Source organism: Spinacia oleracea, chromosome 6, assembly GCF_020520425.1.
Source record: "Spinacia oleracea cultivar Varoflay chromosome 6, BTI_SOV_V1, whole genome shotgun sequence".
NCBI lineage: Eukaryota > Viridiplantae > Streptophyta > Magnoliopsida > Caryophyllales > Amaranthaceae > Spinacia > Spinacia oleracea.
This window is the reverse complement of record NC_079492.1, coordinates 73,627,937-73,700,025: the sequence shown is the minus strand read 5'-3', so window position 1 is coordinate 73,700,025 and position 72,089 is coordinate 73,627,937. Positions and strand designations below refer to the sequence as shown.

General features: G+C 35.7%; 3 protein-coding genes across 5 annotated transcripts; 2 read left to right on the top strand and 1 right to left on the bottom strand.

Annotated features, from left to right (window-relative positions):
* The first annotated feature begins 12,135 nt into the window (after positions 1-12,135).
* Positions 12,136-24,682, top strand: LOC110795490 (transcriptional adapter ADA2). The gene is made up of 14 exons (XM_022000506.2): positions 12,136-12,397; positions 12,514-12,641; positions 20,797-20,852; positions 20,941-21,119; positions 21,269-21,334; positions 21,506-21,631; positions 21,710-21,785; positions 22,053-22,104; positions 22,183-22,232; positions 22,344-22,403; positions 22,484-22,706; positions 23,462-23,672; positions 23,849-24,121; positions 24,273-24,682. The coding sequence occupies exons 2-14, from the start codon at positions 12,589-12,591 to the stop codon at positions 24,462-24,464; spliced, it is 1,617 nt and encodes a 538-aa protein (XP_021856198.1). The 5' UTR covers positions 12,136-12,397; positions 12,514-12,588; the 3' UTR covers positions 24,465-24,682.
* Positions 24,683-25,693: 1,011 nt separating this feature from the next.
* On the top strand, positions 25,694-29,119 carry LOC130462856 (uncharacterized). Its single transcript, XM_056831818.1, has 2 exons — positions 25,694-25,851; positions 26,365-29,119. The coding sequence occupies exon 2, from the start codon at positions 27,542-27,544 to the stop codon at positions 28,589-28,591; it is 1,050 nt and encodes a 349-aa protein (XP_056687796.1). The 5' UTR covers positions 25,694-25,851; positions 26,365-27,541; the 3' UTR covers positions 28,592-29,119.
* A 3,198-nt stretch (positions 29,120-32,317) lies between these two features.
* On the bottom strand, positions 32,318-37,609 carry LOC130463918 (uncharacterized). Of its 3 annotated transcripts, XM_056833203.1 has the most exons (7): positions 37,367-37,609; positions 33,602-33,951; positions 33,303-33,491; positions 33,080-33,196; positions 32,855-32,936; positions 32,665-32,766; positions 32,319-32,575 (listed from the first exon to the last, which is right to left on the bottom strand). In XM_056833203.1, the coding sequence occupies exons 1-5, from the start codon at positions 37,598-37,600 to the stop codon at positions 32,906-32,908; spliced, it is 921 nt and encodes a 306-aa protein (XP_056689181.1). In that variant the 5' UTR covers positions 37,601-37,609; the 3' UTR covers positions 32,319-32,575; positions 32,665-32,766; positions 32,855-32,905. The 3 variants fall into 3 exon arrangements, with proteins under 3 accessions (XP_056689182.1, XP_056689180.1, XP_056689181.1); XM_056833204.1 differs by lacking the exon at positions 32,665-32,766 and having other exon boundaries at positions 32,318-32,575; XM_056833202.1 differs by lacking the exons at positions 32,665-32,766; positions 32,855-32,936 and having other exon boundaries at positions 32,318-32,575.
* Positions 37,610-72,089: the final 34,480 nt, after the last annotated feature.

Below are 72,089 nucleotides of genomic sequence, written 5' to 3'. Positions count from 1 at the left end.
CAATTTGACGATATATTCTAGATAGACTGTCAGGACCAGTCCTGTGACTAAGAAATGTCTATCAAGTGAACTTGAATGTCAAAGGTTGAAAATGGTCCCTAGTCGGAGTTTTCTATAAAATTGGACGCATAGAAAACGTTAGACGATTAGAATGCAAGATGACTACTAGTTCTGTTTCTTGAACTATGTGGACATGGCAATGTCATAATCATTTGCATAGATACTTACTTTGGGAAGACTAGTATCGGACAAGACCTAAGAAACTTTACTGTAAGAGATGAAAATCTGTCATAAGTAAATTTCATTAAAATTATTAGACACTAAATCCTCAATACCTGAGTGATTTGAGATTACTTGTTTGAGAACTGGTTGCTTTGACGTTGACCAACCGTCGCACCGTAAAAGGAGGCTATAAAGGCAACGCTCAGGTAATCACCTATCAAACGAAGTCTAATCTCAAGATCGCAAGATTGGGATTGTCCTCCCATAAATCGGGATGAGATGCTTAAAAGTTGTACAAGGCCACTCGGAGAGCTAGAAACTGTGAAATGCATGGCCGTGCTCGGATGAATCATAGGCTATGATTATCTGTTTATTTGATCAGTTGAACTCTGAAACCGAGAAACACCTATGGACATAATAAGGATGACAACTCTTACCTTATGTTCAAGAGCAAGCATCGAGCGACAAGGGAATTAGGAAATGCACACTTGTCCCTAAGGACAAGTGGGAGACTGAAGGAAATAATGTCCTTGGTCCAAGTATGCATTCAATGTTAAGTCTAATAAATACGGTTCAGTATTAATTAACAAGTTAATAATTCGGTGAGATCAAGTGAGCTGAATGCCTAGCTAGAGGCCGCTTCAGTTCAAGTGGAATTAATGATATTAATCCACAGCTTACTCTTGACTGAACCCGTAGGGTCACACAAATAGTACGTAAACGGATCAAGTATTTAATGGCATTAAATACTCCATCTATGGATATTCGGAATCGACGGATCTTGGTTTCAGTGGGAGCTGAGATCGTCACAGGCAAGAAATGAATACTCCGGAAACGATGATATTGCCGGAAACGGAAATATGGATCGTATCGGAAATATAAATATTATCCAAGTCGTAGATGTTGCCGGAAACGGAAACATGGTACGTATCGGAAAATATTATCGGAAATGGAAATATTGCCGGAATCGGAAATATTGCCGGAAACGGAAATATTGTCAGAATCGGAAATATTATCGGAATCGGAAAATAATTCCGGAAACGGAAATATTAAATATTTGTTCGAAACGGAAATTGATTCCGGAATCGGAAATATTGAATATTGTTCGTATCAGAAATGAATTCCGGAATCGGGAAATTAATCGGAAGCGTATCGTACGAATTAGCATCGGACGAGGCCTGCCAGACGAAGGCCCAGCACGAAGCCGGGCCATCGCCCAGCAAGCCAGCGCGCCACAAACGCACCAGCCAAGGCTGCGCCAGGCCCACCGCAAGGCAGGCCCAGCGCGCGCCAAGGCTACGGCAGCGTGTGGGCTTGCGGCAGTGGCCTGCGAGCTCGCGGGCTGCACGCGCGCGCGCATGTCGCCCCTCGTGGGCTGCTGTGCGTGCGTGTGTGTTTGTGTGCTATACGAATCCTAAAGCAATCAGGTTTCAACTAATGATTAAATTCCTAAACCTAAAAGGATGAATTAATTAAATAAGAATTATATTAGGATTCTAGTTTAATTAATTCGTATCCTAATAGGATTACGATTCCCTTTCCATACCTCTATAAATAAAGGCCTAGGGTCATTATTTTGCATAGAGTATTCAAGTATTCAAAGTGATTTTTGAGAGCAAAAATTCAGTCATACCATTGCCTATACTAGCCGAAAATTCAGAGTACCTTAAGGGCGATTCTAGTTGGTCAATCTTAAGGCGGATCCGGACGTGCTGTGGACTATCTACGGAGGGACGACACTTGGGTCCTAAAGACTTGTTCTTGTTCGGTTCGGGCGCAGCTAGGGAAGGCACGCAACAAAGAGTATGCATCTGAACTATGCTAAATGATTATGTGTAAATAATATGCTTTCCTGGCTTTATGGTTTTTTCCGCATGATTTATGAATTGTCATATGTATCATAACCTCACATGAGGAAGCATTCCAAGCCTTAAAGACGCGATTGACAACCGCGCCAGTATTAACCTTACCAGATGAGAGTGGTGCATACGATGTGTATAGTAATGCCTCTAAGAAATGTTTAGGTTGTGTATTGATGCAGAACGGGAAGGTTATTGCGTATGCATCAAGGCAATTGAAGCCATATGAATCCAATTACCCTACCCATGATTTAGAGTTGGCTGCTATAGTGTTTGCATTGAAGATATGGGGACACTATCTGTATGGTGTGAAGTGTAGGATATTTACGGACCACAAGAGTTGCAGTACGTACATCTTCACACAGAAGGATTTGAATATGCGCCAACGAAGGTGGTTGGAGTTAATTAAGGACTATGATTTGGAAATCCAGTACCATGAGGGAAAAGCCAATGTAGTTGCGGATGCCTTGAGTAGGAAATCAAGTCATAGTGTTAATGCGTTAGTAGTTGCTAACGAGCTGTGTAAGGACATGCAGCGTTTGAACCTTGAAATAGTAAGTGGTGAAAGCCTTGTGGGAATAATGAATGCCTTAACCATCCAGCCGTCGATATTTGATGAGATTAAGGAGAATCGGGCAGGTGATGTAAAGTTGGAGCGAATCAAGGAAAAGATTTCGCAAGGTAAGGAGTTAGATTTCCGAATCCATGATGATGGAAGTTTGAGGTACAAAGGCAGGTGGTGCGTGCCTCAAAAGTGTGGAGAATTGAAGGAGAAATTGATGAAAGAAGGGCATAACACGCCATATTCTGTGCACCCAGGTGGTGACAAGTTGTATAAGGACTTGAAAAAGGTCTATTGGTGGCCAAGGATGAAGAACGAAGTGGCTGAATTTATGGCTAGATGTCTGACTTGTCAGAAAGTTAAGATTGAGCATAGGAAACCTCAAGGGAAGGTCCAACCTTTAGAGATTCCAAGCTGGAAATGGGACTGTATTTCTATGGACTTCGTCACTTGTTTACCTAAGTCAAAGACTGGGAATGATACAATTTGGGTTGTGGTAGATAGGTTGACTAAGTCAGCAGTGCTTATACCAATGAAGGAAACCTGGAAAATGGAACAACTTGCTAAAGCCTACATTAAGAATGTTGTGAGGTTACATGGAGTTCCTAAGGATATCGTATCAGATAGGGATTCAAGGTTTCTTTCGAATTTCTAGAAAAGTGTGCAGAAGAGCTTTGGTACGACATTGAAAATGAGTACAGCCTTCCACCCAGCCACGGATGGACAAACTGAAAGGACTATCCAAACCCTGAGGACATGCTTCGGGCATGCGTTATTGATTTCCAAGGAAATTGGGAAGATAGCCTAGATTTGATTGAGTTTTCCTATAACAATAGCTATCATGCTAGCATTGGAATGGCACCATTTGAGGCTTTGTATGGACGAAAGTGTAGAAGTCCACTTTGTTGGGACGATATTAGTGAAACCATAGTGTTGGGACCTCAAATGATAGAGGACACCATGAACCAAATCCGAACCATCCAATCAAAGATTCAAGCGGCGCAAGATCGCCAAAAGAGTTATGCAGACTTGAAACGTAGGGATGAAGAGTTCAACATAGGTGATAAAGTGTTGCTCAAAGTGTCACCAATTAAAGGTGTCATGAGATTTGGAAAGAAAGGGAAGTTAAGCCCTAAGTACATAGGCCCATATGAGATCTTAGAAAGAATCGGAAAGGTAGCCTATAGACTAGCCTTGCCTATGGACTTGCATAGAGTGCATAATGTGTTCCACGTATCTCAGTTAAGGAAATATATCCCGGATAAATCGCATGTGTTGCAACCGGAGACCATAGAATTAGACCAAAGTCTAACCTTTGAGGAAAGACCTGTCAAAATCCTTGATAGCAAAGTGCGTAGTACGCGTACTAAAGATGTGAAAATTGTCAAAGTGTTGTGGTTTAATCAAGAATATGAGGAAGCCACTTGGGAAGCGGAGGACGAAATGAGAAAGAAATATCCCGAGCTTTTTCCCGAGGTTAGTTGAGTTACGGGGTCGTAACTCGTGTCTTTTAAGGGGGGTAGAGTGCGGTAGAATTTCGCGCTTTTTACCTTGTTTTCCCCTATTTTATGCTCAATTTAGTGCTTTCTATTGAATTTGCACTTATTATTGTCCTGTTTAATCATGTAAAGAGTACAGCAACTTAAAATTTTTGTAAATGAACGTATTGAAAGTCTCAGAAAGTCTCAAGTTTTGAGTTGAATTTTGATTTCCGAACCCAAGTTTCGGGACGAAACTTCTTTTAAGGAGGGTAGACTATAATACCTCGTTTATAATATTTATAAGTATATTTTATTATATTTATAAAGCATTTTACGATTTATTAACATTTAAATAATATTTAAATGCATTTTATTTAATGTATTTTAATTAATTAGAATATTTATTATTTTAATTAATTACCAAACGAATTTAATTCTTGAGTCGGGAAATTAAATGAGTTGCAAATGATTTTTAAATCTTCGGGTTTTAAATAAAAAGTCCAATTCGTTTTACCAAACGAGCCCAATCAATATCATTTAATTTAAATCCTAAGCTAGCCCAATTCATTTAATTCCTAAGCCCAACTCAAATATCCTAAGCCTAGCCCATCAAGGGATTAGGGAGCCTATAAATAGGACTCCCCCATCATTAAATGAGCCCCTAAAATTCATAAACCCTCTTTTGTTTTTCTTGCCCCTCACTCCATCTCTCCCCTTCTCTCTCTTTGCTCGGCACCCGCACGCCCGCACGGCCTCGTGCCCTCGTGCCCGCCTCTCGCCCACACACACTCTCGCCCCTTCTTCTCTTGCAGCCGCCTAGCCAGCGCGCATAGCTGCTGGTGCTATGCTGATGTGTTGTTGCTTCGTGTGCATTGCACACCCACACCCTCGCTCGCCCTCTCGCTCTCTCCTTCGCGCCCAGCGCGCGCGCGCCCCTCTCTCGCTCGCGCCTGTCGCTGCTCGTCTCCCCTTAATGCGCGCACACACACGGACGTGTGTGTGTGTGTGTGTGTTGTTCGTCTTCGTTTTTCCAATCTCTTTTCGCCCAATCACATTAATTCGTGGTTGTTCCGTGCTATAGGCCGGATTGGTAAAATTCTCTTCTTCCTTACCTATTCTATTTAAATTCCGTATTTTAAATTATTATATTAGTATTGTTTTGAGTAATTAAAATGCTGGGAACCGGTTATGAATACCGTGGTTTGAGGATTTGCGTGTTGTGATTCATTAGGCTTGTTTTAATTATTAAAGGATGAATTTTCAGATTTGTTTATTGAATAAAGCATCGATTTTTATGATAATAAACTAGTGTTATTGGGATTTTCAAGTTAGGGTTTTAACCTAGACCTAATGAGTCAATTGATTAGCATAATTAGGTGATGATTTTAATTATGATGATCAATTATATTTTCAGATTTGAATAAAGGTTTAAAGTGTCGATTTTTATTGATTTTAAAGGCGGAAAAGGTCTGTTTTCGTACTAGGGATTGATTTTGCAAATTGAGACGATTTTATTATTGAAAAACGATTGAATTCTAAAGTTTAAAGGAGGTTTTAAATTTTATAAAGTTGCTGGAAATTTAATGAACATGGAAATAATTTAAGTTTCATTATTTTGATGCTAGGAGGTGATTTCTAGTTGAGTGCTCGTTATTGCAAAGTGGCCCCTACGCTTAGGTATTCAAGGTATGTACAAGTCTAGGGCGACCACACCTTTTTGTCAATGACATTACATGATTGTTGATGATGTGAATTATATTATGTGGAATCATGTTTATTTTGGTGAACGAGCATGTGATTTGTGATGTTGGATTTATTGGATTAATTGTTGAACAAGCATGTTGGAATTATTATGAGTATGGATTTCATTGTCAATCATGTTGTTCAATATTTATGCATGTATGGTTTATTTCACATGCAAGGGATGGATTATTTATTTGTATGCTATTGTACGGGATGTCTAGCATACTTTGAGCCAATTATTCGTACCTCGTTGTACTATTTATTTTACCACATGTGAAGGGTTAGCTCACGTAAGCCACCGCACATGTAGGGTTCAGTTGGGAATGTTACGTATGAAGTGAATTAGGATTTGTCGTGCAAGGGCACAACCCTCATGTTAATATGCATGATGTGGAGTCTCACTTTGGTGAGGAGAAACATGGTAGTAATATCACAAGTGTCTTGCTTGGTTGATCACAAGTCTTAAAACATTAAAATAAGATTGTTTTGGTTGATGTTTATTAATTGTATGTGTGTACATTGCCGAGACTTGAGTTCGCCTTTAATAAAATATTAATAAACGTAAAGTGCAACCCGAACAAGCTTCAAAACTCTTGGAACGTATATGCCTTGAGTATGAACAATGGGGGGAGTCTTGCCGGAAAGCTCGTACTCCTACTAATGATACAAGATGTTGTTTCATTTATATTATGCGCAGGAATTCCGTTGGTATGGCCCGACACTCGGTATGGCCCGATTTTATTATTATTATTATAATTGGTGTATGGTTGGCTCCCATCGCCTTTCCTTTATGGAATATTTCTTTGGCCCGTTCGAAGCTTATTCTAATTAAATTGTGAGTCAAGAGTCGAGTCAAGAGTCGAGTCTTGTATTCATGATTGATTGTTAATTATTATATGGCTTTCGCATGTTGATTAACACTTAGTGAGTGATGCATGTTTTAGTTTCATTCACCCTATGCTTGTAAGTACTCAGCTTTTGCTGACTACGTGCTTTGTGTGTTTTGGTCATGGCCTTTTCCCTAATGACCCTATGATGATCTATCATTTGCACTTGCATTGATGGGGAGTAGAATAAAATAGCAGGTTGGTAGATCGGAATCATGTGGCTTGGGATGATCGAGAGAGTTGCATGTTTTCGTATTTTGAACTATTTAACTTTACTTTAATTATGTTTGAAACGTTTGAATTATTTATATTTTGGGTTTTGGGCCATTATGGTTCCAAATTGTAGGAGGCCTCAATATTTCATTAATTATGGTTTTTAAAAGTTAGTTGACATTTAATTCCGCTGCGTAATTCTGGTAATAGCCTTAACCGTTATCACGGTGGCGGTAATACTTTAGTAATTCCTTTATTTTAAGTTGGAAAATGGTTTTATAAAAGCAAGGAATTATTAGGGTGTTACACATACCCCCATCCGGCGCATTTACCACAGCCGCTTCATCGTCCGAAGCGTCCTCCTCAGCAGCTCGAACCACCGAAGATTCAGCGAGCTTCCTCCGAGTATGACGAGGCATACTAAATCAAGCATAGTACAAAGTGTCAAAATCCTAAACTGGGGGCTATCTTATACTAGCCCGTACAAGAATCAAAGTTCAGAGGCTATCCTATACTAGCCTGTACGAAGTCAAAAATTCAAAAATCCCTAGTGGCAATACAAATTCAGCCAGGGACCTCTAGTTCAAAATACAAGTTCTACACCAACGCCTAGGCTATCCACGCCGAAGCAGGTATACAAGTTCTACACCAACGCCTAGGCTACCCACGCCGAAGCAGGTATACAAGCTCAACACCAACGCCTAGGCTACCCATGCCGAAGCCAACATTCCAAAGCTCTACAAACAACATCTAGGCATCCTATCCTATTCTCTCCTGAGACCTCGCAGGGTCACCAATGAGACTACTATCTACAAATACCAGGTACAAGATTCAAGAAAATTTTCAAAAATTCAAATCTACAAGTTCCAATAGTTCCAGTTCAGGTGGCTATCAAACAATTCTCAACAAAGTTCAAGAAGCTTAAGCATACAAACATCATTCCAAAATACGAGAAAGTTCAAAGCTACATGCAATCCTAGAGATTATTTCATAAGCAAAAATATGAAATACTTACATGGACAAGGCAAGAACAAGACCAAGGGGAGAGGCTAATCGACCTTTGAGAGAGAGAAGAGCAAAGAATTCAAGAGAGTGTGCCTCAAAAATGGCACGACAAGGGGAGCTTTTATAGTTCAGCCCCGCGCCTGACGCCAAGCTCCGCGTTGGGCGGTGCTTGCTGCATGCGCAGGAATCTGCAGGCGCGGTCTCCCGTGCTGATTGCACGTCCTTTGCTGCTACGGTCTTCCGCACCAAGCATCAAACGTCGAATCAGCCCATCCTTCGAAAATACGGGTATACACCCGTATCTCCAAGCACAAACAGATAAGCATTTCCATAATACAAAGTCCAAAAAATACAACTACTCAGGCATTCGACTCCCAACGGACCCAAGCTCCAGGAAAGTCAGCCGAAATTTCAAAATCTTAAGGGCAAATGAAAAGCTCTTATCCCCAGTGAAGCACATCCCCAACGGATCAATTCTGAGTGTTTAAATTTCAAAAATTTAAGATTCAAAAATTCAAGATTCAAAAATTCAAGATACAAATTTTCGATGCCAAGCTCCGTCCCGAACCAATGGCGGAAGAACAGTACAAGTACAAATCGGAGTCAACACAACCGCACGGAGGTAGACTCTACCCTTTTTTCTAACGTCAGTTTTGTGCAGGTACCGGCGTACAAAGAGTGGTCTTGATTGCAGAACATTTTGATCATTCTCCGTCCCTTTCGAAGTACTTTAACTTGCGCTTTCCTGACCGAACGCTCAGTCAAAGTGGGGGCTTCTGTAGACACCTAATTCGTGTCTCCCCATTGGGATGATGACGATACCATTATCCTTGTTAGGTAATTGGAGCAACTCCGTGCGGAAATTCCAATTGCTAAAAGCATGTCCAAAATCCAAGAGCCACAATCCAGTCCCCGATGTCGTTCCCCTTCGGAACTCGGTACAAAATACAATCTTCAAAAACCAATTTCAAAATCCAAGTACAATCTCATCTAGTAGACCATTCCATTGGTTTTACTAAGCCTTTTCCACTCAAAATCGTATAAGGCAAGTCAAATTCGGGCGCCGACCCACAAAACCGAGCAAGCCGGGCCTCGTCCCGTAAAACCGAAATTCAAAACCCGAAACGGCTTGTTTTTAGACGCAAAATCAAGTCTTAACCCCCAAGCAAACAGTACGTGCCAAACATCTTACTATTCGTACGAAGGTACATCAATACAAGACAAATCAAGGACGGAGCTCGCGTCCTTGTTTTGGCAGCATTCCTGCCACGTCACCAGCGTTGGGCGCTGCTTTGGCGTGCTGCACTGGCAATGGGTGGCGTTTAGCAGCCATTCCCCCTATAAAAACCCCCTAATTCCAAGCATTAAGGGAGGCAGATTCAAGACATAACGTCGTAATACAAAAATTGCACCTCAATATTCAATACAAAAATCAATACAAAATCCTGCAAAAATACCATACAATCTTCAAGCTTTAAGAAATTGGGAGTTCTAATCGGAAAGCTTGCCTAAACCTAACTAGGTAATTCCGAATCCCAACCTTAATCTATTCAATGATGTCTTGATTTTCTATATTCAAAATGATTAGTAAGTTGGCATTTTTACTCTTAAAAATGTCACTTGCAACAATCATACATCTTTTCAAAATCCAAACTTTTCAAAATACAAAAATGCAAACTTTCAAGATTCAAGGATGTTCAAAGTTGTTTGTAATCACTTCTTTGAACTAGAATCATTTTCAAGTATGGAGTAATCAAATATGATGCCTTTCTAACTTTTAAAGGTTTATTCTTTGAGATTCAACACTCCATTTTTCAATATACAAGTTCAAGTTTTCAAATTTCAAGATCCAACAATGTTTAGGGTTGTTCATGACTACTTCCCTAAACTAGGATCCTTTCAAAGCAAGAGCATATCAAAGATCTAACCTTTTCAACATTAAAAGGCCCGATCTTTGAGATTCAAGTCTCTTAATTTCAATATTTTGAGTTCAAGTTCAATATTTCAAGTTCAAGTTCAAGTATTTCAAGTTCAATATTTCAAGTTCAATATTTCAAGTTTCAAGCTTTCAAGTTCAAGTTCTATATGCAAAATCTAGGATACTTTGGGATGAGCAACTTCTCCCAAGTTGAGATTTTTGGCTTTGAATTCGTGTCGAGCGCACTTATTTTTAAGTAGCCGTTTGGCGTTCGGATCTCATGTGCCCAAGTACAAATTTCAATATTGCAATTTCAATTATGCACCTTTCAATATTGCAATTTCAATTATGCACCTTTCAATTCCGCAATTTCAATTATGCACCTTTCAATTCCGCAAATTTCAATTCCGCACTTTCAATAACGCATTTCAATAACGCATTTCAATTCCGCAACTTTACTTGCCTAGTCCTTCTAGGCAATGTGGACCTACTCCCTAGTCCATCTCTAGGGGGTCTTGTATTTACTAATTCCGCACTTATTTACTATTGTGATGTTGCTTTATTTGCTTTATCGCTTTCATCACCGCACATGCTAAATACAACAAAATACAAGGTTACATCACGCTTAACAAAGATAATTTCTTGGACAAACCGATCTTAGGTTCCCTTAAATTAACTTTAATGCAAAGTGATCGCCATACAAAGTAGAAATTCAATTTGTCCTAAATTCAAACCCACATAGTCTAAACTAGGGTATTTTCGAAAATATTGTGTCACGCACTTGAATTATTTCTAAAGCTCGCGGAATAAGCATCGATCTCGTTCCCTTGCCCGGATCTCACCCATCCGTTTCAATGATTCAAGTCTTATCCTAATAGAGTCATTTACGATCTTTCCAAACAAGACCCTAAACAATGTTTGGTGGCGACTCCTACAAAGTACAAAAATACGAAGGTTTCTAAAACAACCGCCCCCGTAGGGGAAACTCCAAAAACACCCCCTACAATTGTAAAGTATTTATTTTCTAACATAAATACAATACTCCGTATTATTAGAATTAAAAGAACGTGTAAGAATTGAAATCTTTAATATTCGAATTTAAAATATGTTCATATAATTTTTATAAATTTAGTTTGTATATGGAAAAAGAAAGAACAACTTTCCATAAAATACGCGGAAGCACTGGTTACTCAAGTTTAGTTTACAACTAAATTGAGTATATTCAGTTTAAATAAGTTCATATAAATTTATATACTCTCTCCGTCCCGGAATACTTGACATGTTTTTCTTATCGGACCGTCCCTTAATACTTGACCTGTTTCTAAAAATGGAAATATTCTAACAATATTATATTATTTCTCACTCCACCCCTATTAACCCACCTACCCCAACTACATACAAAAAATAATTAAATATTCAATCTCTACTCTCCCCATCCCCACCTCTTTACACATTTCCCACTAACTACATTAAAATAATACCCCACTATCAACTACTACCTATTAAATTAAATAAGTTACTTCAAGTCCCGTAAACTCTGTGCCGGTCAAACCGGGTGGAGTATTCCGGGACGGAGGGAGTAGTATTTAAGATCACATCGAGTATAGATGAATCGAGAGTCCAATTAAAAGTAAACAAATGACAACCTATAATTTGAAATGGCATATTTACATATGGTCTTTTGACAGTTTTGTTTTAAAAGATATTCAACTATAAATGAATACGTATATGAAAGTCAAACCTTGAAACACTTATGTTTGTATCATATTTGATATTGCAGGTTATAAACGGTTTGAATTAAACGGGTTATAAACGGTTCGGGTTGAAACAGTTCGGGTTGTAAACGGTCCGGGTTGAAACGGTTCGGGTTGTAAACGGTTCGGGTAGAAAAAGTTCGAGTTGTGAACGGGTTTTCCCCGGGTTGAAACGGTTCGGGTTGAAATAAATCGGGTCATTAACGATTTTCGGGTTCATTCGGTTCGGGTAGAAACGGTTTCGGGTTGACGCAGACGGTTTGTTATCGGGTATCGGGTCTTAATCGGTTTAATATTTTCGAGACGGTTCGGGTTCGGGTTGATTGTTATCGGTTCGGTTAGTTTTCGATTTCCAACTAACGGGTTATTAACGGTTCGGATTCTTAACGAATCGGATTAACCCAACGAGTTCAACGGCTCGGGTTGAGATTTGACAGCCCTAATATTTCTCACCCCAAAAAAAAGGAAGAGAAAAACATGCATCTCGCGAACTAAGAGTTAACTCCCGAAGTTCAAAACTAAACGTCACACCCATTTCTGTTTCAATCCTCCTAAGCGCGCCGGAACTCCTTCTCCGGTGTCCCGACACAACGGTTCTACAAATACCGTGATCTCCCAAATCTTCTCAATTCAATTATTTTTCTTACCTAATTAATTATAATTAACCCCATTAAATTTCTTTATCTTCTTCCTCCTCACACCGCCTTTGTTCAGCAGTTCCGCGCTTTCTACTCCTCCATTCCCCTCCTTCAGGTACATTCCCCCCCTAAATTTAACGTTTTTAAGGTATATTTCTTGTTAATTGTAACCCCTTTCAAATTGTAGAGTAAAGCTTCCGAATTCAGACTGATTTTTTCATTTTCACATAGGCAAAACTCAAAAAATAAGGAAAAAGAAAAAAGAAAACAGAAGAAGAATTGGGGTTCAATTGAACCCCACCTGCAATGGGTCGTTCTCGTGCAGTTCCTAGCGCCAGTGATGATGATCCCACCTTAAAGTATGTCAACTCTATAACCCTTAATTATTCTTTAATATCTATCTAGACCCTTAATTTTGAATAATTGTTGGTTTTGGAAGTTAATTGATGTTTTTATGTTTGTTTAATGTTTTTTGTGAGTTTTGAATGTTTAATGCTAATTTGCGGCAGCTTAATAATGTAAGTTGCATTCTTTGTTTGTTGTTGTTTTGTTTGGTTACTTGGTTTTATGTTACTAGTCAGTGAACTTGCAAGTGAAATTGTTTGTGAGAATTAGGTTTGAATTGAAACCTTTGAAGGGTACACATAATATGGTGTTGCCCGTTTATCCCAGAAATGCTTCTTTATGCTGTTTGTCTGGAAATAGAAAACTTAGGACCTGATATAGATGGCATCAGGCATCACAATGGTGGTCTAGGCGTGTAGCATGACCTGAATTCTCGGTACTTGGTTCGTTGCCAAATTTTGTAAGAGGATAGATCATAAACATCATTGCGGAAATGTGAAGATAATGAACTTTACTTACTACTATATACTTCGCATAAAGTATAAAAAGCATAACACATACGAAAGTTTGAGAGACAAACATCCGTTTAGTTTTTTATTCATTGTATACAGTTAAACCAGGGAGATTTACATGCCATATTGACTCATCAGCCATCTGTCACTGCTTGCGATTCCGTGAAGCAATAACAAAAATGCAGGTGCTGATTTTGAATCAACAGTCCTAAGAATCCGTACCATCATGAAAAGATTTCTTACTCACTTCAGCCGCTTGCCATGTAGAGCACTTATCATTTTGGGATTTGCTGGTGTTGTTTATGTATCTACACACATATCTTAGCCGTCATAATGTTACCACATAAGTAGAGTAGCACATTTCGTTACATTCTAACATTGATGATGCTTCACTTAGCCATAAACATGTCGCTCTTCTAGATATCAACTTGGACTACCAATATATATTGTAGTTTGTTGTTTCTTGTAGGTCTCTCTTCCTTTTCCATAGACATTTTTCCCACATGGCCAATATTCAAGATTTTAATTATTGTCTTTGGAATAGTTTTCCCATTGCGTTCACCTTATTTTTGAACAAGTATACTATTCATCTTTGTTCTCTTCACCATTGAAGTGTTTTTTTCTCCATGCCTTCTGAACGAGTTTGTGAAGCGGAAGGGTAATGAGTGGGGTGGTGGGGAGGGGGGGCGGGGGGGAGGAATGGAATTATTTTTGAAATCAATATAGTCAACAATGTCAAATTTTACACATACAATTAAATATGAGTAAATTTCCACGAAATTCATGCTCTTCTCTAGAAACTTAAAACTTAAACCCCTACCCCTCAATCTACAACAATCTACTAACAAACAGTTCTCCTAATTGTTTCCAAAAGCCGAGGTCAACTGCAAGTCATTAAAGCAAACCATGCATATGATCATATCTAGAGGAAGATGTTGTTTTATAGTTGCTTGTATTTTGGAGCCAATAACATAACCAATGATTAATAAATTATTAAATTTCTTCAACAATAAGAAAACAACCAAATCACAAGTTACTGAATAATTTACCTTTTTATCCACCAAAATTAATTCGTAAGTGTCAATTACCACCTGAATCCGGTTGTTCCCATAACCTCACAATCCCCACCTTCAATCTCCATGATTCTTTTAGGGGAGCGATATCTTTTAACATAGTAAATGCCATAATAGTTAATACCGAATTTGATGATAGTTAATATCGAATACGAATATACGATGATTTAACTGTATAAAGTAAATGATTTTATATAGGCTATATAGCATTGTATATTATAATATGGAATGTATTGCTTGCTTGCTGGAGAATACGAAGTACATATATTTTTTGGTAAGCAATTGGACAAAATAATCCCCTAATATTTCATACTTTACATGTAGCAGGAGGTCTCGTAAATTGCACAGATGCCTAATAAGTTTCACTAGCAAAATAGCATTTGCACGCAAAATATTCTTGCGAGATCTTTTTTGGAATAGAATGTGTGTTATCGTGGAAATTCCAAGCAAAAAATAATATTCTGTTTTTTTGGAATCTTTGATATGCTTTAAGTCCACAATTTTTTATTATGATTTCATAGTTGTAGCCTAAATTTTAGCATTATAGGTTTGTATATTTAGCTCATGCATAAAAGCCTGTATATTTGATTATGACTCCATAGTTGTAGCCTAAATTTTAGCATTATAGGGTTTTATATTTTGCCTTTCTCAATATTTTTAACACTATAAAAAAAAATTGATTTACAACCTAAAATTTTAGAGGAGTGGACAAACCTTCTAGGAAGGACCCTCCACTACCCAGTGTATAAAAAGGCGCGCCTAGGCTCTGAGGCGCAAGGCGATTGGAGCCAACGCCTTTTATTGTCTAGGCGAGGCGATTTCGATGAGGCGCACCAAGGCGCAAAAAGGCGCAAAAGAGAAGCACCTACCAAGGCACACACCATTTTCACTTTTTTTTTTAACTTTTTATTAGGGCGCCTCACTTCAATGAGGCGCACCGAGGCGTGCCTAAGGCGCTGGGAACTCCAAATCGCCTTGTTGCGCCTTGAGCCCTTTTATACATTGCCACTCCCACTAAAATTTGACAGAAACTAGCCAAAATAGGCCAAAAGAACAGATTACACCTCTCACACTTAGAGACCACTAAATCCTATCAACTCTACTTACCTTCTTTCCTATCACTACAATACATTTGATATTTTTTACAGTATGATCTACATACATGACTCTGTTGTTCCACATGGATTCATTCCTATTTTGCCAAATCATATACGTAGTTGCCACCAAAGCTGCTCCTATGACTCGTTTTCTAAAAGAAGACTTCATGTAATATCTACGTATGGCTCATTTGCCTCCTTTCTCAATTCTCACACATATTAAAACTTAGTTTGGGAAGCGATTGCGCAAAAATTGTTGTACCTAACGTAAATATATCTCATGCCTATTAATATTCTTTTTGGGAGCAATTCCAACGCCTAGAAATAAAAATATGTGATGTATTAATTATTTATATTATAATGATCATTTACATTAAAAGAGAGGGAAATCAGAGAGCAACATTTGTCAGCTTCACATCGAATTGCCGCTCTCTGATATGCCTCTCTTTTAATGTAAATAATCATTATAATATTAATAATTAATACATCACATGTTTTTATTTCTAGGCGCGAGAATTGCTCCCAAAAAAGAATATTAATAGGCGTGAGATATATTTATGTTAGGTACAACAATTTCTACCCAATTGCTCCCAAACATAAGTTTTAATAGGCGTAGGATTGAGAATGGCAAAATTTACAACCCCATAATGCTAAAATTTAGGCTACAAGCCTACAACTATGGGGTCATAATAAAATATACAAAATTTAATGCATGGGCTAAATATATAACCCTATAATGCCAAAATTTAGGCTACAACTATGAAGTCATATATAAAAAAATGTGGACGTCAAGCATAACAAAGATTCCAAAAAACATATTCCCTTTGTTCTTGTTTATTAGTCCCCTTTCCGTATTTGTTTTATTTAATAGTCCCTTTTAGAATATTTCCTTATTTATTCAACAATTATTCCCCTTTTACCCTTATATTATAATTGTAATTCCCTTTTCGTCCCAAATAAATAAGCAAGTGGTCCCTTTATTTTCTAATTTAACAACGTTAAACACTCCACCTACCCATATTTTCTTAATTTTTCTCTCTCCTACCCACATGGGTGAGATTCTTTAGCGATTCACATGCAATGTGTCCTTTTAGTGGATTGTTCAATATTCCATAAGGGACTAATAAACAAGAATGGAGGGAGTAATATTTTTTATAGTTTGGAATTTTCACGATAACGCACATTCTATTCCCCAAAAGAAAAAAAAGAAAAAAAATCTGTGAAATTTTCAGCTGCAAGAATATTCTGCATGCAATGGCTAATTTGCCGGTGAAACTTATCAGGCATCTATGCAATTTTTTGAGACCTCCTGCTACATGTAAGATATGAAATATTAGGGGAATATTTTGTCCAATTGTTTACCAAACAGTATATGCACTACCAAAAAGTATATGCACTTTGAATTCTCCCACAAGCAAGCAATAAATTCCATATTATAATATGCAGTGCTATATTATGGCCTGTATAAATCATTTATTACATAGGGTTAAATCATCAGATTCGATAGTAACTATTATCAAATTCGATATTAACTATTATGGCATTTACTATGATAAAAGATATCACTCTCCTAAAAGAATCATGGAGGTTGAAGGTGAGGATTGTGAGGTTATGGGAACAACCGGATTTCAATTACCAGGCGGTAATTGACACTTAACAATCAATTTTGGTGGATGAGAAGGTAAATTATTCAGTAAGTTATGATTTTGTCTGTTTTATATTGACAAAATTTTAATACTTATTAATAGTTGATTATATTACAGGGCTCCAAATTAGAAGAAACTATAAAACAACATCCCCGCTAGATATGATCATATGCGTGGTTTGTTTTAATGACTTGAGCTGATCTCAACTTTTGGAAGCAATTAGCAGAACTGTTTGATAGTTGATTGTTGCATGTTCAGGGGTTAAGTATCTAAAGAAGAGCATGAATTTCGTGAAAATTTACTCATATTTAATTGTATGTGTAAAATCTGATATTGTTGGCTATATTGATTTCCTTCAACATCGTTTCATATTGGATATCTCATCATTGTTTTGTACAATGAAGGTTAATGGTTCATTGTTTCAAATATCTTTTTGTTGTAAAGGAAGAAAGCGTAGAACTATGATAGTGCACCATGGCCGAAATGTAACATGTTGCATCCTTATGAACCGATGGTGGATTAAGAAAATTTACAGTGTGTATGCATTAGAATAATTGATCACAAAGTAGATTTTTGCAGTTGTTCTTGACATAAGTTTCTAGTTTAACATATTAATAATTCTTAACATTAACTTTTGAAAAATGGGTAAGCATATTATTACTCACTCCTGTTATTTTAGATGGATGTTTTTGTACGAAAAGTCTTTTGTAGTGAGTAGACACCTGTGTTACATGGTATGCAATTTGATTCTATCACACATACATAGACTGTTTATACAATTACCCCTTACCAAAAGAAGTATTGATTTTATTTTTTTTTGGTATTTTAATTGCCTTGTCCCGAGTTCCAACTACTCCTTTAATTGCTATTTGTCACAGGAGCTTAGAAAAAGATAAACAACCAACGTGTTACTTTGTTAGACTCCTATGGGCTACGACCCTACCCTCAGGGCAAATAAAGATTTTGAATTTCGGGAAAGAAACCAAGTTTCATGCGAAGGGGTAAAAACCAAATTGCTTTTCGACCACAGGCTGCTGGAACTTGGAACGCCAATCCATCTTAGTTGACGATAAAAGCATACCATTTAGCTCAAAAAATTTCTTTTGAAAAAGCCCCAATATCTCGATTTTGTTTTAGTTGATTTTTTTTCCCTAGAACATCTAGCGTTGCAGCTCTCAAATGCTACATACGGAAGAATAATTATTTGTAACCCCTTTCATGGAATTGTTTGAGTTAATAGTAGTACAAAGGACTTGATATGTTTCATGTTTAAGGCGAGTTCACGAGTTAACAATTTTGGTCGCCGTTGGCCCGATATGGGTTGTGATTACCTTGATTTGAGATCCGATGTGGTTTGCTAACCAGCTGAGTGAGTCGTTATTCACAAGTCACAAAACCATATATGATTGTTAGGCATTTGGGAGCCATTGATACTAGAAACAAAATTTTACTATGTGGGGTTTAGAGGGTATACATTGCCCTCTTCTGAAAGGAAATTTGAGGATAATGCAACTATTTCGAGTTTTTGTTTTAATTTATATTTGCATAATTAATGTTGGTTAGTAACATTACTTTACCTTTGAACTTTTTCTGAAAAATGTTGCCTTTTCTAATTATTTTGAAACGAACCTCGTATACATGGGTGTAAGGCTTGGTATTGTCATCCTCCGCAAACCTCTCTTGATCTTTGATTCTCAATTAGTATTTGTGTTTAGCCTATGAACTATTTAATATTACCTTTTCCTGCTATAATTGTTATAATATTTATGCTTAGACTCGTATACTAGTGAGTGTCTTTATCCACATCATGGGTTTTTGAGATGGCGGAAGAAGAGTTATACACGTTTTTCAATGGCCCAAGTTTTTTTAGGACCAAGACCTTACCTTTCCTAGATTCTTCTCGTAGTAATACCATATCTATGCATCATTAGCGAACAAGAGGGACAAGTATGTTGTTTCACTTCAAGGGTTATGTCATGGTGGGAAAAGAGTTTTTATGCTTCTCCTAATGGATTTTATACTTCTTGTTAATGGCTCACCTTTTGTTTTAGGATCCAGCATTGTACTTCTTCTAAGATACATATCAGATGATTGGTAAAGGGTGGTGTTGTTAGGAAGTATGTTGCTCTAACTTTCTTTAGTCTTTTCAACATCACGATTTCATATATTCTTCGTTCTCTTCCTCAATCGTTGTTGGAGTTGAAATATGAAATTGCTTTTGATTTTTTTCCTTATTTGTTCCTTATAATCCTTGTGTCTAGAGAAGAAGTAAATCAGCCTTAAAAATCTTTTTCTCATTTGGTTTTAATTATTGATATTTCACATAGTATGTATAAGGCAGAAGTAAAATTGGGCCTAATTAGGGTTAGACACATATTTGTAAGATATTTGCTAGCCGCATCTCATGAAAATTTAACTTTTGAAGAAGCATCTCTACATCTCCTCTCTAAGCATTCATCTTTCATTGTGATAATCCAACACAAGAAAACAATATGGATAGTCTTAACCTGGACGATGGTCTCATTGAAAGGTAATTTTATGCAACTTGTCATTTTGAATCCTTTGATTACTGGTCCATATGATTCCTTGGAATAATTTTTGTTTGAAATCTATTATTTTCTTCATGATATTATTTTGTGAAGAATGAATACAGAGGAAGAAGGATGGCCTTGGCGCGATGGTCAAGTATCTACTTGCTATCCGCTAGGTCACGGGTTCCATCCTTGGAAACAACCTCTTTATGAAAATAAGGGTAAGGCTGCATACATTTGGACCTTCCCCGGCCCTGCGTTAAATAGCGAGAGCCTTGTGTACCTGGTACAACCTCTAACGTATGGAGAAGAACACTCAGTTGACTCTAACTAGCTATAGAGAATTGAAACCTCTTTTTTGCACTCTTGTTCTCTTGGTGGAGAGGGGGAGGTGAAGGGGGAAGGTTTGGATTGTAACTTGGAATGATTCTATAATTTCAGACCTTTGGTGGTATATTGGCATGATGGGCAAGAGTCTAATATAGATCTTAGAATTAATGATTCTTCAACTTAAAGCAATTTGAGTGTTTATTTTGTAGGAGAATCTTAATGTTTTATCTTCTTATCCTACCTAAAATCTAGACCAAGACCTTGATACGACTCAGCGGGCCTTGTACCCAATGATGTGCTCTTACTTCTTACCATGGTAACTAAATGATAATCCGTTATTTTTCTTATTTCGTACTTCTAATTTCTATATACATTTAATAGTTGTAAATTACATAATCATTGTATCGCACATTAATAAGCCACATGTGCACAATTGGTAATGGGCCATTATTTTGTTTGTTTTGCTTTCATTTTTAATCATTTTTTCAAGGTGACCACGTTAATCTAGAACTAAAGGTTTCTTCTTTAGTGGGTGACCTCAAACTAGAGAGAGAGAGTTGAGGCAGTTTTCTTTTTGATCTGCTCATTGGTGCAAGAATTAAGGATAAGAGAGATTTTGAGAATTACAGAAGACTGAATATCATGTTGTCCACTGATAATGATTCAAGTTCTTAGAAATTCAGGATGGTGTACTTAGAGACTGAAACTGTGAGCCCACGTGAAGATAAAATCAGCTCAATAAAGTATCCGAGTAGAGAGAAAAGGCAGTTTTGACAATGTGGAACTAGAAACACTAAACCAGTTTGCTTCCATCAATTTCAAGTTCTCTTCTTCTAATCTTGTATTGTTGTGTCTGATTTTTTTCATCCCATTGTCACATTTCCTTTACTCTAATTTTATGTTTATTAATGGTATGTGTTCCTTCATGCTTTTGACTTCTTTATATCCATATATTGAGAACTGTCTGTTTACCTCTCTAGATTAAAAAGGAAAAAGACAGCCTCAAGTGTAGAGAACACAGAGTCTGCAACAGCAGGTATCAAGAAACTACATTTTGGCCACTTGATACCCGATTAATATGTACCATTTCTTACTAATCCTCATTGTCATCCTCAATGTATCAGGTCAAGGCTTGAGCGACGGGAAGAAGGCACTTTATCACTGTAACTATTGCAATAAAGATATTTCAGGAAAGATTCGTATTAAATGTGTAGTGTGTCCAGATTTTGACCTCTGTATTGAGTGTTATTCAGTTGGTGCAGAGGTCCATCCTCACAAAAGTAACCATCCATATAGGGTTATGGTAAATGATACATTTTTTTCTTCCAGTTTGTATTAGTTTTTCTGGCCTGTTACCTTGATTCGTTAAATTATTCTTTTATTGTTTACTTTTATTTAGATACTTAGTCATATCTTGTTCTTTTAACAACTGGAATTATTTCACTCATACAGGATAGCTTATCATTTCCTCTAATATGCGCTGATTGGAACGCAGATGAAGAGACATTGCTTCTAGAGGTATTCCTATATTTCTGAATATATTCATTATGCATAAAGTATTAATTTGCTTTGTTGCTATCTACTAAGCTGGTAAAATGAACTAGCCTGCAAATTTTTATGGGATCTTTGCATTGTGTGAGCTGTCATCTGCTTGCCTCTTTACTAAATTTTGCTTCTCCAAGTGTGCAGGGAATTGATATGTATGGTCTGGGTAACTGGGCTGAAGTTGCAGAGCATGTAGGAACAAAAAGCAAGTCAGAATGTATTGATCACTATAATAATATATACATGAACTCTCCTTGCTTTCCGCTTCCGGTAGTATAACTTTCTTCAACCAAAATTCCTTTCCTTGTTTAAACATTCTGACCGCAATCTCAATATCATTCTTTTTAGGACCTATCTCGTGTTGCTGGAAAGAGCAGAGAGGAACTTTTTGCTATGGCCAAGGAACATAGTGACCGTAAATTAGGTTTGTAATTAATACTTACTTAAATACATGTTTTCAGAAGTCATGATCTCAGGATTGAGTAGTAGTTAAATGCGATGAGAAAATCAACTTCTTAAGTGAGATAATATGTTTAAAGTTCTTATATATTTTTGTGGAGGGTGAAAGTTTTGCGGATTTTGTTTTGTTTTGTTTTGGTTCTGTTCCAAGTCTCTCTTATTAATTGGTTCTTTCTGTGTTGTATTTCTGATTTCTACTGGTTTGTTGTGTGTTTGATTGATATTGGTCCAGCTTTGACTGAAGAATTATTGAAAGAAGTGTCTACATTTTCTGCGACAGTAAAGTATGGGCTTGTTTCCTCTAAGTTTCTTCGATTCTGTTTTGGATACTGTCTATCTTCTAATAATTTATTTTTGTAAAGGATTGAAGAACCAGATAAAGAAGCTTTGGGTAGTCAGTCCTCACAGGCTGGTATGTGTTAATAATCTTAAATTTTGCTCCTTGGTAATATATGAGTTCATGCACAGCTTTTGTGTATGAGTTTATTATGTTTGGCATAACAATGCTTCTGGTGATGGGCAGTTAAGAACCCAACAAATTCCACTTCAGTCCAGGATGGGAGTGATGGCATCAAAGTTGAAGGTCTGATCATGTAACGAGTAATATCTATCATTGTTGTAGCTGACAGGTTCTTAAAAATGTTCTTTGATATGGTTGCGCAGATTCTCACCCAGACAGGAGTGTCGGAGAAAAGAAACCTAGAACGTCAGCTGATGAGGGACCTCCAGTTACCGATTTATGTGGGTACAATTCCAAGAGAGAGGAATTTGAGGTAGAATATGATAATGATGCTGAACAGTTACTGGCAGATATGGAATTCAAAGAAACTGACACAGAAGCCGAACATGAATTAAAGCTTCGAGTTTTGCGAATCTACAATCGGAGGTTGTTATTTCTTTTTGAATTGTTTGTAGAATTTGTGGGTGGTAAATCATTTTTTCATCTTAAATATTGGAGTATTCAGCCATATTTACATTTTAAGATTTCCTGATGATGTATGAAATGCTAGGAATTTGCTACGAGTAGATGATTGTTGTTTGGGTGCTTTGGTTGGAACTTAAGGATCATTTTCTGGTCTAAGGTTAATGGGCTGAAGGTTATGTTTATAGCATCATTGTAGTTTGTGGCATCCAAAGCTTTCCATACTTGTTTTCTTTTAGATGTTCACTGTGATTGGCAATTTGGCATGCGACTTGTAGTTCTTGCCCTGTAGTTATATTGTTAAGGTGGCTTTTCACGTGCATATCACTAGTAATTCTTTTTTCTTACAAAATCGCTTCAATTTTAGTGAATTCATTGAAGTGTTTTATATGGGCTGTTGGCTAGTGCGAATTAAATTGAAACTATACTGTCTTTTCCGACCTTCTTAGAACAATCAATTTATCAAACCATCCAAAAGCATCCACTGCATTTTTGCCTTTCCTTTAGATTCTTGCTCTCATCAAGTTAGTTAGATTTCCTGTAGATTTTTGCTTTCATCAAGTTAGTAAGCCTAAACTTTATTTATTGGTTATATTGAGCACATTTTCTAGAACGATATTTTCATGTTGTAAAATTTTGTCGTCGTCGATAATCCATATAAACTGGTGCCTCCTTTGTTTTTTAATTAATAGTCACATGGGTTTGATCATTCATGTCAGGCTTGACGAGAGGAAGCGCAGGAAGGAATTTGTACTTGAAAGGAATTTACTGTACCCAGATCCTTTTGAGAAAAATTTGACACATGAAGAGAAGGAATTATGCCAACGTTATAGGGTATTTATGCGGTTTCACTCTAAGCAAGAGCATGAAGAGCTGTTGAAATCTGTCGTTGAGGAACATCGGTTACGCAGAAAAATACAGGATCTAGAGGTCTAAGTTAAAACTATTGATTTCTTTCTGTCAAATATTTTATGCTAAGTTTATATTTTTATTTTTCATTTTTTATCATTGGTTTCTGTGGTGACCAAACAAAGGAATTTTTCTGTATTAGTACCTCGAATTTCTATGTCTGGCTGTGAAACTGATAAGATATAATTTGATAACAGGAGGCTAAGGCTGCTGGCTGTCGCACATCAGCTGAGGCAGAGAGATTTATAGGATTGAAGAGGAAGATTGAAGCAGAGGAAAAAACCCGCAAGTTGAGAGAGAATGTTGAAGCTTGTCCAGGGGGAGGTAAAGTATTAGTGAGGAATGGTCCTCATAATAGAGATTTTGTCAGTAGGGACACAATTTCAACTACCACAGGACAGTTCATGACGAGCTCCTTAGATGAATGGGATATCACTGGGTTCCCAGGGGCTGATCTGCTCTCAGAGAATGTAAGCTCTCTATTTACTCTTCCGTAAGCCTCAATTAGTATTCTTTTTTTGATTTTTGATTTTTGATTTTTGATTTTGAATTTTATCACAAGGCAAACAAAATAGAAGGATATGTATTTGTTTTGGTTATAACATTTTTACTCTGTTGCAGGAGAAAAGGCTTTGTGGGGAGATCAGGATGTTACCTTCACATTATGTCAACATGAAGCAAACTCTGTCTATTGAAGTATTAAAGGGGAATATTTCAAAGAAATCAGATGCTCATGGGTTGTTCAAGGTTGATCCTAGCAAAGTTGATAGAGTGTATGATATGCTTGTAAAGAAGGGAATTACACAACAATGAAGGCCATCTTTTATGTTCCTGTCTCCATTTATTTTTTAAAACCACAGGTCCTCTGTTCTCTGCTTAGCTAGGATAGACTATGATGTATTTATTTATAAATATAATTTTGTACAAACCCCCCTTTCTCTTCGTCTTCTTTTCACCCTTCCCCTTTTCATCTTCCCTCAGAACATTACACTCGGGTTTAATTATATCTTTCTTTGAACGAGGACATTTCATCACGTTGTCTCATCGGAGCATCTTCATTGCTGGGTAAACACCCTCACCAAAAGTGTCTTCTCTTCTCATTTGAGCTTGCATATTAAGGGGCGTTTCGGTCAAAGAAATGATTTTATCCCACAAAAGAAATGATTTTACCACTCTAAAAGTTGGTTGTAGCATTCTCAATATAAGAACACAGTTTTTCGTGCTTTACTCATAAGTAGGGTTGCCAAAATAATATTTGGAGTGACAAAATTTATTCCACTTCAACCCTATTTGTTGCTCTCGCTTATTTTCTTACTCTTTCACAACCATATTCTCCCTCCTAATTTGACAAAAAAAGTACCCACTTCCACGTGCTCTCTCAATTCCTTGGTATATGAAACTACACGAAGACTCATTTTGCTTTTGCGGAAAACTTTTCCAGTGAAAAAAGATTTTCCAAGGAAAAACATAATTCCAAATTAGTTTTCTTTGTTTGGTGAAAAAAAAAAATAGTAGTAGATGAGTGGGGATATATTGATGGGAAGAGTGAAGGGGTAGGAGAAAAAAATAAAAATAAATAACTGATTTTCTTTCAAATAGAAAATGTTTTTCATCATTGAGTGAGTTATTGAAAAGTTATTTTTCATCCCTTACAACGTAAAATGATTGAAAGAGGAAAAATCTATTTCAATTAAAACGTTTTACGCCAAATCAAATACGAATAATCCCTAAGTGAGAAAACCTTTATAAAACGTACGGAATATTGCGTGTTACATGTTTACCATTACAGACGAATTCTATATGCTATTTTTGCTTGGTGCATACATATATATATTCATTTATGATAGGATGATAGTTTGATAGCAAATGAGTTTATTTCCAAGTGCGGAAATTAAAATTAATTCTTTTGATCAACATCTTAAGATTTGACACGTAATTGAGTTATATAATGACCTTTTAGTAGTGCATGTACATTTTATGTTTGAAGGTAAACTTTATTTCTATTAATATCAAAAATTAATTCCTAGCACTACCGCATTATTCTATGTGTTGAGCATATTCTTAGTGCTATAAATAATAGTGATTCCTCGAGTGCAAATTCAATAAATCACTCTTCTTTCTCTAAATACACTAGGAATGTCTTCGATCTCTTCATTCAAGATTGGTGTTTTCCTTGCTCTATGGCTCCTTATAATTGCTGGTTTTCTCTCTTTCTCTCTGTCTCGGATTTTTCTTATAATAAAAAATGCTTGGCTTGTTACATGCGTACTCTTTCTGTTTAGATTTAGTTAGTTTTCACGACATATACTGGTCCAATCACACTATTTATAATGTGACAATTTATTTCAGATGGACGGAGTATACTATAAACTTATGAGTGAGTTTCTACATGATAAGTGAGTCCGTAAAAGTGTATTAGACATCAATTTTATTGTTTCTGAAAAAAATCACCAATTCTAGATGGTTTTCATTCACTATCAAATGAATCCACAAGAAAGCTTATGCATGTGTTAGCTTGCCAAGTTAATTATATACTCCTAATTAATTATAACGTGGCAACAAGATAAAAATATTGTCGTGTTTTAAATGTATTTATTGTACACTTGTACTCATGCGAATTGAAATGATGATCCAGATTATTCGAGCTGAATTTAGCTCGACTAATCAATTTCAGTTTTCATATTCTTTGCTCTTTGTGTTAATTTTTTTGCAGGTGCATTTTGGACTGCTGAAAGCTCCCGAAGTTTACTATCACCACGGTGTAAGAAACCAACAGATTGTATCCCAAATTGCCCTCATTGCCAATTTGTTACGTGCATGAACACTTGGTGCGTTTGTGGCTGCACCCCTCCATTATCATGATCTAGCTAGATAACTCCCTTTTCTTTTATTTTCTTTTTTTTAAGGATAAAAATTGGCCTTAATTCATAATGTTATTGGCCAAAAAACAAATAAAACATATCATATTGTAACAAGCATTATGTTTCCTCAATGAGTCACTTTTTCATATCTTGAGAGCTATCTATATTATTGAAATGAGAAACGAGAGAGCTCCAATCTTCAATCCCTTAACTCTCATTAACAGTTATTTAAAAAATGTCATTAACTTTTCTTTTAGCGTTCACTTTCTCACATTTAATTTTGTTTAAATACTACACTATCTTATATTACATCTACTTTTCAATAAAATAGTACCCACTATCTCTTTTCGCATTTACTTTTCCAATAAATGATATTTGATAACCATGCAAAAATTATCTTCTAAAACTATGTGCCCTGATAAGTGTCAAACCTAAGTTGGGGTAGATGGAGTATTAACCAGGATATTTTACTCATAATGAAGAAATCCAGAAACGATATTTTGAATACGTATTTATTATATATTAGTTCATTTACGTTTTCTGTACGTGCTCCACGAGAAGAAAATGAAGAAATAAGGTCACGCCATTTTATGAATTAGATGGGAATAAGAAACTCATTATTGTATCATGGACATAGGAAAAAATTAAAACATCTATCGATCACTTTTGCAATTACAATTTTTCATACACCACCATGATCTAGAACTAAATTATACATTTTGATATTGGTAACTAAATAATAAACATTCGGTTTGGAGTATTTTTTTTACCTTTATAGTACCCCTTACATTAGCACGGGCACAAACTAATTCTACAATGTTTGGAATCATAGAGATGAACAATTGGATTGGATACTTTTATTTGTTTTTTACATTAGATGTTTGTTGCGGAGTACAAAGTATTACGACAAAGAAGTCCATCCATAGAATAAAAAACAAGAGAGAGAAACTCTAGAGAGAAGCGAGAGAAAACCTTGCCTTCTCCCCCAAGTTTCCCCTCGGTGCATGATCTCCATTGTGCACTGCTGCCATGGCAAGGAAGTCTGGGGGCAAAATGCAAGGTAGTAAGCATGGCAATGCAAAGCAGAAACCAAGAGGACCTTCATCTGATTCTCAGGCTCTTAAGACTCGATCGATTGAGGAGGTTTTAGGAGTCGAAGCACTGGATTTGACGATTGAAAATGAAATTCTCACCCCCAAATCTGGATTGAAACACTTGCAAGCTCGTTCTGAACTCAGGCATTCCTTCAATGAGTGGATGCAATCTGTTCACAGATCAGCTAACAAGGTGAATAATACTCCATCTAATGTTGATATTGGTACGATTTCCATTCCAATATTGCAACAATTTGATGAAGTAATGACTGAACATGCTGATAGTGTTGATGATGAATTTAGGCCACTTGATCCAATTGAAATGCATCCTGTTTCTAGCCCTGTACAGATTGATCTTGATGATATACAGGATGAGGTGGATTTTTGGAATTCTTCCATAATCTGCTATATTATTGGTGCTAATCCCCCAATACATGTTATGGAAGGGTTTATTAGGAGAATCTGGAAGAACTTTAATGTTGATAAGGTGGTGTTGGTGAAAAAGGGAATCTACTTAGTGAGATTTCTGACTATGGACATGAGAGACAAAGTCACTTCTGGCCATTTTTTCTTTGACAGCAAACCTATGATAGTGAAACCCTGGAGTGTTGATATGGATATGGAGAAGGAAGAGATCAAATCTGTCCCCATCTGGATTCAGTTGAGTCTGAATTTTAAGTATTGGGGTGAAGAATCTCTTTTCAAAATTGTGAGTCAGTTAGGCAAACCAATTAAGAGGGATGCAACCACTGTGAGTAGGGATAAACTTCAGTATGCTAGGGTGTTGGTTGATATGCCAATCACACAAAAGCTTCCTGATCAAGTTTCATTTATGAATGAGCATAGTGAGCTGGTTCAGGTACCTATCACCTATGAGTGGAGACCAACTGTTTGTGATAATTGCAAACTAGTTGGACATTCAACCATTGAGTGTAGGAAGGGGAAAACTAAGAGAATATGGGTGCAGAAAAAACAACAAGTTTAGAATCACACAGAAGTGGTGGCACCAGAGGTGGATCAGGAGGGGTTTCAGAGAACTCTCAGGCCAATCAGGGTTAGACATACCAATTTGGTTCCAACACCAGTTGTTAATTCTTTCCAAATGCTGAATGATGATGGTGGTCACAGTGCTTGCAGTACTGCTGAGTTGGATAGGGAAGATGACATTGAGGAGGGTAGCACAGGAAGAGGGAACTCTTCCAAATCTTATGGATAGGATATTATCATGGAATGTTAGGGATATCAACCTAGCTCAGAAACAAGATACTGTGAAGCATTTTCTTCATAAATATCATGTGGGGGTTAGTTGGTCTCCTAGAGCATAAGGTTAAGCTTCCTAACTTAGGGAAGCTTTACCAAAGAGTTTTCCCAAATTGGTGTTTCTCTAGTAATGCAAGTTATCATAATGGTGGCAGAATTATTTTGGCTTGGAATCCAGGAAGCTTTTCTGTGAGTATCCAAGCAGCTTCTAGTCAGTTTATGCATTGCTTCATTCAACCAGTGAGTGGTATGCCTAGTTTTTTCTGTACTTTCATTTATGCTTTCAATGATAGCTCTAATAGAGAAGTGTTGTGGAAAGATTTGAAAGCTTTAAACACACAGGATGCCTGGATCTTGTGTGGAGATTTCAATTGTGTTATGAGTACTGATGAGAGAGTTGGCTCCCCTGTTACGAATGCTGAAATAATGGATATTTGTGATTGTATGCATTTCTGTAGTATGGAAGATATTAAGAGTGTGGGTAATTTCTACACTTGGAATAATAAACAGCATGGTGCAGCTAGAGTTTTTTCTAAAATTGATAGAATAATGGCTAATCCTAAGTGGTTAGGTGTTTATAGCTCAACTGAAGTGTGTTTTATGAATGAGGGTTGTTTTGATCATTCCCCTGGATTGTTGACTGTCTATCCTAGGGATACAGGGGGAAAAAAGCCTTTTAAGCATTTTACAATGTGGAAATCTGCTCCTCATTTTCTGCCTCTTATCCAAGAACAATGGAGTGGTACAGTTCAAGGGAGCAAGATGTTTGGTGTTGTTCACAAACTGAAGAAGGTGAAGTTGGTTCTCAAAGATTTGAATAGAAAGGAATTCTATGATGTTCAAGCTGCTGATCTTCAAGCATACCATGACATGATTGCAGCTCAAACATCAATGCATCTTGATCCTGCTGATCAGAGTCTTGCTGATGCAGAACTCAGTGCAGTGCAGAATTACAAAAATAAGCATCAAGCCTATTTAGAGTTTTTGAAACAGAAGGCAAAGGCTTCATGGATTAGGGATGGTGATGAAAATACCTCCCTCTTCCATCAGAGTATCAAAGCTAGGAATAATCATAACCAAGTTTACAGCATTCATGGCATGGATGGGATTTGGAGAGATAATCCTGCTGATATCTCTCAAGCTTTCTTGGATTATTACACAACTTTGTTGAGTACTACTCACACTGATAGAAGACCTGTTCTTAGTCATATTGTCCAAGCTGGTCCCTTGATTACAGATGCTCATAGAAATATTCTAAATGCTCCTTATACAGCTGATGAGGTGAAGAAAGCTTTGTTCTCTATTCCTGGTAGGAAAGCACCAGGGCCTGATGGGTATGGATCCTACTTCTATAAAGATGCTAGGAGCATTGTTGGTGATGATGTTGTCAATGCTGTTCTGGATGTTCTCCAACAAGGCAAGTTGCTTAAGGAGTTAAATCATACAGTCATTACTCTCATTCCTAAGACTAAGTGTCCAAAGAATGTGAGTGAATTCAGACCTATATCCTGTTGCAATACTCTATATAAATGCATTACTAAGGTGATCTGTAGTAGATTGAGGCAAGTATTACCAGATTTGATCATTGAGAATCAAGGGGGGTTTGTATATGGCAGATACATAGTGCATAATATCATGGTGGTTCAGGATTTGGTAAAACAGTATGGTAGGAAGAGTGCTAAACCAAGTTGTATGATGAAGATTGATCTTCAAAAAGCATATGACACAGTTGATTGGGATTTCCTGCAAGAAATGTTGGTACAGCTGGGTTTTCCTGTAGCTTTTGTGGCTCTTGTGATGGAGTGTGTGACCACCCCTAAGTTCTCTCTGATTCTTAATGGCACAATGCATGGCTTTTTCAAGTCAAAAAGGGGTTTAAGACAAGGTGATCCCATGTCTCCCCTTCTGTTTGTGATCTGCATGGAATACCTGTCCAGAATTCTCTACAAAATGAGTGAGTTGTCTCAATTCCAGTTTCATCCTAGATGCAAAGAGCTTAAGCTCACTCATCTATGTTTTGCTGATGATCTAATCTTGTGTAGTAAAGGTGAGTTCCCCTCTGTGTATCTTCTGCTTCAAGCTTTTAAGCTGTTCTCCAACTCTTCTGGTTTGTTAGCCAACAAGCAGAAGTCAGCTATCTACTGCTGTGGTATGGCTGAGAATGAAATCAACAGAATTGTCAATGTTTCTGGTTTTACTAGGAGTCAGCTTCCTTTTAAGTACTTAGGTGTTCCCATCTGTGCTAAAAGAATTTCTACTGCTCAATGTGATGTCTTAGTGGATAAGATGGTTGCTAGGATTAAAGTCTGGAGTTCAAGGAATCTTTCCTACACAGCAAGAATGCAACTCATTAATTCTGTGTTGATGAGTATTCATATGTACTGGGCTCAGGTATTTATTTTACCCAAGAAAGTACTGTAGGAAGTTACTAAAGTTTGTAGAGCATTTCTCTGGAGTGGGCAAGCTTATAGTCAGAAAAACAATAACATTTCTTGGGAAAGTTCATGTTGTGATAAGAAGCAAGGTGGACTTGGATTTAGAGATGTTGTCAGATGGAATATTGCAAGCATTGGAAAATATGTTTGGGCCATTGCTTCCAAGCAGGATAATGTTTGGATCAAATGGGTTCATGCTGTGTACATTAAGGATGGGGATTGGTGGGAGTATAAACCTGTAGCTTCTGCTAGCTGGTATTAGAAGAAGATATGTGCCATAAAAGAGAGATTGAAACTAGTTTATACTCAAACTGAGTTAGCTGCTATGCCTCATTATTCTGTGAAAACAGTTTATGAGAAAATCATTGGACCAAAACCTGTGATTCAGTGGGATAATATGGTGTGGAATAGGCTGAATATCCCTAAGCATAGATTCATATGTTGGTTGGCAGTGCAGGACAGGCTTCAAACCACTGCAAAATTGGCAAGATTTGGTGTTAGTAATACTGCAAGTTGCCTGATTTGTGGACAAGCTGATGAAGATCATAACACTAGTAGAAAAAATCACATTTGCAGCGCGTGTAAAACAGGCTTTTTGCAGCGTTTTCGCGCGCTGCAATTGTGATGGTTGCAAATACCGTAAGATTTTTTGCAGCGATCGTACACGCTGCAAATAACAGGTTAATTGCAACGCGGGTTACCTGTATAGGTTGAAAATAGTGTATTATTCACAGCGCAGATCGACCCCTCTAAGCAGCAAATAAAAAGTATTTGTAGCGCATTGTTGAGAAAAACGCGCTGCAATTAGTTGTCATTTTGCAGCTTAGTTTTAGCACACGCGCTGCAAATAATTTTTTATTTTTTTAAATAAATACATATAATAGCTCCGATCAGATGCAGATTTATATATTATCCTTGGACAATCCTGTTATTTTGACAAAAAATTATAATAAAAACATTATTAATAGGTTGCAAAAAATTTGCCATAGTTTCCCTTGTAATTTGCAAAACCCGGACAAAACGGGAATTTATAAAGACCTGTATAAAAGACATAACATACATATATGTTCCAACAACTACATATATATATGCTCCAAGTAGCATCCAACATCATATCCAACACATAACAAAAACATAAAACATAACATTACTAGATCACAACAAACTCATTCGCCGGCATCCATCAAATAGTTGTCCTTAAAATACTTTGCCCATTGTTCTCGAGTTTCTTCTAACTCCTCATCAGAATATGGCATTTCTCTTTGTACATAACCCTTCAAAAAAGAAAAACTTGGTATTAATTACTCGAAAACTAATTTAAGAGAAAATTGAATCTTATACCTAATTAAATAAGTTCACGTACCTCAGACAAATTATCCTTGTATTCATTGTATACTGTGACAACATCATGCATGTATTTCATCACATAATAACCAATTTCCACTGCATCAACTTGTTGAGCACACTATTTACACAAATGAAGCACGTATATATGTGTCAAAGCAAATATTTTCAAATTAAGAGATTTAAGGAGTACAAACTTTAATTAGTACCTTCATCTGTATGAATCGTAACTTTTGTGACTTAATCTTCCGTTTGTCATTTTAAAGATTAGTCCAACAAATTCTATATGCCCTACATAAACAATAATTATAACACTTTAGTTATCTATCAAAAATCTAATCATATTACTTTCAATAAAGAAATTAAATATAGCATGTGTTTTATTGATATATATAATATAATGAGTTGCAAATGAGTTTGTACATTCAACTTACATTTGTATACAATTGAACCCTTCTAACTTCCGTGTCCCGGGAGGGGGAGGAGTGGCCGAATCAAACACGTATGCTAGGCCAAGGACAAGATCAAGGACGATAAGAACCCAATGATTCCTATTATAAAGTACCTAATTATATGATTAGTTGCATGAAAACAAGAGTTCTAATAATATTAAAAAATAAATAACATATATAAAAGTTAGCAGGTTATATAAGATACCCTTCATGGTAGGGAGCCAACAAGAATTTTGACTGCACATCCTTTTTCCTTTCATTTAAAAAAGCATCTTTTATATAGTCAATAACGCTTAAACGATTCTTCTTCATTGCGGCACAAGAAATTGCATCGGGACACAAAAAGTTAATATGAGACAACTTTAAGGGGCATATGTATTCATGATACAAGTACCTACATATGCAAACATAGGGTCATTAACCATAAGATCAAAGGATGACAAAGATTTTATAAATCGCCATGTAGGTAGAATCAAATGAGATAGCATAGGCAGAATAACATACATCATATAAACTTGAAGTACTTTAATACCGGCGAAATCCTTCGTGAGAAACTCAGAGATATCACGAGATTTGACAGAAGTCAGTGTGTCCTTTTTGTACGAGAAAATTGAAGCAGGATGTGATAATGCTGATGAAAATTTAGGCATATTGGACATCATGTAAGATAGTAGTTCACACTCCACCCTAAGGCCATCAACTTTACTACCAATGGGGTTATCACTTTTTGATGTATCTTTGTTTTTTGATCCAGATCCCTTTTTAAGGACACAACTACCTTTGGTGCTCCCTTTCTCACTTCCTTTACCATGGTGCGGTTTAGCCTTCTTCTTTGGCGGCGGCGTCACCATTTCCTTTAAAACAAAAAAACTCTAAGAAAAAAGAAAAGGGAAAATTGCACTAATGCTTTCAACAATATAACTAGGAACATTGAGAAATCAGTAACTTAAATGGTTTAGTGACATTTCTTAGTTTCTAAGACATTTTCGCTACCATTTTAAAACTAATGAACCTAATGAATCATTTTAAACTAATAACATATTTTATATGCTTTATTTAAACTTTCTAAGATTCATTCCAATATGGTTATACACATTTTAGTCTTGTTGGGTCGTTATGGACATATTTAGGCTAAAATGAGACCTTTTCGTTCCCATTCTTGAACTAATGAACTTAATGATTCATTTTAATCTAATTACAAGTTTTATATGCATTGTTTAAACTTTCTAAGACTCATTCCAATCTTGTTATGCACGTTTAAGGCTCGTTGGGACGTTATAGAACATATTTAGGCCAAATTGCGGCATTTTCGCTCCCAACTTTGCACTAAAGAACCTAAGGACTCATTTAAAACTAATTACATGTTTTATATGCTTTGTTTAAACTTTCTAAGACCCATTCCAATCAAGTTATGCACGTTTTAGGCTTGTTGGGTCATTATGGACATATTTAGGCTAAAATGAGACATTTCCACTCCCATTTTGGAACTAATGAACTTAAGGACTCACTTTAAACTAATGACATGTTTTATATGCTTTGTTCAAACTTTCTAAGACTCATTCCAATCAAGTTATGCACGTTTTAGGCTTGTTGGGTCGTTATGGGCATATTTAGGCTAAAACGAGACCTTTTCGTTCCCATTCTTGAACTAATGAACTTAATGATTCATTTTAATCTAATTACAAGTTTTATATGCATTGTTTAAACTTTCAAAGACCCATTCAAATCTTGTTATGCACGTTTAAGGGTCGTTGGGACGTTATAGAACATATTTAGGCCAAATTGAGGCATTTTTGCTCCCAACTTGGCACTAAAGAACCTAAGGACTCATTTAAAACTAATTATATGTTTTATATGCTATGTTTAAACTTTCTAAGACTCATTCCAATATGGTTATGCACGTTTTAGGCTTGTTGGGTCGTTATGGACATATTTAGGCTAAAATAAGACATTTTCGCTCCCATTTTGGAACTAATGAACCTAAGGACTCATTTGAAACTAATTACATGTTTTATATGCTTTGTTTAAACTTTCTAAGACTCATTCCAATCAAGTTATGCACATTTTAGGCTTGTTGGGTCGTTACAGACATAATTAGGCTAAAATGAGACATTTTTCCTCCCATTTTTGAACTAATGAACCTAATGATTCATTTTAAACTAATTACATGTTTTATATGCTATGTTTAAACTTTCTAAGACTCATTCCAATATGGTTATGCACGTTTTAGGCTTGTTGGGTCGTTATGGACATATTTAGGCTAAAGTGAGATATTTTCGCTCCCATTTTGGAACTAATGAACCTAAGGACTCATTTAAAACTAATTACATGTTTTATATGCTTTGTTTTAAATTTCTAAGACTCATTCCAATCAAGTTATGCACGTTATAAGCTTGTTGGGTCGTTATGGACATATTTATGCTAAAATGAGACATTTTCGCTCCCATTTTTAAACTAATGAACCTAAGGACTCATTTGAAACTAATTACATGTTTTATATGCTTTTTTTAAACTTTCTAAGACTCATTCCAATCAAGTTATGCACATTTTAGGCTTGTTGGGTCGTTACGGACATAATTAGGCTAAAATGAGATATTTTCGCTCCCATTTTTGAACTAATGAACCTAATGATTCATTTTAATCTAATTACATGTTTTATATGCTTAGTTTAAACTTTCTAAGACTCATTCCAATCAAGTTACGCACGTTTTAGGCTCGTTGGGTCGTTAAAGGACATATTTAGGCAAATTGAGGCATTTTCGCTCCCATTTTTTAACTAATGAACCTAAGGACTCATTTTAAACTAATTACATGTTTTATATGCTATGTTTAAACTTTCTAAGACTCATTCCAATATGGTTATGCACGTTTTAGGCTTGTTGGGTCGTTATGGACATATATAGGCTAAAATGAGACATTTTCGCTCCCATTTTGGAACTAATGAACCTAAGGACTCATTTAAAACTAATTACATGTTTTATATGCTATGTTTAAACTTTCTAAGACTCATTCCAATATGGTTATGCACGTTTTAGGCTTGTTGGGTCGTTATGGACATATTTAGGCTAAAATGAGACATTTTCGCTCCCATTTTGGAACTAATGAACCTAAGGACTCATTTGAAACTAATTACATGTTTTATATGCTTTGTTTAAACTTTATAAGACTCATTCCAATCAAGTTATGCACATTTTAGGCTTGTTGGGTCGTTACAGACATAATTAGGCTAAAATGAGACATTTTCGCTCCCATTTTTGAACTAATGAACCTAATGATTCATTTTAATCTAATTACATGTTTTATATGCTTAGTTTAAACTTTCTAAGACTTATTCCAATCAAGTTACGCACGTTTTAGGCTCGTTGGGTCGTTAAAGGACATATTTAGGCAAATTGAGGCATTCTCGCTCCCATTTTTTAACTAATGAACCTAAGGACTCATTTTAAACTAATTACATGTTTTATATGCTATGTTTAAACTTTCTAAGACTCATTCCAATATGGTTATGCACGTTTTAGGCTTGTTGGGTCGTTATGGACATATTTAGGCTAAAATGAGACATTGTCGCTCCCATTTTGGAACTAATGAACCTAAGGACTCATTTAAAACTAATTACATGTTTTATATGCTATGTTTAAACTTTCTAAGACTCATTCCAATATGGTTATGCACATTTTAGGCTTGTTGGGTCGTTATGGACATATTTAGGCTAAAATGAGACATTTTCGCTCCCATTTTGGAACTAATGAACCTAAGGACTCATTTAAAACTAATTACATGTTTTATATGCTTTGTTTTAAATTTCTAAGACTCATTCCACTCAAGTTATGCACGTTATAGGCTTGCTGGGTCGTTATGGACATATTTATGCTAAAATGAGACATTTTCGCTCCCATTTTTAAACTAATGAACCTAAGGACTCATTTTAAACTAATTACATGTTTTATATACTTAGTTTAAACTTTCTAAGACTCATTCCAATCAAGTTATGCATGTTTTAGGCTTGTTGGGTCGTTAAAGGACATATTTAGGCAAATTGAGGCATTTTCGCTCCCAATTTTGCACTAAAGAACCTAAGGACTCATTTAGATATATGTATATTCATTCGATTCCTTTCCATAAATAAAAATTATCATTAAATAATTTAATTGAATGAGAGGAGATGTAGAGATTTAGAACAATAACATATTTAGGCCAAATTGAGGCATTTTCGCTCCCACCTTTGCAATAAAAAAACTAAATTTTAAGTATAATGATAAAGGACATTACCTCGTCGTCGAACAACACCAACTCTTTGGGCCATTGCAAATAACTGCCCTCAGTTTCCCCCAATTTGGTAAGACCATCTGGCGTGGGAACGGGAAGGTCTATCTCGCCGAACTCGCTATCAACACCGACCTTGTAATGGGTTTCCATCATTTTTGTGTGGTGAACCAAGTCATTAGGCCAAGGTTCCACGTTACCATCTGCCACAACCACCAAATTCCCATTGTACTCATCCATTACGGCAAGACGAACGACAAGCATTTCCTTCAATGATCAAGTAACAAAAGTTATATAAATACATTTATTTTACATGTACTAATTACAAAAACAACATTATTTACCTTTATTTCACGGAATGGTAGTGATGAATTTGTCACGTTGGTGTGATACTTAGGTGTGCCTAAGTTAGGCATGCCTAAGTTAGGCGTGCCTAAGTTAGGTGTGCCTAAGTTAGGCATGTGTAGACCACTCATTTGTTCCATCATGGTCTTAACATGTTTTTGGACTTCTTGTGCCACCCGTTCTTGCAATCTTTCTTCAAATGTGGCCTCAAATTGGGTCAAGGAAGACCTTAATGCATCTAACTCTTCGGAGGAACAAACACTTTGACTCGCCATTCTTGCCTTTCTATCTAGTGGTCCAAATGCCTTTTCGTACCCAACATTACCACCGAGCGCTTTGACATGCCCATGACGGTCAGGCTTTCCAAGAGCCTTTGTTAATGCATCAACAGCTCGTTCTGGAACAAATGTCCCTTCCTCTTGTTGTTTGTTTTGTTGCTCCAAATTCTCATTCTGTTGGATGAATGAAAAGCTATTAAAATTATATCTCATATTTAACCACTATATAATATAAAAATAAAGGTCTAGGCATATATAAAATCTTACAACTAGAGAGACAATCCGTTGTGTATCAGGCTCATTTGGATCAACATCCCACGTCCCGTCAGGCATTTTCTTATGGTGAGCTAATACCCAATGTATTGGGCGGTTAGTTACCCTACTAGATATCGAGGTTGTCCCTGAAGAGGAGGTGGTAGAGGCCGTTGATGATGCAGTGGAAGGAGGGAGTCTTTTGTCTTTCTCCCATTTCTTTACGGCCCTAGGGTAACTCAACTGACCCATGTGATGTGGATGCTTGTTTTGCTTTGCACTTCCTTGTGCCTTCAATCTCTTTTCCTATAACATAACACATTGGCAGCGTATTAAGCAAAGAAGATAAAAATGAGAAGAAAAATTATAGGCCATATCCATCTTTAAATAGGCCATGATTAAAGCAATCATATAAACTGACGATTATCTATATACAATGATTATAGGTGAGATTGTTGAAACAAATTATAGTACCTCAGCGTCAGGTTGTAGTCTACTTCACTTGAATTTTTCCCATTGTTCCTCGGTGATGAAGCCCTTGTAAACTTGCCATGGCATCAAGTGTGCGCTGTTTTTTGGAGGCTTAATCGTAAACTTGATCCAACGACCAACCAACCTCGACTTGAAGATCCTAAAACGTGCCGCAACTACTTTGTGGAATGACTTTTCCCTCTGACCGTCAAGATCAATAATGTGAAAGAGTCTCTGTGCAAAAAACAAATCAAGTGCAATAAAATGAGTCCATTGCCTTTGTTTAAACTTTCTAAGACTCATTCCAATCTAGTTATGCACGTTTAAGGCTCGTTGGGTCGTTATAGGAGATAGTTTTGACCAAATTGAGGCATTTTCGCTCCCAACTTTGCACTAAAGAACCTAAGGACTCATTTGAAACTAATTACATGTTTTATATGCTTTGTTTAAACTTTCTAAGACTCATTCCAATCAAGTTATGCACGTTTTAGGCTTGTTGGGTCATTACGGACATAATTAGGCTAAAATGAGACATTTTCGCTCCCATTTTTTAACTAATGAACCTAATGATTCATTTTAAACTAATTACATGTTTTATATGCTATGTTTAAACTGTCTAAGACTCATTCCAATCTAGTTATGCACGTTTAAGGCTTGTTGGGTCGTTACGGACATATTTAGGCTAAAATGAGACATTTTCGCTCCCAACTTTGCAAAAAAGAACCTAAGGACTCATTTTAAACTAATTACATGTTTTATATGCTTTGTTTATACTTTATAAGGCTCATTCCAATCAAGTTATGCACGTTTTAGGCTTGTTGGGTCGTTACATACATATTTAGGCTAAAAAACAAGTCAACTTACTCAACTATTACCTTTGTCTCCTCCCAAAAGTTTTGTTTGGTCACACCTTCCATCTTTGGATATGATGGCTCATTGATATCAATTTTAAGAACACATATGCCAATTTGTACGCCATAGGCATGTGCCCACTCACCATCAGGTTGGCCGAACTCATTAAAAGTAAGAAAAATAGGAGTTTTGTTTTTCACCCCTTTTGATGGACCTCTGCCCACCTTTTTGCCTATTGATGATGTCACATGTGAAGATGAAGCATCTTGTTCTTCCGCAGCTTGTAGTGTGTCCAGGCGCTGCGAATTATCCATTTTTTTAAAAAAATTGATTTTTTGCAACTCCGGGTCAATGAATTCGCTGCGAATAGTTCATTTAATAATTGACCCGCGTTGACCAAACCCATTTTGCAACCCATATGACTTGCGTGAGTTGCAATTGATGAGTTGCAAATGATATTTTTTCTACTAGTATAAGCATCTGTTTTTTGCTTGTCCCTATAGCAGCAAATGCATTAGTGCTCTCAAAGCTTGGTTAGGGATTACTTATTCCACTGGTAATCTGAAGCAGCTCATGAGGTGTATTGCTCATGGCAGAATGTCAAAGTTTAGAAGGCAGGTTAGCTTTGCAATGCTAGCTGCTGCAGTGTATGCTGTTTGGTCAAGTAGGAATGGTTGTTTGGAATGCTTCCTTTCCAACTGTTCAGAATATGGTAGCTAGAGTTAAGCAAAATGTTAGAGATCGAATTTTGGTTGTTTTACCTAAACATGTATCTAGGAGAGATAGCTTGTGGTTTGCTACTCTGTAAGATAGTTTTCTGTTTCTAGCTCTTTGATGGAATGGTCCAACCTAGTTGGTTTGTTTCATTCTTGAGTTAGTTTAGGTTGTTAATCTGTTTTGAGCTTAATATTATTCGATCTTGCTTGCCTAGCAAAAAAAAAGTATTACGACAATTTTCTATACAAAACTGGTTATATCTTGCAGATAGTACATACAACCAAATTATTTCGTTGCCCAAGTACTTGTATACATATAGTATTATGTACACATGGGAAAAAGAAAATCGTCTCCGGCCGAATTGAACATTCGAGTTACTTTAGCTGCTGTTTCTTTGGCTTCTTGAGAAGCTTTGGTTTAGTTTAATTTAGTTATTTTATTTTACTTTTTTTTTAGTTTTAGTTGTATTTTTTTCATGTTTTTGTTCTTCTCTATTAGTCATTCCCTGAGATATGGAGACTTTTATATTCTTTGATTTTTTTCTGAGACAGGAATATCTTAGAACCGTGTACCTTTTCATATAAAAAAGTAAAAAAATACATATGGGAAAAAATAAATTAAAATAGTCTAGATTGTCCAGAGGAAATCCTCCTTGTGTATTACTTTTAAGTTCGCCGAATGAGCAAATATATTCTTGTTTTGCATCTTAGTTATTAATTTTTTTTGAAAAATGAAATTTGTTATGTGTGCCTCGAATCTTCCTTGAAGGATGTTAAGGTGTTATAGTGGAAGGTCTGACTTCAAATAGACATATCTCATGATCTACTAATTAGATTAAGTTGATTCAAGTTGGAGGTAAAAGCTTGGCTCAATAGCTTTCCAACACTTGGTTATAAGATCATTTTAGATGAGAAATGAGGGAGTTATGACTATTTTACGAGAAGCTGTCATGAAGCAGGGGAAGTTCGGACGAACACTCTTAGATGGTTCGACCGAACCTGAAAAGAGTCAGTAGATTTGAGATTTTGGAGGTTTTCCCGAACTTTGGGTAAGTTCGTCCGAACCTGACCTAAGTTCGGCCGAACCCTGCGGGTGAACTGTTTTCTTCTTCGCAAGGTTCAATCGACGTGGCCTTTTCTTGTCCCTTAGATTGGTTCGATGTCTAACACTATAAGTAAGAAATATAATGAGAATTTCAGGATTAAGAGAGAGAAACACAAGTGAGGTTGAAACCCTAGATCTAAGCATACATAGAATTCTCTTTTCTTCACCTTTGAGAATTCCTCTTTGTAATCCTTTCTCCATTGAAGAGTAATACAAGCTCCAAACCCTCCCCCATGGTGGATGTAGCTCATTGAAGAGTGAACCACCTTAAATATTTGTATATTGTTTTAATTTTTTCATTTATTTCTTCTCATCATTCCAACATTAAATTTGTCATACAAATCAACATTCTAGCCCAAAAGGGTCCTTCATTCATAACAAAATTAATCTCCATTCTTGCATATTATGGTGTGCACATAAGATAACGTTAATACCTTTACTCAGAGTTTAAGTTGTTAAAAAACATATAAAAATGTTAGGGAATTCCTCGCAAATACTTAATCCGTTTTTTTAATTGGACCATTTGGGTTGGATACAAACATTAAGTCAACAACACAACAATAAAGCCTTAGTCCCAAGTGATTTGGGGCCGGCTAACATGAATTGTCATAGGAGACCGTCAATGTGACCAATCAAACAAGAAAGGAAGGGTATTTAAAAGATAAACAAGGAAGAGGGGGAAAGTGAAAGCAATGAAAGGAAAATAAGAGGTATATATATATATGTTATAGGAAAATAAATAAATTATAAGGGATAATAAAAAAAAGTAAAGTTTAAAACGAGAAAATTAAAAATAAATACAACAAGTACATTTGAAAATAGCATATAAAAGTGAGCCTTTAAAAGAAAAAAAGAAAAAAAAAGGTTTGCGAAACGCAAGAACTAAACTAAGAGAGTCAAAATGGGAGATGTATAAGTCAAATAACGTCATCAGTATATTCTCTCATTCCACTATGTCCTATTCAATACCATATTTACCTCAATCCCAAATAGGCTCATATAGTGCTCAATCACCTTCCTCCAAGTTTTCTTAGTTCTTCCCCTACCCTTTACAATCCTATCACTTTGCAATCCTTTTAGCCGCCTAACCTAGGCATCACTTGATCTTCTTTACATTTCCAAACCATATTGACGAATTTCCATCATCTTAAACTCAATCGGATATAAACATTATGTAATGAAGTAAATATCATGAATATTCATATGATAACAAACAAATTAGGTAGAAAAAGTTAGGTAATAATGATAAATGTAAAATATAAATAGTGGTAAAATGAGTATTTGGTCTGTGAACACAACAAAAAGCGTAAATGCATAGCATGAAAGGAAATGGTGACTTCCAAAAATTGGTGCTAGAAAAAAAAATGGGGAAAGTATAAGACTAGGATTTTGAAAATATTTGCGTGTAGTGCGTGCATCAGCTTCTAATACAATAAGCCATTTCTTGAGAAGTTCACTATCGGATTAAAATATCTAAAATTACCTTATTTGTATTAGTACTTTATCATCACAATTTTTGCACATGTCTAATGAAACTTGAAAAATCACGTGCATATAATCCAGTTAAGCTGCAATTGTAAAAACAGCTTCAAAGAGCACTAAGTTTTGAAAAAAAAGCGCCAAAGACGGGGGTTAAAATACCCTCGTTCCGGAGGAGAAAAAAGATTAGTAAAAGCGAAACCCCAAAAAAAGGAAATTAGTGTTGTTTACTTTTAAGCGTATGCTTGGATTGAGAATAATGTACCAAGGAGGTAAAAAACTCAAACTAAGAAAAAATAAGGTGATTGGAGGTTATGATAAGGGGATGATGTAGTGGTAAAGAAAAGAAAATGAAGAGGGAAATAGTTACGTCGTTCACTATGAGCTTTATTGTTACTTACCATCCCATTAGGATGATCATAACCCTCATTTGGGGTAAAGGTTCCACCTTTTCCCCTTCTCCTCACAACGTATACCATCATTTCTCATCATAAAACCACCACATCACCCTCCTTGCAACCACTTTAATATATTTTTTCTTCTATTAAGGTGATTTGACTTTTATTATCTCCCTAATCCATAACCCCAATCCAAACATGCCTATGAAATACATTGACTCTATGTTCCTCTTGTTTTGCGCGGAAGGTAGATTATTAGGATAAATTACTGATTTGGGTGTAAGGCTTGTAATGGGCCTCTTGGTGGGGGCCCTTGCGAGGGCAACCTAGAAGATTTCTTCTTACCTGTTAAAAATATAAAAAACAATCTACTCCATATTTAGCAACGTAACTACGTACAAAGTATGTTATTTAATACACAATACATTACACAATTTATATAAATCATCGAAGGATATTAAAAGATTAAATATTTGTCCTTTTTTTTCAATATATAAATATGTTATAAATAAATGTGTGTAAGGATCGATTAGAAACAAACCTGCAAATACAATGTAGAACTAATAGGAAAAACAATAACAAATGACACAAGTGCTTATGATCAAGGAAATTTATATTTCCTCCCCTCAAATAATATCGTATTATTAAGTCCCTACAAAATAACACAATACCCCTCAATTAATTTTTAACAAATCTTCCCTTAAACTCAACCTAATCTTTCACAAACCAGAAAATAACTTTTGAAGAGCTTGCCTTCCCTTGAGCCAAAATTCGTCTCGTGCCACCTCCTTGAAGTATGAAGAGGTTTTTTTTTTAATTCCGTCGTCCCTTCAAGATCACACTCTTATCCTTGGTGATCTCTAAATGACCTCCCTCAATTTGAATAGCATAACTCAAGATATCTAAAAATGATCCAAAGATATGAGATTAGGTCAAGTCTCGAAATATACCTTACCTCTCGTAATTTTCTAGTCCTTCCATCATGTGTCTTGATCTCAAACACACCTGCACCATCAACCTTAGCCTCTTCCCCATTAGGTACGGTAACCCACAACCCTTCACTTATTTGATAAGAAGTATACCACTCCTTCCTACAACAAATATATCGTGAGCATCACAAATCTAAAATCCAACCCTTTTTGGATTTTTACCACTACAAGAAATAACCTAATTTTCGACCGCCAAAAGTGGTCGTTAAAACACGAAAAACGGTCGCTAAAGTTTTTGGCGACCGTTCAGTCAGCGTTCACTTAGACGGTATTTGGAAGAACTTCGACTGGAAAACGGTCGCAAAATTTTAGCGTCTGCGTTAACGACTGTAAAGCAGTCGTTAAATTAAAGACCGCAATAGTAGTCGTTAAAATATCGACTGCATTAGCAGTCGTTAATTTAACGACCGTTTAAGCAGTCTTTAATTTAACGACTGCTTTTGCAGTCGCTGATTTACCGACCGTTTAAGCAGTCGTTATAATAACGGCTGTTTTAACAGTCGCTGATTTAACGACCGTTGCAGCAGTCGTTAAGATAACGACCGTTTAAGCAGTCGCAAATTTAACGACTGCTACAACGGTCGTTAAATCAGCGACTGTTAAAACATCCGTTATTTTCACCACTGTTTTAACGGTCGCTAATTTGGATTTTATAATTTTCGCTGGAATTTTTTCGCGGTCGTTAACCTGCCTGTAGTTGTCGGTAAATTAGTATGAAAATGTTGTTTTGCAGGAACTATTGTCGTATATATACGAATAAATATATAACCTGTAAAATCATATGACAACCCAGTTCAAAGTCAACCAACAAAATTCATGTTGATGTTCCAACCCGTTAAACATGATGTTCAAACCTGTTAAACATATTGCAATTAGTTCAAACCTGTTAAACATGTTGCAATTAGTTCAAACTCATACATACATAAATACTAAGTACCTAGCACAATTAGTTCAAACTCATACATAAATACTAACTACCTAGCACAAAGGTTTCCCGCCGCCACTGGGATCTCGAGGGTCCTGCGACTGCGAGAAAGGAAAACCAGAACACTGACTGAACATCCTCTCATAGGACTCCATTGTCCTTTTCTACTCGGCGACGTCCCTCTGCCGCTCAAGTCGCTCTTGTTCTCTCTCCTTTCGCTCTTCTTCTCCCTCCCTTTGCCTCAGGAGTCTCTCATCATCCATAGCTTTTATCATCTCAGCTTTTGTTGTTTCAAGCTCAATGGATTATTGAGACAGCTGTTGATGAGTTTCTTCCAAACGGGGTGAGAGTTGAGAATAAATAGATGGAGTGTATGAGCTAGAAGAACTACCACCCCTTCTAGAAGATGGTTCATAATATAGAGCTGCTCCACTCCCTAGACCAGGAACTTTTCCATTTTTTCTCCCACCTACTGTCTCAAAGTAGATTTGATTGGGATCTTTATTAATGCCTTTTTCACGGCATTCAGCAACATTCTTTACGTATGCTTCCTACAAAAATTGAAATATATTAACCCAACTTGCAGAACAAATAAGGAACTTCTGTCAAGGAACAAATATATCATTTTTTAGCCCAACTATGAACGGCATTTTTGCTCCCAATTTGGAACTAAAGAACTCTAAGGGAAGAATTTAAACTTTTACATGTTTTATAAGCTTAGTATTAACTTTCTAAGACATATTCCAATCTATTTATTCACATTTAAAGCATATTTAGTCGTTATAGGTCATATTTTTCCTAAAATGGTACTTTCTCGCCCAACTTTGAACAAATAAACCTAACTTATCATTTTAAACCGTTTACATGTTTAATACGGCGCACTAAAGGTTTCTAAGTCTCATTACAATCTATTTATGCAAATTTTAGGCTTATTTGGTCGATATAGGTAATATATAGGCTAAATAAGGCATTTTCGCTCCCACTTTTGTACTAAAGAACTCTAAGGGCAGAATTTAAACTCTTTACATGTTTTATGAGCTTACTATTAGCTTTTTAAGACATATTCCAAGATATGTATTCAAATTTAAAACATAGTTAGTCATTATAGGTCATATTTTGCCCAAAATGGCATTTTCTCGCCCAACTTTGAACAAATAAACCTAACTTATCATTTTAAACCGTTTACATGTTTTACATGGCGCACTAAAGGTTTCTAAGCCTCATTACAATTTGTTTATGCAAATTTTAGGCTTATTTGGTCAATATAGGTCATATTTTGTCTAAAACGGCATTTTCGCTCCCAAATTGGAACTAAAGAACTCCAAGGGCTGATTTTAAAATCAGTATATGTTTTATGAGCTTAGTATTAACTTTCTAAGACATATTCCAATCTATTTATTCACATTCAAAGCATAGTTAGTCGTTATAGGTCATATTTTGACTAAAATGTCATTTTCTCGCCCAAGTTTGAGCTAAGTAACCAAACTTATCATTTCAAACGGTTTACATGTTTTATGTGGCACATTCAAGGTTTCTAAGACTGATTCTAATCAATTTAAGCACATTTAAGTCTTATTTGGTCGATATAGGTCACATATAGGCTAAATAAGGCATTTTCGCTCCCATTTTTGAACTAAAGGATCTAAGGGCTGATTTTAAAGTTACAACATGTTTTATAAGCTTAGTTTTAACTTCCTAAGAGACTTTCAAATGTATTTACTCATACTTAAGGCTTATTTGGGCGTTATAGGTCATATTTTGCCTAAAATGTCATTTTGTCGCCTAACTTTGAGCTAAGTAATCAAACTTATCATTTCAAACGGTTTACATGTTTTATGTGGTACATTCAAGGTTTCTAAGACTAATTTTAATCAATTTAAGCACATTTAAGTCTTATTTGGTCGATATAGGTCATATATAGGCTAAATAAGGCATTTCCGCTCCCATTTTTGAACTAAAGGATCTAAGGGCTGATTTTAAAGTTACAACATATTTTATAAGCTTAGTATTAACTTTCTAAGACATATTCCGATCTATTTACTCATATTTAAGGCTTATTTGGTCGTTATAGGTCATATTTTGCCAAAAATGTCATTTTCGCGCCCAACTTTGAGCTAAGTAACCAAACTTATCATTTCAAACGGTTTACATGTTTTATGTGGCACATTCAAGGTTTCTATGACCGATTCTAATCAATTTAAGCACATTTAAGTCTTATTTGATCGATATAGGTTATATATATTACTATATAATAAAAGAGACACCAGGACTGACACGTGTCAATTCCTGGTGAGATTTTTTCCCAACAAAAAGTTTTTTTCCTTTTTCTTCTCTTAAATTACTAAAAGTAAAATTGTGTACTATAGGATATTTAAAGACAGATTACAACAACTTCATAATTAAAAAGGTTGACCATTCTTAATGCATTTAAATTGGTGGTAATCTTATTTTTCCCTTTTTAGTATTAGATTCCTTAAAACGGGTCCAATTAATAATATTTGACCATAAGTAATATCTCAATGACCTTACATAAATTAGTCACAATTTCAGCGATTACAGTACGTAATAGATTTGATAGAGAATCATGAAATTGCCCAAAAAAAAGGAAAAACGATATAGAATCGTAATCTACGATGCACGTGATGAAAATTATCTATTACAGAAATTATATACATAAAAATCAACATATTAGTATAGAGATTAACATATAAAAATTAACATATTAGTATATCAAATATTTTGGTCAAATTAGCATATCAAACATATAAAATATGTAATACTTAGTATGACGAAAATTGAATCTCCGATGATTATATAAATACGTTTATTAATAAATAATTATGCAGTAACTTTAGAGAGCGAAATATTTCAGTCAAATATATTACGAAGTATAAAAAATATAAAAAATTAGTCACATAATTTTAAATTATTTGTGCATGCACGGGACCTAATCTAGTATAGGCTAAATAAGGCATTTTCGCTCCCATTTTTGAACTAAAGGATCTAAGGGCTGATTTTAAAGTTACAACATGTTTTATAAGCTTAGTTTTAACTTCCTAAGAGACTTTCAAATGTATTTACTCATACTTAAGGCTTATTTCGGCGTTATAGGTCATATTTTGCCTAAAATGTCATTTTGTCGCCTAACTTTGAGCTAAGTAATCAAACTTATCATTTCAAACGGTTTACATGTTTTATGTGGTACATTCAAGGTTTCTAAGACTAATTTTAATCAATTTAAGCACATTTAAGTCTTATTTGGTCGATATAGGTCATATATAGGCTAAATAAGGCATTTCCGCTCCCATTTTTGAACTAAAGGATCTAAGGGCTGATTTTAAAGTTACAACATATTTTATAAGCTTAGTATTAACTTTCTAAGACATATTCCGATCTATTTACTCATATTTAAGGCTTATTTGGTCGTTATAGGTCATATTTTGCCAAAAATGTCATTTTCGCGCCCAACTTTGAGCTAAGTAACCAAACTTATCATTTCAAACGGTTTACATGTTTTATGTGGCACATTCAAGGTTTCTATGACCGATTCTAATCAATTTAAGCACATTTAAGTCTTATTTGATCGATATAGGTTATATATATTACTATATAATAAAAGAGACACCAGGACTGACACGTGTCAATTCCTGGTGAGATTTTTTCCCAACAAAAAGTTTTTTTCCTTTTTCTTCTCTTAAATTACTAAAAGTAAAATTGTGTACTATAGGATATTTAAAGACAGATTACAACAACTTCATAATTAAAAAGGTTGACCATTCTTAATGCATTTAAATTGGTGGTAATCTTATTTTTCCCTTTTTAGTATTAGATTCCTTAAAACGGGTCCAATTAATAATATTTGACCATAAGTAATATCTCAATGACCTTACATAAATTAGTCACAATTTCAGCGATTACAGTACGTAATAGATTTGATAGAGAATCATGAAATTGCCCAAAAAAAAGGAAAAACGATATAGAATCGTAATCTACGATGCACGTGATGAAAATTATCTATTACAGAAATTATATACATAAAAATCAACATATTAGTATAGAGATTAACATATAAAAATTAACATATTAGTATATCAAATATTTTGGTCAAATTAGCATATCAAACATATAAAATATGTAATACTTAGTATGACGAAAATTGAATCTCCGATGATTATATAAATACGTTTATTAATAAATAATTATGCAGTAACTTTAGAGAGCGAAATATTTCAGTCAAATATATTACGAAGTATAAAAAATATAAAAAATTAGTCACATAATTTTAAATTATTTGTGCATGCACGGGACCTAATCTAGTATAGGCTAAATAAGGCATTTTCGCTCCCATTTTTGAACTAAAGGATCTAAGGGCTGATTTTAAAGTTACAACATGTTTTATAAGCTTAGTTTTAACTTCCTAAGAGACTTTCAAATGTATTTACTCATACTTAAGGCTTATTTCGGCGTTATAGGTCATATTTTGCCTAAAATGTCATTTTCTCGCCCAACTTTGAGCTAAGTAACCAAACTTATTATTTCAAACGGTTTACATGTTTTATGTGGCACATTCAAGGTTTCTAAGATTTATTCTAATCCATCTAAGCACATTTAAGTCTTATTTGGTCGATATAGGTCATATATAGGCTAAATAAGGCATTTTCGCTCCCATTTTTGAACTAAAGGATCTAAGGGCTGATTTTAAAGTTACAACATATTTTATAAGCTTAGTATTAACTTTGTAAGACATATTCCAATCTATTTATGTTAGGTTATGATACATATGAATAAACATAAATCATGCGGAAAAACCATAAAGCCAGGAAACATATTATTTACACATAATCATTTAGCATAATTCAGATGCATACACTTTGTAGCGTGCCCTCCCTAGCTGCGCACGAACCAAACAAGAACAAGTCTTTAGGACTCCAAGTGTCGTCCCTCTGTAGATAGTCCACAGCACGTCCGAATCCGCGTTAAGATTGACCAACTAGAATCGCCCTTAAGGTACTATATATTTTCGGCTAATAGGGCAAGAATATGGCTGATTTTTCTACTTAAAAATCTTAGCTTTTTAATATTTGAATACTTGAAATCCTCGATGTAAATATGTGACCCTAGGCACCTATTTATAGAGTTATGGAAAAGGACTTGAAATCCTATTAGGATACTAATTTATTTAATTAGAATCTTTTTAAAACTCTATTTAAATAAATTCTATCTTTATTAGGATTAGGATTTAATCATATGACAAATTCCGATAGCATTAGGATTCGTGACGAACACGAACACGAGCACACACATACGCATGCACGCCCCCACGCAGGCCTTGCGTCCCACGCCGAGCGCACAACACATGGGCCTTGCTTCACAGCCCATGTTGCTTTGTCGTGCGCGCCAAGGCTTGGCTGGGCCTGGCCTTGCGCTGGGCCTGGTCGAGCACTTGGCGTGGATGCGTGCGGCTTGCTGGGCGTCGGCCTGGCCTTGTGCTGGGCCTTCGTCTAGCAAGCCTCGTCCGATGCTAATTCGTATGATACGCTTTCCGATGAAATTCCCGATTCCGGAATTCATTTCCGATACGAAAAATATTTAATATTTTCGATTCCGGAATTAATTTCCGTTTCGAACAAATATTTAATATTTCCGTTTCCGGAATTATTTTCCGATTTCGACAATATATCCGATTCTGACAATATTTCCGTTTCCGGTAATATTTCCGATTCCGGCAATATTTCCATTTCCAATAATATTTTCCGATACGTACCATGTTTCCGTTTCCGGCAACATCTACGACTTGGATAATATTTATATTTCTGATACGATCCATATTCCCGTTTACGGCAACATCATCGTTTCTGGAGTATTCATTTCTTGCCTTTGACGATCTCAGCTCCCACTGAAACCAAGATCCGTCGATTCCGAATATCCATAGATGGAGTATTTAATTCCATTAAATACTTGATCCGTTTACGTACTATTTGTGTGACCCTACGGGTTCAGTCAAGAGTAAGCTGTGGATTAATATAATTAATTCCACTTGAACTGAAGCGGCCTCTAGCTAGGAATTCAGCTCACTTGATCTCACTGAATTATTAACTTGTTAATTAATACTGAACCGCATTTATTAGACTTAACATTATATGCATACTTGGACCAAGGGCATTATTTCCTTCAGTCTCCCACTTGTCCTTAGGGACAAGTGTGCATTTCCTAATTCCTTTGTCGCTCGATGCTTGCTCTTGAACATAAGGTAAGAGTTGTCATCCTTATTATGTCCAGAGGTGTTTCTCGGTTTCAGAGGTCAACTGATCAAATAAACAGATAATCATAACCTATGATTCATCCAAGCACGGCCATGCATTTTACAGTTTCTAGCTCTCCGAGTGGCCTTGTACAACTTTTAAGCATCTCATCCCGATTTATGGGAGGACAATCCCATCTTGCGATCTTGAGATTAGACTTCGTTTGATAGGTGATTACCTGAGCGTTGCCTTTATAGCCTCCTTTTACGGTGCGACGGTTGGTCAACGTCAAAGTAAGCAGTTCTCAAACAAGTAATCTAAAATCACTCAGGTATTGAGGATTTAGTGTCTAATAATTTTAATGAAATTTACTTATGACAGATTTTCATCTCTTACAGTAAAGTTTCATAGGTCTGTGCGATACTAGTCTTCCCAAAGTAAGTATCTATGAAAATGATTATGACATTGCCATGTCCACATGGTTCAAGAAACAGAACTACTAGTCATCTTGCATTCTAGTCGTCTAACGTTTTCTATGCGTCCATCTTTAAAGAAAACTCCGACCAGGGACCATTTTCAACTTTTGACATTCAAGTTCACTTGATAGACATTTCTTAGTCACAGGACTGGTCCTGACAGTCTATCTTGAATATTTCGTCAAATTGAAGGGACTCATCATTTAATACTAAACCAAGATTAAATGGAATATGAAAATACATTTCATATATGATAAATGTTCAACCCTAATGTTTTATAACCATGGGTCTCAAACCCATCTTTAAAACAGTTTATGAAATTCAAAGCTATGCTTGATTTCCAGTCCTACAACGTGAGTGTTGCTTCTCACTTGTTGCATAGGTTTAGTTATCATGCTTTGCCAATCTTAATATCCTTTTCATCGAATGTTCTTCGAGATAGGATGATAAGATCTTTTGAGTATGTTTATTATGTGATCTAGTCTTTCTTGCTACATTAGTGGTTCTACGCATTTCTCAATGAAGAACCATCAAGTTAGCAGACGTTTTTCTTGCTTCAAGAGTGGTTCTACGCATTTTTCAATGAAGAACCATCAAGCCAGCAGATAGGTGATCTACCCAAGTTCAGTGAAGAACTTTAAACAACCCTGTTTTATTGCTTCTTGAAGGAAATATATCCTTCATCCAAGGTGCATTAAGTCTAATACCAAGGTTCAGATTAATTGCGAACAATTAATTAAGTGAGATCAAGTGATCGGAACAGCTAGCTGGAGCAATGCTTCCGATCAGTGAGTTCTAATGCATATTTGAACTCACAACTTACTCTTGACTGAACCTACAAGGTCACACCAATGACACGTAACAGATCACCGGATTAAATGAATCCGAAATTCATTTAATAGCTTTTCGGGAATTAGTTGGAAAACGTATTATACGATACGACCTTGCATCGGAATCGTATGTCGTATCGCGAATATTCGTAAGCTAGGCGAAACGAATAAATCGTATCGTATGACGGTGATTCGTCGTATACGAAACGATAAATAAAATATCGGAAATATATTAATCGCGGATACGGAAAGGGGCAACGCTGCCAGCCCAACGAGCTAAGGCGCGCAAGCGCCCAAGGCCCACTGGGCGTTGCAGCGAGCCAGCGCGCAAGGCCCAAGCCTTGGCTGGGCGCGCGCGCGCACGCGAGGTACAGCAGCAGCAGCGCACACAGCGCGGCCCAAGGCCCAGCGCCTGTGTGGCTTTGCGCGTGTGGGCTTGCACGGACGTGGCTGGCTGGCGCATGGCCTATGTGCCTTGGCCGGTTGATATTATAACCTAAGGGTTATAATATTAATCCCTCTCACGTTTTCCAATAACCTAATGCAAAACTCAGATTACACATCAAACCCTAAGGAGGAGAGAGAAACCTTAATTCTCTCTAGCCTCCATGGATGTGTTCTTCCCAAAAGCACAAACTCTTGAATGATTGTCTAAGCTACGATTATCAAGACGGATCTGATCGTGTCGGTGAACCAAGTAGAGGAACGACAAGTGGAGTTCTTTGTTCGTGTTCGTTGACAGATTATTGTGGAAAACACGCTTCGAATGTAAGTTTGCTTAATCTGTGCTTTATACATGTTTCCTGGCTTTGGGGATTGTTCCGCACATGTTATTATGTTTAACTGTATTCCCCTACAGTGGTATCATGAGCCTTATGTATTCAAAGCATGAATTAGCATGATTATTATTGTTTTTGCATTGTCGAAATTTTTGGAATTATTGTTGATTTTTCGGAATTTTTTCGAATTATGGGATTAATTGCGAAATTGGCAGTTCCGAAACAAAAAATATTCGCTTTTTCGATTTTTAAAACCCTAATCTGATGGAAAACGATTTTCTAAAATCAACTCATGAGAATAGAATTGCGAAAACAGGCCTCGAAGCATCAGTTTTTGGGCGTTTTTGTTAATTTTTTATTAAAAATTAAATGTGTCGGACAGTAATTCAATTAAAAGGTCGACCTAAACTACTCGGAATTGCTTGAAATTTTAACACAACGTTTCTGGGTACTTGCTTGATCTATGGTAAAAATTTCAAATTTTTACGATAAGTATAAACCCTAATTTTGCCTTTCCCCAATTCGTAAAATTTACAACCCTAGTTGAATTTTAATTAATTTTGGATTAATAATTCGGTTAATTGGGGAAGGGGGTATAATTTCATGGGTCAGTGGCTAATTTTAAAAATTATTGGATTAAAATTTTAAATGGTTTCGTTAATTTTAATCGCACTTAAACCAAATTATTAATAATCTGAAATTTAATTGTTTATGAACGATATAAAGTTTCGGATTTTATTAATTAAAAGTCAAACTTTAAATGTTGATTCGTTCGTTCTTAAAAGTTTGAATATTGTTAGCGCTTGATTTAATAATTTTACGAAATTGGATTGTCGTTAAAGTTTATTGAATCGTTAAAAATCGTTGTTTTTCGAAAATAAAAATCGTAACCTTTTTGAAAAATAAAATTAATGCAAGTTCGTGAAATTAAATTAAATTTTAATTAAGTTGGTCCGTATCACGAACCAAAGGCACGAACACATGTGTGTGGTGGGCGTGTGGCTCGACGAGCCATGCGAACTACCGTGCGCAATCGAGTCGCAGCAACGCGGGCAGCAGCATGCACGCTGCGTGCCGCGCGCGTTGGGCGAGAGGTCAAGGGCGTGTGTTGTGCGCATTGCAGGGCGCAAGCCCTTGCGATGGTGCAGCGATGCGCTACGACGAGTCGAGCAAGGCACGTAGGGCAGCAGCGATGCTGCGGGTACGCGTGCGCTGGCATGCGATGGGTGCGGGCTATGCTCGCATGCCTCGTAGGCCATGCGATGGCTGGGATGGCTGCGGGCTATGCTCGTATGCATCGTAGGCCACGCAATGCTAATGGGCTGGGCGCAAGCCTAGCCCAAGTAAGCACATGACAATTTTTTTTGTTGGGCTTGACTTATTTGCATTAATTTGGGCTAACGGGATAATTAATTTAATATTTTATTTGCTTGGGCCGGGCCACGAGTTTTAATTTAATATTTCATAATTAATTATCCGGAATAATTATTGGTTTGAGTGGGAGCCACTAAATGAAATTAAAATGAAATAATTATTTTAATTATTTCGTAGGTCGCATTATTTTAATTAAATTCAATTTTAATTAGAATAAAGTCTAAGGATTAATAATTTGAAATTGATTAATCTTTTAGGACGCGTTTATGTGAACGTGAATTTTAATGAATTCAAGTAAATACTTGCATATTAACATGGGCCATTCGTTTTAGCATACGAATGGGTGAATGCGTAGAATATATATTTTATGCAATGCAGGTACTCCAAGTGACTAGTATGGCCAATTTAGGATAGTTAAATACGGTCTGCGTACCGTTCTTTGAATGTAAAGTTTTAAATATGGTATGCGTACCATGGAAATTTTGATGTAATTTATTATTTTCAAGTATTTCTAAGTTTAGAACTTTAAGTTAGCATTTGACTGAAGATTCAAGACGATGCCAAGCTAACAAGGAGGTGATGAAGATTGGATGCTTCAAGACAAGAAGTTTTGGGCCATACTAGATCACCAATTATTTATGCAATTTAATATATATATTATGCGTGAATGTATGAATGTATGTATGCTTTGCACGAACAGGTTGTTTCCTATGAATCGATTAGTTTTAAGTTCACTTAATAATCGAACCAACATAGAAACAACTAGGTCCAAGTAATATTGAGTTTTAAAAATTGCCTTCCAAATCAACACTTACAAAAATCTAGGGATCTAAGATAGTAGGTTTACGCTAAAGCGAGGTGCTATTTTAGTTGACTTAGGTGGTAAGGCGTCCTAAAGGAGCACGTTGATTGTGGTTACAACTCAAACAACAATGGCATTAAGTTGTGGCAATGGGATAAATTATGGCATTAGTTTATTAACCAAGAGTAATTTGGAGATTACTAGCAATAGGTTTTGCTTACCTAAAATCTTAAACTACTTAAGACATGCTAAAGCTGCTTAAGGATTTAGGACTTTTGGGGTCTTGGAATCGTTTCATTCATTTTGGACCATGTTTTATTTTTGCATGAATGAAATGTTTAATAGCTTTGATGATTGCGTGAATGCTTTTATTTCAAGTTATTAAAGTATGATAAATGTTTTCTTTGCTAGTTCATTTTGTAGAATAGTCAATATTCAACCTTATTGCGTTCGGACAATAGAACTGCGATATTTCCTCGATCGATTGGTAACTATTTTGAGAGCGATTCTCAAACAAAAGGAGAGTGAGAGCGTATCTTGAATGCTATTTTCTTATAGTGATCTTCATGGTTGTTTTCAAACTGAAATTTGAATGGTAGACCAATTGGACCTTATATATTCAGAATACTAGGTACTTTTGAAATAATGAAGTATTGAGTTAAAGACTCATGTATAACCAATGGTTAACAACCAATTTTCTTTTGATTCGATAATGAACTAGACTCATTGGATGCGGTCATTCAAAGTGAATAAAAGAAAGGGACTTTGTACGCATAACCAAGTAAGAAGATCAAGCAAAGAGTAAAATCTTTAGGACTATAAGAAAACGTGCTAGAAAGGATAGGAAAGGGGAACAAAAAAAATGAATTCAATATTCAATTTCTACCTAAAAGTTTGTGTTAAAGAGAAACGACTTATCAATTAAACTCCTATGGTATTAGATTACCGCTTGAGGTTCTAACCCTTGTTAAGAACTCAAATTCCGGGAGCTAAGTCTGGTAATTGACCTACAAGTGGGAAATGAAGCAAAGTTGTGCTACATAAACTGTACGGTCATCAAATTTGTTTGAAAGTCCTTCTAAAGGCTGGAACTTAATGGTATTATGTTCCATTAATCATCATAATCAATTTCTGTTTGGACAACGGAAAGACTCACATTCAAAGTAAACAAAAACATTCGTTGAGTGTTTATTTGAATGAAATGGTCACTTAAGGGTTGAGTCATATGATTGATTAATAAACAAACGAATCTCTTCACACTCAAACTTCAGAAGGTTCAAATCAAACATTTTTGATTTGTGTTCCAAATATCTTTGGCAATGTCATACGACCATATCAACAAGTCAACATTCTATGATTCCATGGCATGGATTTCTGAAAGTTGGTTAATTAAAGACACGTGGGTCTTGCTTGTTGAACATGACATTGAAATGGACTATTGTTAGAAGTTTCTAGACAATGAAGTTCATGGGCCAAAGATGGATTTTATGACCCACCTATTTCATAAGGACTTGAGAAAATATGGCTATATTTACTCAAAGTGAAATGTGTGAAATGCTTCAATGCAATTCACAAAAGGGTATAAAATCAACTTGGCAAGAATTTTGGAACATCTAGGCTGGGTCAAGGTGATGTTTGCATGAGCCAAGAAGGATTATCTAGATTGTTTATATGGCAATATGACAATTGAATCTCCATAAGAATATGGTATGTACAAATGGAGAAATCGGAATCTATTTCGATTAACGATAATCACGACTATTTTCCTATATAGTTTCTAAATGATACTCTCAAGTGACTTTCACACTAAACAATGTTGTCAAAGCTAAGGATAAGATGTCATAAGGATTGAACTTCGGTTCAGTGCATCTTTTCAGTACAAATATATCTAGGGTAGTCGAACCCAGTGGGAGTTAGCGTTTCATCAAACAAACTCAAGGATAGATATATGTTTCTTTATGAGCGATTCATAGAAACAAAAGGTATTGATTCTACCACAAATCTGAGAACATATGGTTGTTGCTTAAGATAATGTCTTTTAGGAAACCATCATATTTCCAAAAAGGCAAGTGGGAGAAAAATGACCTCGAATGGACTTCGAGTCAAGCAACAAACAAATGTCGGATACTTAGGAGTCTTTGGAAAAGCTCTGTACTTAGAAGCCTTTGGAAGAGCTTCAGGAAGACTTCAGAAGTGCTTCAAGAGAATCCTAATACTCAAAGGACTTGAGTAATGTCTTTATAGACACTAACGTTTGATGTTCAATACCTAGGTAAATCGTATAAGGAATAGAATTCAACCAAGATAGATACATAGATATCTTGAGGAATGAAAACTATGAAGACTTTGGAAAGTGCTTCAAAAACATACGACTTACAGGTTAGCTACGACGAATTAAAAATTCCCAAGTATGGTTTGAGTCCATCAGAAACATAAAGTATGGTTCAAGGCCATACAAAATGGTTTGAGGCCATTTCATCCAAAGTACCTTCATCTTGAAGAATCAAATCTATGATTTGGTTGATTTGAATAAAGGGTTCACTCCCATTAGTTGCAAACATGTTTTCTAAACATAGAATGTTGATTTGCATAACGGGTTCACTCCCATTGGTTGCAAACATGTTTTCTAAACATACAACGTTGATTTGAATAAAGGGTTTACTCCCATTGGTTGCAAACATGTTTTCAAAACATACAGAGATGATATTGTATACGCATACAAAAGAGAAGCTAGATTGGTGGTTAAAGATTGTAAACAACTTCACGGCGTTGATAATGTTGAAATCTTTTTCACCAAGTCGGAATGCTTGAAACATTTTGGATAAATCTAGCAATCATTGCATATGGAAATATGGCAATTGGAAAACGAAACACCTTACTCAATTGGACTTGGAGAAGGAATTGTGTGCATCACACAATGTAAAAGTTTTGGATGCTAGATAAAAGAGCAAGCTTAAGAAATCTATTCATAGATTAAAGCATGCAAGTGGGAATTAGACCATATTTTTCTAAAAGGCTATTGAGCAATCATAGCTTTATGAAAATATGGATCATCTTATAGATGAGGAGTTTAGTGGGAGCCAAGTCAAGTTTATTGGTTCTATATATGAGATACATATCTCTGTATTGAAAATGACATTCAAATTCTAAATGGTTAGATTTGAAAGTATTTGTCAATATTAGAACCATGGCGAAACTTAGAACATATTGGGTTAAAGATCTATTGGATAGGATCTAAAGCGTTGTTTGGATTCTGTAAAAGTAATTACTAAATCAAACACAATGGAGAGACTCAAAAGAGACTCTTAACCCATATGAGTAAGTCTAAGTTATGAATGCTTTAACTAAGTATAAAGCTAGGCTGTTATCACTAAAGTTAAGCATGAAGGACCTTGAAGAGGTGTCTTCACCTTATATCACATGGCAATGCCAAGATTTTAGCAAGATTCAGTGTTTCTTGAAACAGAATGAAGCTAAAAGTTACATGGATGGATTTTAAAATGCGAATGGTTTTTGCATTACAATCAATCATGTATAATGTGATATACAGATCGCCAAGATAACTCGTGAACATTGGATCGTGACGAGTTTATACCAATCTCTATTGATCTGGATCAAAGATCATTGGAACAGTATCAAGAACATTCAATTCATTTGGAGATGTAGGATGAGCACTTGATAAGAGGAAGTGAAGATAACTAAAGTTTTGATGCTACATGCATTTACCTAAGCAAAAGTTGAATCTTGTTGTTAGGCAAACCACAAACATACACGGGCAATTGGGCGTCGTGATTAAAAGGTGGTTACATAGGTTCTAAACCATATGTGATGCATGGGAAACTGAATCAATGATTAGTTTCCAAGTTCTCAGTTGAAAGATGTATCTCTGTGAACTGGTTGGAGTATTCCAAAAGGATGGCATCATTTGAAATTCTACATAATTAAAATGAATTCATTGTTGCCTAAGAAGCAATGAAAGGGAATTGTTTTTAGTGGGAGTTCTTCAATGAACTTAGGTTGATCACAGGTCTGCTACCTGGATGATTTTCTATTTTAGATATGATTATCATTCTAAACAGCAACGAAAGACTAGATCATTCTAGAAACATATTCAAAGATCTTTGCATCTTACATCGAAAGGCTTTCGATTGAAAAGATGCTAAGGATAGCAAAGTATGATAAACTAAACCTCTTCATTGAATGATACACAACATTCATATGCAGATATGGAATCAAGTTTGAGTTCCATGAATGTTTTAAGTATTGGGTGAAAGGCCTATATCTGTAAAACATTAAATGCTTGATTTTGGGTTAGAGGCCCACAAATTGGTAAGCATTTGGTTTAAACAATTATCATTTATGAAATTATATTTCATAGTTCATTTAATCTTGGTTTAGTATTAAATGATAATTCCATGTGATTCAAATCATTCAAATGGGATGTCAAGATGGATTCTTCGACAAAGAAACACCCATAAGTGAACTTGAATATTGAAGTCACAAGGGATCCCTAATCCAGGTCATTGAAAAATGGACGACCAATGACTAATGAAGATTAGATTGCAAGTAGATTACTTAGTTCTGTTTCTTGAACTAGAGTGACTGGATGTCAGAATCTTTTGCATAGATACTTATTGGATCTTGTATCGGATTGACCATGAGAATGCTTTAAGAGATTAAAGTCATGTCATAGGTAGTTCTCATTAATGGTGATTAGAAACCGTTCCTCAGAACATGAGCGATTATGTCTGCTCGTTTGAGAATTAGTTCGCTTTGATACTAGCTAAACGTCGCACCGTAAAAGGAGGCTATAAAAGCAGTTATTGGGCGTACTATGAATCAAAGTGAGTGTTCATAGAAGCAATCTCTCTTCCAATGCCCCTGAAGGAAATATGTCCTTCATCAAAGGTGCATTAAGTCTAATACCAAGGTTCAGATTAATTGCGAACAATTAATTCAGTGAGATCAAGTGATCGGAACAGCTAGCTGGAGCAATGCTTCCGATCAGTGAGTTCTAATGCATATTTGAACTCACAACTTACTCTTGACTGAACCTACAAGGTCACACCAATGACACGTAACAGATCACCGGATTAAATGAATCGGAAATTCATTTAATAGCTTTTCGGGAATTAGTTGGAAAACGTATTATACGATACGACCTTGCATCGGAATCGTATATCGTATCGCGAATATTCGTAAGCTAGGCGAAACGAATAAATCGTATCGTATGACGGTGATTCGTCGTATATGAAACGATAAATAATATATCGGAAATATATTAATCGCGGATACGAAAAGGGGCAACGCTGCCAGCCCAACGAGCCAAGGCGCGCAAGCGCACAAGGCCCACTGGGCGTAGCAGCGAGCTAGCGCGCAAGGCCCAAGCCTTGGCTGGGCGCGCGCGCGTACGGGAGGTACAGCAGCAGCAGCGCACACAGCGCGGCCAAAGGCCCAGTGCCTGTGTGGCTGTGCGCGTGTGGGCTTGCACGGACGTGGCTGGCTGGCGCATGGCCTATGTGCCTTGGCCGGTTGATATTATAACCTAAGGGTTATAATATTAATCCCTCTCACGTTTTCCAATAACCTAATGCAAAAATCAGATTACACATCAAACCCTAAGGAGGAGAGAGAAACCCTAATTCTCTCTAGCCTCCATGGATGTGTTCTTCCCAAAAGCACAAACTCTTGAATGATTGTCTAAGCTACGATTATCAAGACGGATCTGATCGTGTCGGTGAACCAAGTAGAAGAACGACAAGTGGAGTTCTTTGTTCGTGTTCGTTCACAGATTATTGTGGAAAACACGCTTCGAATGTAAGTTTGCTTAATCTGTGCTTTATACATGTTTCCTGGCTTTGGGGATTGTTCCGCACATGTTATTATGTTTAACTGTATTCCCCTACACTTCTTAGGCAATAATTACTTTTACTTCAACTGTATAGGTTGCTAGTGATGCTTTGGTTGGATTTACTTATCCAAGCAGTTCACATAAATGTGGAAGACTTTCCAGCTATATGTTGACCCACAGGGTTTTGATGATGACAGGCAAACTTAACTAATAAATGTTTAAGTTTCTATGCTAAGAAAACCAGGAGTTCCAGAGCAGGAACAAGAGAAGGCCAAAGCATGTAGACTTGGACAATCAGAGAAACTGATCAAGCATGCATAAATAAGTTCCTGATGGGAACATGGTTCGAGAAGTTCCAGAGGTGGAACAACCAACATGCGGAGCAGCATGGAACATGAAGACAGGAAATAAGAGTTTATTTTCTAGGATTCATGTAAGTATGTAGTAGCGTGAAAGGTAATGGAACAAGGTGTCAAAAGGAACTCGTGGAACTTAGAGTCAAAAGCATCTAAGAGTCAGTGAATATGTTGCATATTATTATCGTAATCTGTAGGGATTTATTTAGAGTTTTGTTTCTTAATAAATCTCTACTTGGTTAAGAGTTTTAGATAATATGCACTAGTTATTTTAGGATAAGATTTAGTTTTAAATAAAAGATAAGTTTTAAATTAAATCAACTTTAATTAGGATTCTGATTTTAATTTCATCTTTTATTTATTTTTATCTTACCTGCTTTTGGAAAATAAAGAGTCAAAATTTAAAATACGTATAATGAGTTTGTGAGTGTTGGAACTTGTAATGCAAGTTCCTGCACGAACGAAATCTCATGTATTTATTTCACGTTTATGAAAAGGTTTTCAGTAAAATATTTTTGCATAAGAAAATAAATAAAAAGTGAGTTTTGGAAAAATATCTCCTGGATTATGTTTTGATAAAACGTTGCTTTTTCTCCAAGTATTTATTTTCTTTTTATTTCCTATTTTTACTCTAACTGTTTTACTGTAAACGTGGTATAAGTTGTGCCCAAGACTTTGACTGCTTTCTCCCCAAGTTTCTCCCCAACTAACTGATCATGGGTAAGTGCCTAGAAGTTAGGAAACTTACTGTTAGTGGAGGAATTAGTGGGATTATGGTTAAGTCTTGTACACGCTATAAATAGAGGCTTATATCTTCATTCCAAAGTGTCTGACTTGTGTCATTCCATAAGGGTTGGCTGTGGAATAATGTTATAGAAGAATATGTTTTTCATTCAACATTTTTGAGTCAGTTCCTACGAGTTCCAAGTTCCTACGAGTGACATGTTCCCCATTGGTTTTTCACGTGCTACATTCTAGAGGGATACTAATCAATTATCAATCATCAATATTTTGAGAGTTGGTCAAGGGTTGAGTGAACTCTTGTAATGGGGAATTGGTCAAGGGTTTGAGTGAATTCTTGTATCAAGTTTTGGGCTGGAACTTGAGTGAGTTCCTGATGTGTATGGGGCAGGAGCGTGAGTGAGTTGCTGATATGTATTTGGGTAGGCTTTGAGTGAAGTCTATGAGAGAGAAGCAGAGAGGCTTTGAGTGAAGTCTAAGAGTCAAGAGAGACTTCTAGGGAAGTCAGTGAGAGCGTAGTTGTTTGAGGGAACAACTATTGGGAACTTGAGTTCGTAGAGGAACTCAAGTAATGGCCAAGTTTCTTATAGGATTGTAACTGAGTTGTTGCCCTATATTGAAAAGAGTTTGAGTTGAAATCCCTAGTGGGTCGAGGTTTTCTTTCCAGTTGGCCCTGGAAAGTTTCCTCGTAAAATCTCTCTTGCATTGTTTCTCTACTTGCTTATGTTCTTTATAATTCCGCAAAAATTGGCTAGCAAGTTCCATATTACAATTCACCCCCCCTCTTGTAGTGTTCCATCCAAATAACAATTGGTATCAGAGCCGGAACTCGCTGATAAGCAGGCAACCCTGCTGAGTTAAGTTCCTGGAAGGAGGAACAATTACAAGAAACTTGATGAAAGGAACTCGATCCTACCCATTCAAAGGAACAAGGCAGATCTGACTTTTATTGTTGAATAAAAGTCAGTCAAGGTGTAACAGGCGATCTTCTAAGGTAAATATCTATTCCTTTAGACCTTCTTTGTGTGCATACATTAATTTATTGTGTGTTCCTTGCATTGTTTCTAATGGAACTTCTGTTTTGTTTTGATTTAAAATTAAATTTGAAAAATCTAAAATCTATATTTAATAAATGATTTTTCAATTTATTTTTTCAAACTTCAGTACATTAAAATTATGTCAAGGAAACGTATTTTGAAAAATGCATATCTGTGGAACTCGGAGTTTTTAATTTTTAGGCAACAAAATATCCTACTTATTTTTTCTCTGCCTAAGAACTATTATTTTATATGCTTCATGAATATATTGAATATCATTTATATGAAGGCTTATTGTATCTTGGTAGTAGTTGTTGTGTTGATTATTTTCTTAACAGTTACTACTAACAAGAAGGGACCCAAATCTGTTGGGTTCCCTTGACAAAGAAATTGGTACAGGAACAAACAAAGATGCACATTAATATGTCAGAGTTCCTATGAATATAAGTTCCACATTGAGGAACTCACTGGATCACTGTTGACCCACGAGTTACACTTAGTAACTCATGAGGGTGTGACATTATTAAAGATACATTACATCAGCACCCCACTTCGGAACAAGGATCAAAATCCGAAGAGGAACTTCTAGATAAAGGAACTCATTCCAGCACCATTCCAAGGAATAGATAAAGGCTGCAACTAAAAGATCCTTAATGATATATTTAAGGTAAACATCTAATGTTTGAGATCTTTATATGCATACGCTATTTATTTAACTCAAGTTCCTGACAACGTTTTATGAAAATTATTCAAATGTATTTTGAATTTGTTTAATCGATTTTGGATCTTCTCAAATATGTTTTTGTGAGACAAATTTCAGATTCTAAAATTGATTTTACATTTATGCATTATTTGTTTAATAAGAATGGTTCAAGGAACAAGACAAAGGAACAATGCATATAGCCACTCTTGGAACTTGGTTTCCCTGCGAAGGAAACTTTATTCTTTGGGCTACATAATCTAATGTTATATCATTTATTGTCCAAAGAACGATTTTTCCATATATTATGAGTATATTGAATATTTATTACATGTATGCATGTTGAATCTTAGATCCAGCAGTTTAAAATAATCATTTTCTAAGATGCTAATGCTAAAAAGAAAGGAACTGAAATCATGTCAGGTTCCCAAGACCATTAATTGTTTACAGGTCTGTTAGTTTACAATTTTTGTATACTTTAATCTTCTAAATTATGCTACTTAAATATATTTACTACTAATGCATGATTATGGAACGTAGTAGAAGAGAAATGATTTTTACAGGTTTATAACTCATGATTGAGTGTGTGTATGAAGTAAAGGAACAACATCAGAATTACACCAAGGAAAAATGAGTTGGAAATCCATTAGATTCGTTGGAATAGTGAAGAGGAACTCAGGCTCGGAACTTGGAACTTTAGATGTAAACTAGTTCCAGTTCCACCAGCATGTAAGTTCCTTCCAAATATGATGGGTCATATCAACGAATCAACTCACATGCACTATATAATTGGAAGTCACTTTGAACATCTCAAAGGAACTCAATCATGTGAAATGCTAGTATGGTTGTTCCCTCATTTTACTTGTGTTAATTAATGTTGAATTTTTTTATAAACCTGTTTCTCTTAAATTATTGTGCAAACTAACCTTATTTGTGTTATAGGTTTTGTTTTGGAATTTAATATGTACAAAATGCATAATAATAAGTTTCATTGATCAAAGGAACTCTTCCTAAGTTCTGGTGAAACAATCAGCGAACTCAAGGTTACAGTAACTTGATAAATGGTGCATAAACTATTTGATAGCAAATTTTTGGTGTCAAAGTTTTTCATGTACAAGTTCTTGGTTCTTGTTAACCTAAGTTCCATGGAATATATGTTTCATGTTTCTTTCGTGAAGTAACTTTTTCAGGAACATCATATTTTGTTATTATGTTTGAGTATATATATATATTTATTTTAGACTAACCTTCTAATCATAACTTTGCACAAAAGTACTACACTTGAGTGTTATTTTTTCCCAGATTACTCATATTAAAATAACTCAAGATGGAGAATGGTCATGAAGACCATAGGAACATGTTCTAGCTTACTTGTAACATGAAAAATGAGGTGGCTACAACTAAGGGGGAACAACTCGTTATATCTCGACAATGATTGTTTTATGAAAGAAAATTCACTATTATCGTTTGGTTGCTACCTACAGTGGAAACTTATAACTTTTGACAGTTAAGGTAAGATTGGTTCCAAATAAAAAGTTGGTAAGTCAAGTTCCTGTTCCATTGTGAATTTTTATTGTTGAGTAATTAATGCACATTTGTTTAGAGTTTCCAAAATTATGTTTTCTCTGGTAATTTTAAAAATAAATTACATCATCAGTAATAAATGTCATAGTTGAAGGGAATCAAAGAGGGAACACATACTTTGTGGATCACAATTTGGTTCCTAACAATAATTTGATATTTCTAGGGGTTATTGAAGATGATCCAGAGTTTACAACAAATATAAAAATGTGCGTTGAAATAAGTGAATATATTACTTGTGATTGAAACTAACATGACTATTCCCAGCAACAGGTTAAAGTTTATTTCAATATTGAACTCGCAAGTTCCTGTAGAACTAATCGAGTTTCTAATGATAAAATATGTCACTATTAAAAGCAACAGTAGCCAGCTACATAAGCTCATGTCGAGGAACTTCAAACTAAGGTTCAAGTTCCAGTTCATGAAGCTGAAGATCAACTCGATCAATCAATATCATGCAACAAGTTCCACGACTGCTCTAGTAGTAGAGAAATTGCCAGATTCATTTATCGAGTTCCTGTGTGCACTACAACATTCATTCAATCAATTTATCAATGACATCGACAAAGGAACTCAGAGAAGGTTGGTTCTTGAAAGGAACAACCAGTCAGAAAGGTATTGATTTTTAGGAGACTCTTTCTCCAGTAGCTTGTTTATAAGGTAATTATATATAATCCTATGTTGTTGCACATATGGGACGTAGGTTGTTCCAAACAGAAGATGACTTCTTTTTTTCTTATAAAGAACAATGTCAAGTCCCTTCTTGAAAACTGATTTTAAAATTAACATATTTTGTTTTCAAGAGAAACTGATTTATTAGTGATATATATACATAAATGTTGAACCTAACGAATTGTTTTATAAGGTTTCATTATCATAAGTGTTTATATGAACATGATGAAAGAACACAACAACCACTCTCTTAATTTCTATAAAAATTAAATAGAGAGTGATATTTGAGATGATCAAATGACAAAAGCATGTCAAGGAACTTCTGAAGAATGATTGACAATATTCGATTACACATGAATGTTTCCATAAGATGTGAGGGCATCAAGATGGTGGAACTAGCACTCTAGGAACTCGAACATAAAGTCATCAAAATCAGCCCAGCACTTCAAAGAAATCATATACATGGTGAAAATTTATATAAGGTAAATTTTTCTTATTCATATCATAGCATGTTTTAATGCGTTATATTGTTAACTTATTAATACAAGTGTACAAGTTTTGCAATGCATTATGTGAATATGCTTTCTTTATGATTTCATCTACTCATGGACTGTTTGGAGGATCAAGACTTAGTGAAGCATGACATGAGCATAACATAGTCTTTAACAAGAGTTTTGTTGATTTGGAACGCATACACATATTTAAATAAGGCACTTATGTATGCTTAAAGTAAATGTGTCACACTTATATTTTGTGCTGTAAAAGGAAAACGCATTATAGCTTATTTTTCCAAAGAATTATTCTTCATGCATCATGAATTTTCTTTAAAAATCCTTCATATGAATGCATGTTATAATTTGGTTGTTGTACGTATTTATCACTGATTATATATTCTTTGGTACAACTAACAAATCTTTGTGTAAGTACTTTACTAAACTCATAAAGTAACATGAGCGTAAGAATGCAGAGACGCATCACACTCCCACAGGAACACGAGCAAGACTAGATGAAGGTTCCTAAGGGATGGTTGTGAGCCATACACAAAGCTTCAGAGGTATGATTGTTAAATTCTCCAATATTTAACCGCTAATAGACCAAATATTGCCATACCCATAGGTCTAAGCGAGAGGTTCCAATCAAATCTCCGAAAGTCGCATTTTACCATCCTATAACTCTTGATCAGAAGCACGAGAAAATGTGACTGGAACTCAGTATATTCAAGCTGGATATATTTTCCTTGAAGTTCCCCAAATATGGCAAAACTGTAAGTATTTAGCTTTTGGTAAAATTAATCCCACGCAATTCTTGTGTGTGAACATAGATCAGAATTGTACATTGTGAAGGACTCTCCTAATTTCTCGTATTTTGGTTCATAATTACTTGTGCTAACTGATGAAAAGGTAAAAAGAAGAGTCATAAGCCATGTTGTTTTGTGTGTTCCTATTACTAGTACGACAAGCAATTTTTTATATTTTTTCTTTTGATTCAATCTTCGTTTATTCTTTTTCCTTTACAATTTTTCGTATTTGCTTAATGAAAGGACTCCTTGCCGATCTTAATTTTCCTCAAGGATGTTCCATCTTTTGTTAAGTTACACCCAATAAAATAAAATTTTATCTTTTAAATGTTTCAATCTATCATAAACACCTAAAACACTTAAAATCTCTTTCACCTATATCCTAAAAGACTTATGCACCAATTAAGTTTTGTTCCTCACAAAAATGTTTCCCAATATTCTCTTACCATATCAACCTATTAGAAACCACAAAAGCCAAATCAATACCACACGTTGATTTATTTTTTCTCTTCAAAAACATTCTCAAAAATTCATCACTATACAAAAACCCTCTACAAAATATTCCTCCTTTGTCACTAAATCGATGCAGCAACAACTGAGGGGGAACTAATGAGGAAGGTGATTAATAGAGCGTTAATGTACATTTTGAAAAAAAAAAGGGAGATGAAAAAAAAAAAAAAGGAGACAAAAGAAATCGAAAAAAAAAAAGGGGAATAAAAGGAGAGATATGTGAAAATAGAAAGAGAAGGGATCATAAGTTCCTACAAGCATTTCAAGTTTCCAAGTTGAAATGCAAATGAAGCTGTCTATACCTTAAAGAATTATCTCAAAAATTATGTAGTTCCTTCAAGATTCACATGGGAACTTACACCATAAATGTAAGTTCCTACAAAAATTGAATCAAGGAACTATCAAAAAGCTTCAAAGAATTTATACGTACTGCTAAAGAAGAATAGAAGAAAGAAAGGAACAACGGTGTATTTTATGGCGAGGATCTTCAGTTGAAAGTCCGTAAAGAAGGAGACATGCAGAGAAACAAGTGACAAAGGAATACATTCATTAAAATCATGAGCCATGCCTAACCTTTACCTCATAAATTGCCTATCCCTGCAAAATACAAATTGATGGTGTTTATGTATTTTGAAATAATTTTTCATTATTTTTATTTTGCTTTTCTGTTTTTTTTTTTTGGGTGAACTTATTTCTTTCTTTTCTGCTTGTTGCTAAGGAACATTGGCTTATGATAATTTCTTTTCACTTTGAATTCTATTCGCTTGAGTATGATTGTCTAAACAGTACAACATTGAGGGAGATATTTTGCTTTGTCTCTGATTCTGACTAACCATTCTCGTTAGTATGGTGCTGTGATGGGATTAAATTAATACTATTAGCTAAACCTTTTTGATGATGCCAAAAGGGGGAAAAGAAAGGCAAACATTGAAGGCAAAATATTTTGAGTTCCTAGTCTCAAATATCTGCTTTTCTCAAGTATGTTACAACTATGTATATTCTTTTAACTCTTGTAAATATTTTGTTTTAAGATTTCTATGCATGTTGGATTTATTTTCTCTATTAAGTTTGCTTGGTTTGTCATCACCAAAAAGGGGGAATTTGTTGACCCACAGGGTTTTGATGATGACAGGCAAACTTAACTAATAAATGTTTAAGTTTCTATGCTAAGAAAACCAGGAGTTCCAGAGCAGGAACAAGAGAAGGCCAAAGCATGTAGACTTGGACAATCAGAGAAACTGATCAAGCATGCATAAATAAGTTCCTGATGGGAACATGGTTCGAGAAGTTCCAGAGGTGGAACAACCAACATGCGGAGCAGCATGGAACATGAAGACAGGAAATAAGAGTTTATTTTCTAGGATTCATGTAAGTATGTAGTAGCGTGAAAGGTAATGGAACAAGGTGTCAAAAGGAACTCGTGGAACTTAGAGTCAAAAGCATCTAAGAGTCAGTGAATATGTTGCATATTATTATCGTAATCTGTAGGGATTTATTTAGAGTTTTGTTTCTTAATAAATCTCTACTTGGTTAAGAGTTTTAGATAATATGCACTAGTTATTTTAGGATAAGATTTAGTTTTAAATAAAAGATAAGTTTTAAATTAAATCAACTTTAATTAGGATTCTGATTTTAATTTCATCTTTTATTTATTTTTATCTTACCTGCTTTTGGAAAATAAAGAGTCAAAATTTAAAATACGTATAATGAGTTTGTGAGTGTTGGAACTTGTAATGCAAGTTCCTGCACGAACGAAATCTCATGTATTTATTTCACGTTTATGAAAAGGTTTTCAGTAAAATATTTTTGCATAAGAAAATAAATAAAAAGTGAGTTTTGGAAAAATATCTCCTGGATTATGTTTTGATAAAACGTTGCTTTTTCTCCAAGTATTTATTTTCTTTTTATTTCCTATTTTTACTCTAACTGTTTTACTGTAAACGTGGTATAAGTTGTGCCCAAGACTTTGACTGCTTTCTCCCCAAGTTTCTCCCCAACTAACTGATCATGGGTAAGTGCCTAGAAGTTAGGAAACTTACTGTTAGTGGAGGAATTAGTGGGATTATGGTTAAGTCTTGTACACGCTATAAATAGAGGCTTATATCTTCATTCCAAAGTGTCTGACTTGTGTCATTCCATAAGGGTTGGCTGTGGAATAATGTTATAGAAGAATATGTTTTTCATTCAACATTTTTGAGTCAGTTCCTACGAGTTCCAAGTTCCTACGAGTGACATGTTCCCCATTGGTTTTTCACGTGCTACATTCTAGAGGGATACTAATCAATTATCAATCATCAATATTTTGAGAGTTGGTCAAGGGTTGAGTGAACTCTTGTAATGGGGAATTGGTCAAGGGTTTGAGTGAATTCTTGTATCAAGTTTTGGGCTGGAACTTGAGTGAGTTCCTGATGTGTATGGGGCAGGAGCGTGAGTGAGTTGCTGATATGTATTTGGGTAGGCTTTGAGTGAAGTCTATGAGAGAGAAGCAGAGAGGCTTTGAGTGAAGTCTAAGAGTCAAGAGAGACTTCTAGGGAAGTCAGTGAGAGCGTAGTTGTTTGAGGGAACAACTATTGGGAACTTGAGTTCGTAGAGGAACTCAAGTAATGGCCAAGTTTCTTATAGGATTGTAACTGAGTTGTTGCCCTATATTGAAAAGAGTTTGAGTTGAAATCCCTAGTGGGTCGAGGTTTTCTTTCCAGTTGGCCCTGGAAAGTTTCCTCGTAAAATCTCTCTTGCATTGTTTCTCTACTTGCTTATGTTCTTTATAATTCCGCAAAAATTGGCTAGCAAGTTCCATATTACAATTCACCCCCCCTCTTGTAGTGTTCCATCCAAATAACACTATATCTTAGAACATAGAAATTAATTTTTAATTTCCCACGCAACAACTCATGGTCTCCAATCCATGTTGCCATTCCAAAACACGATGCTTTTTAGCTCATCCTTGTCAATGGTTAACTCCAAAGGAATCTTGCTTGATCCTTTGCCAGTGTTTATGCGTGTAGCATCAATATTTAGCATATCTTTGTTTCCTTGAATCAAGAACTAATCTTATGTACCTTTTCAAGTACCATAAGTTTTCCTTGATCTCAATCTAGTTGATCTTCACTTAGATTAATAGAGATTGGTATATGTTCGTTATGCCTAAAGCCATACGATACATTTTTGGCGATCCTCATATTATATCATACATGATAAATTCTTTTGCAGAATTATTCTCAATTGAATTCTATTCATGTTACTTTAGCTCATTCAATTTCAGTAGATACTGAATCCAGCTAAATTCTTTGACATATAATATAGGTTTAAGAATATCACTTGGATCCTTTGATGTTTAACTTAATAAATGCTTATATATAGTTCAAACATTCATTACTTAGATTTATTCATATGGATCGAATATCTCCAATGGAGTCTTTCGTGTTTGATTTAGTAAATGCCATTACTTAATCCAAAACAATATCATAAGATCTTTAAAAATAGATCTTAATACCCAGTATGTACTAAGTTTCGCCTTGGTCCATCATTGATGAATAATTTCAAATCTAAGTCATTAGCATTTGAATGTTATTTCACAATAGAGAGATATGTGTGTGATACACATAGGACCAATTAAGTTTTATGTACTCCCACTAAACTTCTTATATATATATATATAAGAATCATGTACA

What these genes read in the sequence shown, in the direction of transcription:
- LOC110795490 (XM_022000506.2), top strand. Translation starts at nt 12,589, where the DNA reads ATGGGTCGTTCTCGTGCAGTTCCTAGCGCCAGTGATGATGATCCCACC. An exon ending in AAGAGACATTGCTTCTAGAG is followed by an intron (nt 21,335 to 21,505) that starts GTATTCCTATAT and finishes CCAAGTGTGCAG; the next exon opens with GGAATTGATATGTATGGTCT. An exon ending in ACATAGTGACCGTAAATTAG is followed by an intron (nt 21,786 to 22,052) that starts GTTTGTAATTAA and finishes ATATTGGTCCAG; the next exon opens with CTTTGACTGAAGAATTATTG.
- LOC130463918 (XM_056833202.1), bottom strand. Translation starts at nt 37,600, where the DNA reads ATGGATGAGTACAATGGGAATTTGGTGGTTGTGGCAGATGGTAACGTG. An exon ending in TGGTGTTGTTCGACGACGAG is followed by an intron (nt 33,952 to 37,366) that starts GTAATGTCCTTT and finishes TTTGTTTTAAAG; the next exon opens with GAAATGGTGACGCCGCCGCC. An exon ending in GGGTTCAATTGTATACAAAT is followed by an intron (nt 32,576 to 33,079) that starts GTAAGTTGAATG and finishes TCTTTTTTGAAG; the next exon opens with GGTTATGTACAAAGAGAAAT.
- LOC130462856 (XM_056831818.1), top strand. Translation starts at nt 27,542, where the DNA reads ATGGCAAGGAAGTCTGGGGGCAAAATGCAAGGTAGTAAGCATGGCAAT.